The sequence below is a fragment of the Arvicanthis niloticus genome, chromosome 21, assembly GCF_011762505.2.
Source record: "Arvicanthis niloticus isolate mArvNil1 chromosome 21, mArvNil1.pat.X, whole genome shotgun sequence".
NCBI classification, from domain to species: Eukaryota; Metazoa; Chordata; class Mammalia; order Rodentia; family Muridae; genus Arvicanthis; species Arvicanthis niloticus.
Window position 1 is genome coordinate 40,399,031 of NC_047678.1, and position 72,089 is coordinate 40,471,119.

At 45.9% G+C, this 72,089-nt stretch overlaps 1 protein-coding gene across 2 annotated transcripts; it reads left to right on the forward strand.

Moving 5' to 3' along the window:
* The first annotated feature begins 4,705 nt into the window (after positions 1–4,705).
* Mobp (myelin associated oligodendrocyte basic protein) lies at positions 4,706–37,016 on the forward strand. 2 transcript variants are annotated; one of them, XM_076917807.1, is made up of 7 exons: positions 4,706–4,845; positions 9,212–9,290; positions 23,490–23,699; positions 23,912–24,254; positions 28,635–28,860; positions 33,805–33,881; positions 34,002–37,016. In XM_076917807.1, the coding sequence occupies exons 3-4, from the start codon at positions 23,494–23,496 to the stop codon at positions 24,216–24,218; spliced, it is 513 nt and encodes a 170-aa protein (XP_076773922.1). In that variant the 5' UTR covers positions 4,706–4,845; positions 9,212–9,290; positions 23,490–23,493; the 3' UTR covers positions 24,219–24,254; positions 28,635–28,860; positions 33,805–33,881; positions 34,002–37,016. The 2 variants fall into 2 exon arrangements, with proteins under 2 accessions (XP_076773922.1, XP_076773923.1); XM_076917808.1 differs by lacking the exon at positions 23,912–24,254.
* The last annotated feature ends 35,073 nt before the right edge of the window (positions 37,017–72,089 follow it).

Here is a 72,089-nt window from a genome sequence, read left to right on the forward strand (position 1 = left end):
CCCAAGAAGCTAGAAATCCGTGAGGCCGAGGTCAGAACTGTAGATGAGGACAGACCTAGACCCAAAGCACACTGACAGCAAACAAGGAACAACGTAGACTTGCTTTTCTCAGAGCAATCAAGTCATTATCGTTGTTTACCCTGTGATAAACAAATGGCCCGAGAGCTGTTTATTAAAACAAAACACTCATACTCATATTTATACAACAAAACATATGTACGAATGTCACCTGTCTTTCATCTGTTTCCATATGATTCCATTCCCTAGGGAGGTGGTTCTGAGCTTTATAAGAAAGCTAGCTAAACGTGGGCCTGGGAGAGATCCAGTAAGAGAGTCTATGGTTTAAAATAAATAAATTTAAAAAAGACTCCCCCAATCCCAAATGTTCCAAACAAACAAACACAAAGAAAAACAAAAAGAAGAAAAACTAAATAGTTCAAAGAAAGTTGGCATCTTGGTGTAAGGTGCTTGTGTGATGTGGTTTACTTAATATTAAAATAGAGATAATCTAGCTAGGAAGCTGGTGGTGTGTGTGGTGAGGAGGCCGGTGTCATGGGTGGGCTTATGCCACCAGCTATCGGTTTCAGTGGGAGCCTTTTGACAGCATTTTTTCATGGCACAGAGCTATTCAGATAAATAAACAGGATAGCAGTAGATCTTGACGGCCCTTGTGGTGCACAGTCTTGCCTGTACAAAAGTTCCTGTAACCAAACATCCAGGGTTCGTGATTGTGGCCAAAACAGCAGGAGGTTTTGCCTTCATGGCTCTCTCGAGTTGGAAGCTGAGGTCAGGGTATCAGCCAGGCTGGCCCCAAGGTGGTAAGGAAGGCTTTGTTACTGGCCTCTCTCCTCCTCTCACAGAGTCCGTCTTCTCCCTGGATCCTCACTGTGTCTTTCCTGTCACATGTCATATTGAAAGCTGTCCTATTGGATGGTGTCCTGCCTCAATGACCCACTTAATCCTGGTTTCCTCCGTTAGGTCCCATTAGATAAAGTCAGACACTGAGGTTCTGGGATTCGGTCCTCAACATGGGGATTTAGAAACAGGGGACACATATACATATAGGGGACACAATTCAACCTCAACTGTATCATTATTGTTGTATAATGAATCCTCTTTATGGGAATCAGGGAAGGGGACCACCTGTATAGCATGTAATAAGTATTTTACATGAATCCTTGGGCCTGATTATTCTGCTATGACTTTATTTTTTAATTACATTTTTATGTTGTATTGTGCATGTATTAGTATGTGTTTTGTGTGTGTGTATGTGTGTGTGTGTGTGTGTGTGTGTGTGTGTGTGTGTGTGGTGGGTAGGTGAGTTTGTGGGCATGCTATAGAGACCTTGTGATGATCAGAGATAACTTGTAGGACTCAGTATTTCCCCTCCACCATGTGATCCCAGGGACTGAACTCAGGTCGTCAGGCTTGGTGTCGGGCACCTTTACCACCTCTCTGGCTTCCTGACATCATTTTAACATGTCATGTGATCATATGGTCCTCGGCTCCTTTGATAAGTTTCTAAATGGAAACTTTTTCACTTTCAGGAATGAGTTATTTGCACCTCTCTGTCACAAGTCCAGCTGGACAGGCAGCGTTTCTGTGCATGAATAAGAGCCATCTTATCTCTGAGTCTACACTTGGAGAACCAAATGCCTGGGTGAAGTGGAGTCACCCAGGGTGAGGAACAGCCTGAAAGCCACAGTTTTACTCAGTGTGAAGTGACTTAGAGCAGAGAATAGCCCAATCTTCACATAAACCACAGACCCACCAACAGGCAGGGGCACCACAGTAAGCATGTGGCCTAGCACACAGCAGCGGGCTCCTACACAGTCCAAGTCACATCACAATGAGAACCACACTCACAAATTCCTGTCTTCATACCTTGAGTAGTTCTCCCTCTCTCTCTCTCTCTCTCTCTCTCTCTCTCTCTCTCTCTCTCTCTCCTCTGTACATAGGGTTTCAGCCCTGCATGTTCCCCAAGTTCTTGACAGGGTTCAGCCAAACTGTCATCTGCCTGTCCATTAACTTTATGTGCCAACCTGACACAGCCTAGAATCATCTGAGAAGGGAGCCTAAATTGAGGGATTCCCCAGATCAGATTTCTCTCTCTCTCTCTCTCTCTCTCTCTCTCTCTCTCTCTCTCTCTCTCTCTCTCTCTCTGTGTGTGTGTGTTTCCTTGACCATTATTGATATTGGAGGGCCTAGCCACTGTGGGTGGCACCATTCTCTAGGCAGGTGGTCCTGGGCTCTGTATGAGAGCTAGCTGAGCATGAACCTGGGAAGAAGCAATATTTCTCGATGGTCTCTGCTTCAGGTTTCTGCTTGAGTTTCTGTCCTGACTTCGCTCCATGGTGGCCTGTGACCTGGGTGTTTCAGCTAAAATAAACCCTTTCTTCCTCCAAGTTTCTTTTGGTCAGAGTGTTCTCTCACAGGAAACTAGAATACACCTGTAGACATTTTTAATCCCAATCCAGGGTTTCTACCCTACCTTTGACCATTTAGTTCCCGTACAAAAGACATATACAACTTTTATTACTTACAATAAACCTTAATCAGCACTAGAGCTGGGCAGATGGAGCCTGAACCCACAACCCCAAGATTAAGAGTTTTATGTTTTATCAACTGAGCTAGCTCGGCTAATTTGGATTTGCTCTGTAGTTTAGCCTGGCCCCAGACTCACAAGAAACCTACCTGTCTTTGCCTTCGTCTCCCAAGTATTGAGGTCAAAGGCCTAGATTTATTTGTTTTCTCTGTGTATGTAGCAGGAGGCTTTCCCGCTACTGCTACATTGTATTTGCAGTGGAGCTCAGTGACTGGGCAGTATGAGAGGTAGGTGGAGTGAGGAGCTGGGAGGAGAATAGAAGAAGAAGGGGAGGAGGAAAAAAGGAGGCCAGCAATGATGGAGGAGGACGCATGGTTCGAGAGCAGTCCTGGGTAGCTACTTATCAAAAGGTTAGATATTGGGTAACAATTCTAATTGTGTGGACATCTTGTTATTTGAGCATTTCCAAATATATAAATCCACTGGGTGATCTTGAAGCATTAAGAGTCTTCATTCTACCGGGTACCCCAAGGATGGCAGATATTGTCTGGGGTTCAGCCGAGCTTTGTGGATGCAGTGTGATGGATTGGCAGAGCCATCCCCCACGTTGGCTACTTGTGGGTGCCAGGACCTGTGCACCTAGCTAGCCGGAGCACCAGTCAAGAGTCGAGGAGCAGTGAGAACATGGTAGCTGCTTGAGAACAAGCCAAACCTCCCCTACATGTGTAGCCTTGGAAACATATCAATTTCCATTTCTTTCTCTCTTCTTTGGAGATTAATATCTCTGTGGATAAATATACTTATATCCCCTTTCTCTTTATATAAATTACACTTTTTTTTTTTTTTACATATAACTTTATTTAAATTCCCTTCTATTTACGGTATAAACATAGTTTCAAGTCACAATGTATTTACTGAGTTTTTATGGCTTAGGCCATGTGCTGTGTGCCAGGCCGAGCAATTGCCAATTCTCCCATGGAAGCCAACATTTATAGAGACTGGTTCTTCATACCAGCATGACACCCATTTTAAAGTTAGCTCTCATGAGTTGTCATAGTTTTCCTGTGAAAACCTCACATTCCAAGGAGACAGGCTGGCTGCTCAGAGTAACAGAAACTCTACCCTATTTTAGTTCTCACAACCATAGCTGTTTTGTTGTCATCGTCGTTGCATAAAAGTAAACCAATTTTGCCCCAACACCAACTCTGGATCCCCACATTGACTAACAAAACATACCTTTCTTAGAGAAAAATGTTTTGGGGGAACAAAAAAGCATTATCCTTCAATTTAAAATTATAACATAAAAATTATAAACATATCTTCTAAATATAGTCATATCCATGTCTATTTCCTGCTTAAGCCGTAGGCCATGGGCTTTTTAATTGGCAGGTAAAATATCCACACAACACACACTATGGTCTCTACCCCTGTCCTGATTCACTTTCTGCCTCACACGGCTTTGTCTACAGCAGGGCCTCCTTAGCTCTGTGGCCTCCTTAATCCTATGGATTCAGCTGATAACCTGCCTAGATAGAGATACATTGTATCGTGACACATAATGTTTGATCTGAGAGTTAATACTGGTCACTAAATTTGGCTTATAAAACCCCATCTTTGCCAGTGGCCTGCTATCAAAGGAAATGTCAGGATTACCCAGCAAATGGCAGCCAACGAAGCTGATGTAATACTTGAGAACATATATTTAATGCATTGTGGAAAGATGTAAGTGTATCCCTCCATGTCTCTAGCACAGCGGGCTCATGGTCATCCTGGGGGACGAGAAGGCATGTGGTATGGAGGGACTTGGCACACGGGATCTTCAGTGGGTATAGTGGTGGGGAATGGCCTTAGAGAGGGGTGAGGCTTTGCTTGGGGTGTTGATTATGTGGTGGTGGGATCCTGGAGTGAGCGTGTAGCTTACAGTGTGGATGCAGGGTGGGTGCATGCATGTGTGACGTGCCTTTAGCTTTTGTTCAGATGTTTCTTTTACCCTTTGTCTTGGCCTTTGTTCCCGTCTTTGTTGGCCTTTGTTCTCTCTTTGTTTCACTCTTTGTTTCAACTTTCTTTAGCTTTTGTTTGGTCTTTCTTTAGCCTTTTGTTAAACTTTGTGTGGCCTTTGTGCAGCCTTTGTGTAGCTTTTGTTGTAAAGTACATCTTGGCTGAGGACCCATCAAAAACACCTTCTGTAATGAAAACTCAGACGAGATGCTCTCCCTATATATTCCGAGTGTACTGAGGTCGCCCAGCTCCACCAGGACCTGCTATCCACAGGAACCTTTCACAACAGCCATTACCTGCAGGTAAGGGGATCCCGGAGACTCTGGTTCACGCTGTACCTCAGGTGGGAAGGAAGGGTGCAGACTCCTATTGGGAAGCCTGCCAGGATGTCAGTCGGGGGTGGGAGGACCTAGAATAATGGAAACTGCAGAAGAGAGAAAGAACAGTCATTTATTCTGATCTGGGCAAAGGGACCTTCGGGAACATTCCTTCTAACATCCTGGGTTTGTCTGCTCCAGGAAAGACCTTGGATTTTCATGCTTGGAAACCTTTGTTGTTGGAGAGAGATCAATGGTGGTGTTGGTGTTTCCCCTAGTCCCGATTTCTTCTTTTATTGATTGTCATGACTTAAAAATGAGTTTTTGTGGGGCTTCGTTCCTCCAGTTAATGGTTAATGGGGAAGAGAGATGTTGTCTTTAGTTATGTAACCATGTAGCACTGCTAAGTTGCCCGCACTCCTGGCAACAGAATCTCACCCATGCCCCTGTAAGTGGCCCTAATGAAATTCACTGGATTTTAACCCTACTCCCCTAAATACTCATGGAAGCAGAGGGGAGGCTAGTTGGGAAGTGGGGGGTCTTCAGGAGCAAAAATGCACACACACACACACACATACACACACACACACACACACAGACAAAGGCATGGAGTCACAGACAGTTGTGAGCTGCTATATGGGTGCTGGGATTTGAACTTGGGTCCTCTGGACCCAGAGCAGTCAGTGCTCTTCACCACTGAGCCATCGCTCCAGCCCTGAGACAGAGACATGGATATGACTGGAACACATTATGTACGTGTGCAAAAGTGTTGCAATAAAAGTCATGATTACATACAATGAGTCTATGCCAACAAAAAACATTTAAAAAGGAGTAGAGTTAAAGAAGGAATACAGGGGAGTTTTTATTCTCATCTGGGAGAAGCTTAAACCCAGCTGGACTTGTTTGTGGGGTGTGCAGCCTGAAGACCAAATCTTCACCCTGAGTGGAGCCATGTTAATGCTTTGTCTCATACAGAATCTCTCAGAAGTCTTGGGAGTCTTCAGTCTTTGGCTGAGAGAAAAAGTAAAAGAAAGATCATGTGTCGGGGGAAATGAAGCAATGCACTTGACTAGAGAATTAGGAAGAAAGGTTTTGAATGCTGTGAACAAAAAAAGGGCCGCAGCCAGGTGCACAGATCTGCAGTTTGGGGAGTATTTAGGATGCGGGGCATTGCTGGTGAGTGTATCTCAAAATTGCTTCAGATTTATAGAAAAGTTGCAAGCAGTATAAAGAATTCCAGCTGTACCGAGTTTATGCAAATGCTGCTAGAACATTACCACATTTGCCTGGTCATTCTCTCTATATGAGCGAACACATGCACCTCACTCCCTTCCCAGCCACCTGAGACTAAGCACGCTCACAAAGCTAACACTGAGTATGCAAACCTGTTATCTGATCTAGAGGCCCTGGTTCCTTAGCACTTTCAGCAGCCAGTCCAGACTCACACATTGCTTCTGGCTGTCTTGTCTCTTTAGACTCCTTTAACCTGCGAATGTGCCCAGGACAGCCATTCTCCGACAATCTTGGTGTGTGTGTGTGTGTTCAGGAGTGTGCATTATGGATGTATGCATGAGTCGACTTGTGTGTACATGTATAGAGGTCAATGTCATGTGACTTCACCTTAGTTTTTGAGACAGGATCCTTCCCTGAGTCTGAAACTCATTATTTGACCTAGACATGTTTGCTGGGATCTGCCTGTCTCCACCCAGTGGGCACAGCTTCTCGGTGCCCATGATTGGCTGTGGGTGTTGGGGATCTGAACTCCAATCTTACACTTTGCACAGCTAGTACTTTACCCACTGAGCCATCTTCCCCTGTTAATACATTGGTGGCATTGAAGCTGTTACATTGTTGAATCTCCTTCAGTGTATGTTTGGTCTGAGTGACCTTGAGAGGAAGCAGCTTTCGATGGGGTTAGATTGAATAGTGGTTGGATCAGGCTGCTGCTAAGCTCTTAATCAAGATACGTCCTCCCATGGTTCCAGCACAGACCTCACCCTTGCTGGGAAAACTGCTGTATCCAAACAGTCACCTATAGTTTGATGGTGCATTCTGTGCTTATAGGGTTATGGGGCTGGGAGCATAGATTGGTTGGCATCACAGCTGGCCACACCACCCTGTGACCATACCTGGCCACACCACCCTGGGATCACACGTGGCATGCCACCCTGGGATCACACCTGATCACAATGAATAAATCTATTCCTGCTTTTCACTAACTAGTCTCTTTAACTGGCCTGTGAAGAAAGAAAGCCACACCCAGCCTGTTTGAGCTGGCTTGAGCTCAGCTCTGGTAATAGCCTTAGGTATCCTGATTGTTGTGTTTGGGACATCAAAGTTACTGTGTGGCTTGACAAAGGCTTTTATTTTATTTTATTTTATTTTTGATTTAACGTGTATGGATGTTTTGCCTGCATTTGTATATCTGTACCACATGCATGTCTGAGGTCCAAGGAGGTGAAGACCTTGGGTTCCCCGGATTTGGAGTTAAGGATGGTTATGACTAACAAGGTTGTTGCTGGGACCAAACCCAGGTCCTCTGCTAGGGCAGCCAGTGCTCTTAATTGATGAGTTACTTCTATAACCCCTGATAAAGTGCTTTATAATTAATTATATATCCCATGATGTGCCATCTTGGTGGGGAAAACGGAGACACAATGTCTCCTTTTTCTCAGTCAAAAGAATTTCGGACCAGGACATGTGAAGTCCAGGAGGTCAGGGGAGTTTTGTGGTGGAGACTTAACCTGCTCTGAGAACCTAGAAGGTGGCCAGACTCCTGGGGTTAGTTAGACGATCAGCTGGGCTCCGGGAAGGACTGCCTTCTGCTGGCCGAGCAGCTTATTCTGCTTCCTGCTCTTCCGGTGACCCTTAAAAGCATTCGATAAAAATTTCAAGGCGTTTAATAAAAATGGTGCAGCTTCTGTGACAGTGACCCAGGCACCAGTCTGCTTAAAACCAACCTGGATTTTGTTATTATTCTGATAGGATGCTATAGGATAATTGGACAGGGTTATCACAATTCCCAGGAGCAGGGGAACCACGGGGCCACACCCCAGGGCCTCAAGGGAGGCACAAATAAAAACCAGGTGTAAAACCCTCTATTATTATTATTTATTAATTATTGACCTATATTGTAAATATTCTCCAGGGCCCAAGTTCACTGAAAAGACTACATCATTTCCTCTTAGAATTCGTGTTTCTTTAAGATGACTTAGTTCTTGCATAAGGTGACTAGAGTCTCACAAGTGAATAACCTACTAAATTATAGATTCTGACTGAGGTGGGCACTCCAGACCACAGTGCTTTCCCCAGTGCTGAGACTATGGAGAAGCGGTTCATCTTTATGCCTCCGTTTACCTGTTCCCACATGGAGCGTCTCATTAAGATTCAGGCTCCCAGTTCCCACTCCACTCCGGGAATGGTCTTGATGTTAACCAGTTATGGCTGTGTAGTTAACTTGTTGGTAATACTCAGTGTTGCCAGGAGGAAACTAAAGAATCCTGGGAGTATGGTATGCATGTGGCCACACACAAAACAAAGTAATAAAACATGAACAAGTAACTCCAGGATTTCTGAATGAACTGGAAGTCTACATTCAGGTGTTCCTGGTTTTTTTGCTTGTTTGTTTTTTCCTTTGTTTTTGTTGAGACAGTTTCCCTATGTAGCCCTGGCTGTCCTGGAACTCGTTCTGTAGGTCAGGCTGGTCTTGAACTCAAGAGATCCACCCTCCTCTGCCTCTGGAGTGCTGGGACTAAAGGAGTGTGCCACCAAAGCCAGACTTTTTTTTTTTTAAAACAGCTTGTACCACATTTCATTTCATCCACCCACTCAATTAACAAATATTTGTTGAGTCCCAATGGCCGGCACTGAGCCAGTACCTGGTGATCAACGTGTGTGGAAAACTCAGACTTTACACTTTAGTGATAACAATGTAAGAATCACACGGGGTGGGAGTGGGGGAAGGTGCTTGGTAAAAACCGAACTTCCTTTCTCTGAACAGCTTCCAAGAAGTTCTTCCCTGACAGAGGCCTCTGACCAAACTCAGGCCAACAGACTTGCATAGCAACTGCTTTACTAACTGAGGTGTTTCTCAGCCCTGACTTAAGGCTTTTTACTTAAATTAACGGGATGGGTGTCATATTTTTTTCCTGTAGTGATGCGGTGGCATACAAATTAGCATGAAATGTTACCAGTGTGTCCTTCCTCATCCCGCAAACTAGCAGACAGCGTTTTTCTAGATTCATCTTAAGGCTGTGAGAGTGAGTCTCCGTGTGGAACACACTTGGCTGAGTTGCAACCATGTAGCTAGTTCACTAACTGACCAGTCTCTGCACTACCACCTCATTTCTAGGGCAACAAAGAATCAAATGAGAGGAAGACAATCTGGGAGCGGAGTCCTGGCTGGCAGATGGGCGCGGATGAAAACACAGGTACGGGCCTGCATCTAAACTGTTGCATGAATGATTACAGGTATTCAGAATGTCTCACAGAAGAATGTAAAATCAGCAAGAGACTGAGTGAAATAACTTTCCACAAGGCGAGCTCTCTTACTCTTCCCTCCTTCCCTCCCTACTTTCTTCCCTTCCTTATCTTTTGAGAATGGGTCTCTCTATGAAACTCTTTCTAGCCTGGAATTCACTATGTAGACCAGACTGGCCTCAAGCTCACAAAGATCCTCCTGCCTCTGTCTCCTGGGCGATGGGATCAAAGGTGTGTGCCGCCGTGCCCAGCAGCTGAAACCCTTCTTAGAGCATGTCAGTTATCTCCTGGCATTCTCAGTCTGGAAATAGAACTATGAAAACAAACTCTGTGTTGGAGAGACCATGACCCAAGTCACCATTTGTCCGTTTACAACTTTTTGTACCATGCACGGTAGCTGTCCTATGAAAAGACTCTTTCTCTCTCAGACCCTCCGGCTTCACTCAGGGGATCATTTGTGTCTTTGTCTTAGCTTCATCTATCTGTCTCTCTGTGGTGCTACTTTGTGCTTCACGTCCCTCTAGAGTGAGATCAGTGCCATCTTTCCCTTCATAGTTTCTTTGCTCTCCAGTTAAACCAGCATTTGAAGCGTGTGCTGTGTCCCTGTAGGGTCTTCAGCTGGTCTCTCTCACTCACCCTTCTCCACTGGTGGATTTTAAACAGAACTCCTCTCTCTTTCCACCACAACTCCATCCATCACCTCAGCGCCAACTTCCGGCAGTTATAAAATAAAGGGACCAACACTCCAGTGTATTTGCTGCTCTGTCCCCTGTGTCCACTGCCACGCTGTGGACCTTGTGGACACTTTACCACATCCAGGCTCATGGTCAAGGGTTTCCTCTAGACCCCCAAGAGCTTCTGGTTCAATAGCCCGTGGTCCACACTGCTACCGGGTCTCCTTCACCCACTTTACCTCAGATCTTTCCCTTTCTTGTTCTCAGCTGATGCTCTGACTTCCTGTTTCATGGAAGCGAGTGGATGAGAAATTCTTCCAGCCCCATTCACCTCAAGAGCTTTTAATCGCTGAATCATTGCTCGCCATTTGTCTCCCACCTTCTGACAAGGGCAGGCATTCAGCCCTTCCCCTGTGTTTGGCATTCTAGGGCCTTGTTTTCCCTCAGGAACGTTATTGGCTTTCTTCTGATTATGTTTTGCCATCTTCTCTTCTGAAGATCTTTCCACAAACACATTTACATATTCATATCTCTTTCATCACACCAACTAAACAAACAACAGATCAACAATCACCAAACCTCAGCACCTCCCTGAAAAGGCCTCTGAACCGCACACCCTCCCCAGACCCATACTCTGTCTCTCCATTCTCCAGCGTCTGGCTTGTGTTGCTTGTGTTGTGTTGTATTGTGTTTTCTCTGTCCAAATCCTTAGTTGAAATTCTCTCAACAATCTGTCAGATGTGGCTTCTGTTTCAATCACTCCAAGGAACAACTCTTGCTGTGGTCACCAGTCACCCCTGTCCTTTTATTAAGCATCTCTGGGAGTTATCCAAGGCAGCTGACCATTTTCTAAGCTCTCCTTGCCTCTGGCTCCCCTGACCTCACAGCTCTGAGACTCCTCCCACTCCTTCACTTAACCTGAAAACCCGAGGTTCAGGCAGAGTTGTTTCTCACAATCCTGGACAAAAGCAACTTAAGGAAAGATGGCTTATTTCGGCTCAGGGTTTGAGCGTGCAGTCAGTCCATCACAGTGGAGAAGGCATGGCGGCAGGAGTGTGAGCAGCTGGTTCCATCACATTGGCAGCAGGAGGCACAGAGAGATGACTGTGGCTGCTCAACTTGCTTTCTCCTTTTTATTAATTTTGAGCCGAGGAGGTGATGCTGCTGCCCACAAACAGGCTGGAGCTCCTCTCCTTCCTTAAATTTAGCCACCATGTGGCTTGTCACCACATTCAAACACTTGATCTCCAGACACACTTTGTTGAACACATCCAGCTGGTGCCTTCAGACACCTCAGCTGGCCATGGACCCAGGACATGATTATCTGTTCACTCTTGGTCCCCATGGAAATTCCAGTGTCCAGGGGCTGGAGAGTCAGCTCAGCAGTTAAGAGCACTGGCTGCTCTTGCAGAGGACCTGGGTTTGGCTCCCAGCCCCCACATGATAGCTCACAACCACTTGTAATTCCAGTTCTAGGGGAACTGAAACTCTCTTTTGGTCTCCACAGGCACTGCATGTACATGTTGCTCTCTCTCTCTTTCTTTCTCCCTCTCTCTTTCTTTCTCAACCTCACTCTCTCTCTCTCACACACACAAGCAAAACACACACGTAAAATAAAAATAAATCTTAAGAACATTCCTTTGTCCATAGGCTATAACATATGTATAATTATAGCTGGAAAATGGTGTACTGTTTATGTAGTGTTTAGATTACCATACTTCTTGAATGTTATCTTGCTCCATTGTAGTAACTAATGTTTTCATACCCAAACATGTGCCTAGTGTATTTGTCTATGTGCTTGAGTTGCCAATCTTGCTTTATATATATTCTTCTCTGTAGAGGTGCTCCAGGCAGAGATCGCTCACCAAGAAGTACTCTTACGTAGCCTGTGAGATAGTTTTCTGTGGAGCAGTCCACACTCATTCGTCTTTGTTGGCTGACAACAAAGAGATACGATAAGGCATTTAACATGGCTTTGTGTTCCCAAATGGGCAGCTGCCTCCAGGATACTGGATACTGGAACTCTGTTACTCTGTTTCGTCTCAAATAGTCTCCAAATCCCTGTTGGATTTTTGGCATCTTGTGGCTGTCTGCACAAAGGCTCTCTAATTCAAAATAAATATCTGTACAGCATTGTTCATTATCTGACACTGGTTTGTCACCAGTGATCAACTGCTCAATTTCATTGTATTAGCGTGTAAACGCACTCATCATCAAGGAGACATATCCCTGGGGGGAAAAAATCTCTAGCAGGCATGAATTACAAGTCATCCAGCCAACGGTGGCATACTTCTCTTTTCTATCTCTGTTGCTGTGGATTGGTCAGCACAGAAGTTGTTGTGTTTACTTGTAAATCTATACTCAGAGGGACCCATTAGTTTCTGGCCCAAGAGAAGATTAGGGAGGGTTAGGAACTGCTAATGGTCTCTCAGGGAGCAGGTGGATTTATTCTGCCCTGTTGATCGCTGTTTTCACAGTGGAGACATTGGCTCCATACCAGCGCCTGCACCCACTACTTTCTTGCAGGGAGACAGGGGTTCTTTGACAGCCCAGGACTCTCTGACTTATGATAGTTCCTGCTATAAATGTAAACAGCAGTCAGTGTCCAGCACGTGCCCCTCCCCTACACTGCCCCATGCCCCTCCCCTGCGCTACCCTGTCCCCTTCCCTCCCCGCACTTTCCCGTGCCCCTCCCCTGCACTCCTCCGAGCCCGGTCCCTGCACTGCCTGTGCCCCTCCCCTGCACTACACTGTTCCCCGGCCCCCACTTCCCCATGCCCCTCCCCTGCACTGCCTGTGCCCCTCCCCTATAAGGCCCTGTGCCCCTCCCCTGCACTACCCTGTTCCCCCCCACACACACACTTCCCCGTGCTCCTCCCCTGCTCTGCCTGTGCCCCGCCCCTGTACTGCCTGTGCTCCTCCACATATGGCCTCGAGCCCCTCCCTTGCATTGCCTCGTGCCCCTCCTCTGAACTGCCCCCTTGCCCCTCCCCTGCACTACTCCGTGCCCTGCCCCTGCACTGCCTGTGCCCCTCCCCAATAAGGCCCGTGCCCTTCCCTGGCACGCCCCGTGCTCCTCCCCTGCTCTGCTTGTGCCCCGCCCTTCACCTCTCATTGGCTATCCGCTCCTCTCTTTGCTGATGTCACTTTTTCCTTATCTGTGGGCCCATCAGGATGGTTGTGACCTGCTATCTCCTTGTTTTTATTTCTTTTTCTTTGAGTATCACAGTCAAGCATATCTGGAGATAACTACCCGCTGGGCAAGGAACATGAATTAGTGGGTGAAGGGGCTTGTCGCCAAGCCTCGCAGCCTGAGTGTGGTCCGTGGGATGCCTGTAATTGGGAGGCAGGGACAACTCTGGTAAATTGTCCTCTGACCTCCACATACACAGTGATGTATACATCTCTGACCTCCACATACACACTGACGTGTACACCTCTGATCTCCACATACACAGTGATGTACACATCTCTGACCTCCACATACACACTGACGTGTACACCCCAAATAAATAGATACAATATATTTAAAAGACTATTCCTTCTCAACAATTTGCCTGCTTTTAAATTTCTTATTTGCCCCAATCCCACGGGGCATTGAACTGGGATCAGAAGACCTGGAAGAGAGAACTGGAGGACAGGGGAACGCAAAGAACTGTTGAGGCCCACACTCGGCCTCAATGCTTTGCCTCAACACTTTTGGGGCTAAGTGCTCTGGTCAAGAGAGAGTGTGGCTCTTGGGGCAAGAGACGCGAAGAATGGAGACAAGACAGGGTATGATTCAGTCTCTTCTATTTTCTCAAGTCTCTCTTATTGAAGGGAATTCTGAGGTATTTATATACACAAGCAGGAGAACACAGGTGAAAACACTTTACCACGTGCACCTTACAGCTGAGGTCACTAAACAGCAAAACAAGCTATGTGGGATAAACAATATATTTATCAGAGTGTGCTTCAGCTGTTATAGGCTTTTGACAACCAAGTCTTTCATCAGGGCATATGGTTCCAGATGGCTGCAAAGTTGATCTAGCCGCTTTCTGCTTAAGTCAGCTCCCAACAAAGAACGGCAGCTTGTCTATATATAGTCTGATCAAACCGTGATTTTAATTTTTTCACACAGGGGTTATATACACATAGAGACAGGATGTGGGGAAGGGGATGACGCAGGAATGTAGGTATTCTCAGGGGGAGTACAGATATCTTCCAGAACAGGGTTTTGGCTGGGTGAAGAAGCAGGGAACAGGTCACTATGACTCTGTCTATGATTCATTTGTTCTTATCTAAGCTGGTACTTTCCACCAAGGATACCTATGCACAAGACCTATGACTACTTGCTCTTATCCAGGCTGGTAGTTTTCCACTAAGGCTGCCTGTCTACAAGATCTATAGCTATCTGTTCTAGAGTCAGTGTTTCCCCACAGAGACCAAGACTTTGTGTTAGCAGGCATGTATGGCTGACTTAGGCCTATGGCTGCTTTAGGCCTTCAGTGTATAAGTAAGGTTGCTCCCGACACTTATTCATAGAGTATTTTTGATTTAAAATCCTGATTACTAAACTATGATACTTTCTTACATTAGAACATTTTCTTCTACATCAGAACAGGATGTCAAACTTGTAGTTGTATGTCATTACATAAATAAAGAGTGCAATGGATGGGTTCACATCTCTGAGAGTGCAATGGACGGGTTCACATCTCTGAGAGTGCAATGGACGGGTTCACATCTCTGAGAGTGCAATGAATGGATTCGCATCTCTGAGAGCACACTGCTATAACAAACACAGCCAGGGCATGGAAGAATGGAGGAAGCCACAGGCAAGGAGAGCTCTAGAGTCACGTCCAAAGCCATGCCGTCCTTAAACAAAGGAATCATGGGGGTTTTATTGGGGGGTCCGCAGAGCCATACAGGGGGTCCCATTGCCCAGCATGCTCAGTGAGGAACACGGTCATGAACATTGTGAGTTAAGGAGCTCACTCTTGAGCATGCTTGGTTAAGGAGTGCCCTCTTAAGCATGCTCATGTTAAAGTCATGGAACACGGTTTAAAAGATTAAAGGGATGGACAGGAACACCTCTGGGCATGATCTGCGTGCACCATAATGTTTCAGCTGAAAATAAGTAATGGTCGCTTTGAAGGTGCCCTTACACAGGAGTCGCTGCTTGGGTGCCTGCTTTTTTTAGGTGACAATGCCTTACAGTGATTTCTTTGTCTCATGAAGGAGCAGTGTTTATGATCTGTCTTCTTCCTTCTCCCCTTTCTCCTCCTTTTCCTGTTTTCTGCGTTGGAAAGAATATTCTTTCAGACTTAAGAATATATTCTAGTCTACCTTGGTTGGGGTCCTGACACCCCATTTTCTACTTCTCAGCCCTCAGGTGACTTCTCTTCTTTTACTGCTCTGAACAGACACTATGACCAACTCTTATAAGGATGACATTTAATTGGGACAGGCTTACAGGTTCAGAGGTTCAGTCCATTATCATCAAGGTGGGAACATGGCAGCATCCAGGCAGGCATGGTGTTAGAGGAGCTGAGAGTTCTACAACTTCATCTGAAGGCTGCTAGGAGAAGACTGACTCCCACGTGATTAGGAGGAGGGTTTTAAAGCCCATGTCCACAGTGACACACCCACTCCAACAAGGTCACTCCCTAGGCCAAGCGTATTCAACCCACCACATCTGTATCTCTCATTTGCAAACTAGAGTGCTTGAGATATTGTGAGTGCAAGAGAGTTCAGTACACAAGCACGAAGCATGTGACTCTGCCTGGCTGATACTTCACACCAGTTGCTTGCTCTCACCAACAAACTAGGATGTTTGCCTTGATTTTTACTTAAGTATTCATCTTTCCTAGTTTTGTTTCCTGTTGCAGGTGCTTGCTGTCACCAACAAACTAGGATGTTTGCCTTGATTTTTACTTAAGTATTCATCTTTCCTAGTTTTGTTTCCTGTTGCTGTGATAAAACACCATGGAAAAAGTAAATTGGGGGGGGGGGGGGAAGATGACTTACTTTAATCCCAGAATTCCAAGTTACAGTCCATCACAGTGGAGAAGTCAGTCACAATGGCAGGTGCTTGAGACATTTGGTCATGGCATGTTCACAGCCAAGAACAAAGAGCAATGAATTAATTCATGCCAGCTTGTGCCCAGCTCGCAGCTCACTTTTACCACCTCCCTCTCCCTCTCCCTCTCCCTCTCCCTCTCCCTCTCCCTCTCCCTCTCCCTCTCCCTCTCCCTCTCCCTCTCCCTCTCCCTCTCCCTCTCCCTCTCCCTCTCCCTCTCCCTCTCCCTCTCCGTCTCCGTCTCCGTCTCCGTCTCTGTCTTCTCTCTCTCCCTCTCCCTCTCTGTCTCTGTCTTCTCTCTCTCTCTCTTCTTTTTGAGATAGGGTCTCACTATATATAGTTCTAACTGTCCTGGAACTTTCCATGTAGACTAGGCTAGCTTCCAATTCACAGAGGTCCGCCTGCCTCTGCTTCCCAAGGCTGGCACCACCACTGCCAGATACTTTTTCATTTCTTATACAGTCTGTGATCTCCTGCCTAGGGAGTGTTGCTGTCTACAGTGGGCATCTTTCCACATTAATTCATATAATCCTTCAGTGGGCAAGTCTTTCCACATTGCTTAACATAACCAAGACAATCCCACCACAGACAAGCTCACATGCTGAACACAATCTAGAAAATTCCTCATTGAGATCTCTCCCTGGTGTTCTAGTTAAATTAATGACTAAAACCTAATCACCACGTGAACCATCGATTATTTCAAATTATCCCTCTGTTATAGATACATATGTGGATCTGCTTCTGAACTCTCAATCCTGTTTCATTGATCTGTCTTTTCCCAAGCTAATATACTGTTACTGTATTTCATAGTGACTGTTGATATTCTGTATGATACGGATTTCTTATTCAGTGTGTGTCTGTGCGGGGATACATGTCTTTTGTGTAGTTCATAGTGAGTGCTAAATTTGAAAGGACATGGATCTAGTGTTGAAAACTATCTTAGTTGTTCTTGGGTCTTCATTCTTCTACTAGAAATATGGGATGACCTTGTTGGTTACATGCAAATCTGATATTGATCAGAATTACGTTTACCATTTAGATGTACTCAGCGATATTAAGCATACTATGGTATTAAATATATAAGTTTTCAAAAATTTTGTAGATTCAAACTTTTTAAAAATTATTTTGTGTGTCTGTGTGAGTACTTGCACGTGTGTATGCATGTGGACCTTGTGCATGTCTGATACCTGTGGAAACTGGAGAAGAGTGTTGTACTCTTTGACAGTGGAGTTGCGTGTTGTAAGCTGCCTGAAGTGGGTGCTGAGACCCGAACCCTGGTCCTTTGTCTTTAATTGCTGAGCCATCTCTCCATCCCTGATTATGTATGTTGTTATTAAGGTTGTTATTTATTTTGTCTGATGTATTTCTACCTGTAGATGTCCAGTGGTCTTATAGTCAGTGTGAATTGCTTCCTTTATTGTATATATTATATCCTTGAGTTGTAAATGTTTGGATTGTATATACTGACCTATGTCCAGAATCATTTTAAAAATACTTTCAAACAATTTATTTATTTATTACTTATTTTTATGTGTGTGGGCATTTTGTCTGCATGTATGTCTTATGCACCATGGACATGCCTGGTGCCTTTAGAGGTCAGAAGAGACTACCAGATCCCACAGATGACTGTGAGCTGCCATGTGGGTGCTGGGAATCGAACCTGGGTCCTCTGGAAGGACAGCCATGCTCTTAACCCCTGAGCCATTTCTCCAGCACATGTCAGGAATCTTGTTGGACTTTCTCTGTCTCTTTCTTTCTCCCTATCTCTAATAGGTTTGTTTGTAGAGTTTGATAGCCTCAGAATTTTTTTTAGTATGTATATTATGTGTACATGTTCATGTGTATACATGTGTGAGTGTGTGCACATGTACGTGTGGTTGTGTGTGTGTGTGTGTAGACCTGAGGCCAACCTCGAATCTCATTTCTCAGTGTTCACATTGTTGTCTGTGACAGAGTCCTTCCCATTTGCCTAGAATTCACTGATGGGGCTAGACTGACCGGCCAGCCCGCCCCAGGAGTCCCCACTGCTGGGATTATAGACACATCACTACACTGGCTGTTATTTATTTATTTATTTATCCTTTAAAAATGTGAGTTCTAGGGCATTAGCCTTAGGCCTTTAGTTAGCAAGGCGAGCACGTTTCTGACTGAGCTAACTCCCCAGCACGGTTTTTAAATTGAAACATTTGTACAGGCTAGGATTTCAAACAACGATGGGTGACAGTGCTGGTCAGTGCTCCTTCCTCAGGTGTCTGACTTGGGGGCCATGCTCTTAAGGCATTGCATTCCATTCCCATGACAGTGAGAGGTTGGCCGTGGATACTGAGTTTCACTGAGCAATTTCTTTTTAATTTAACTAAGTTATTAATAGTTAATTTGTATGTATATGATATGTGTGTGCACGTTAATGTGTGTGAGTGTGGGCATCAGTGGGGTCTGAGGGCTACCTCAGGGGGATGTCCTCACCGTCCATCCTATTTGAGACAGAGTCTCTTTCCTCTTCTCTGCGGTGTACCCCAGGCTAGCTGACTCAGAGCCTCCAAGGACTCTCCTGTCTTCATTTCCCATATTGCTGTAGCATTGCCGGGCCTTGCCAGCTCTATGGGCTCTGGGATTGAACTCAGGTCCTCAGGTTGTACAGCGGGTGTTTTACCTGCTGAGCCATCACCCTGTCCCCAGTGGATGCTTCCTCAATACACCACTGGCCATGTCTTCCCTTTCATCTGTTGACACAGTACATTGCAATTGCAGGGTTTTCAAATTTAAACTGTTCTGAAACTTAATTTAACTTTAGCTAACTTGTATCACAAAACACTTCACCTACCAGCCTGACAAAAACTTGAGAGTTTCTGTGCTGGAGAGATGGTTCTGCAGTTAAGAGCATCCACTGTTCAACGTTTGCAGGGTTCCAGTTTGACTCCTAGCGTAGTGGGTCACAAGCCTCTGTAACTCCAGTTTCAGGGAATCGGATGCCCTCTCCTGGCCTCTCCAGGCACCAGGCATGTACACAATGCACACACATATGTGCAGGCAAAACAACCATGTAAAAATTTTAAAAAGAAATTCTTTATATTTCACATATGTTGCATTATTCTGGTATTGCCTCTCTTGACCACAGCACGGATATTGTATCTTTTGATGTGGAGTAGGTTTTGATTGTTCCAATCATGTCAAATTGTACTAATTACATACACAAGCTTTCTTCATGAAGAATCTTCTCCTGACGTTGATTTAGGGCATCTCTGATAGGCATCGAATTTACGTGTGTGTGTGGATCTGCTTTTGAATTCTAGTTTTCCACTCCGAGATCCCATTTGCCTAACTTTAGGCCATTGCTACACTACTTTATGTTATTGTTTTAATTAATTAATTTGTTGTAAAATATAGGGTCTCATGTGGACTGAGCTAGTCTGAACTCCTTATGTAGCCAAGAGTGACTTTAAATTTATGACCCATGTTTCCCCATCCTGAGTGTTGGCATCACAGCATGTCAGATTATTTAAAACTCTGGCCTTCGGAAATGCATTTCCATATATGGCATGAGAACAGTTGTTATTGCTGCTTTAGACTTTAAAACACTTTTCTTTTCATTTTTAATATCTTTATTTTTTTTTTGAGAAGTTCACACAATGTATTTTGATAATATTCTTTCACCCCTCCCAACTCTTCCCAGAAGCCACCAGAAACATGGAGTCTGATTTGTGTTGGCCGCCTGCTCTGAGCATGAGGTCTGCCTTTAAGAATGTTCACTGTACCCAGTGCCACTTTGTGCGACCCTGTCTTGCAGCCACTAATCGCAAACAGCTTCCTGTCTGGGGGTGGGACTTTGAACGCTTCTTTCAGCCCTCCATTCTGGGATTTGGGATTTTTGACTCTTCTTTCTGATTTCTGGGCATTTGCTCTTTTGTGAGTGCTGCATGTCTCTTGTACTACCAGAGTGTCTCATCTGCTCTGTTGGTTCAGACGGAAGCTCTCTGTTTAAGATCTTTGCTGATTTAGTAAGAAGTGCATGGCATTTACTTCCAAAACCTTTTGTTTCTTTATGGTGTAGATCTTTTCAATTACAGTTTTAAATTTTTATTCCTGTTATTATCTGTGCAGCTTTAAATTTTTCCCATAGAAATTTTGACATTTTAGTTTTCTCTTTATTTCTGGGTATTTCAGGATTTTGTTGCTGTTGTGAATATATATTTTTTCCAGTGACTTTTCCTCTAATATTTCATCTCTCTGCGTGTTTGCACACTTCCTCTGTCTTTAAATTTTCTTGAATTAGATCAGAAGTCAGGTCACAAGGAGGGAGGAGGGATCCTTCCTCATCAGGGGAAGAGAAGGTTCTGGAAAGACTCCACAGGAGTCTTCCTTTTGAGCAGGGTCTCATTGGGAAGTGAGCCATGCAGCTGATGGGCAGGAAGGGAGCAGGCAGAAGCTATGTGGTGAGGTCCAAGAGTTGGAAATAATCCTGTTTCTTGTGAGCTAGGGACAGGTGGATTGAGTTGGGTTCCCTTTCTCTGTGGGTCTGAGCCATCATCCATGATAACTACCACACCCAGAAATAAACTGTGATTACAGTTGGTGCACATAATGAGGACAAAAACTTTACAGTGTATAGTACTTTCCTTCTCTTGCTATGATAAAACACTCTGGCCAAAAGCAACTTAAGGGAATGAAAGGTTTATTTTCAGTTTCCAAGTCACAGTCTGACATTGAAGGAAGTCATGGAAAGAGCTCAAGCAGGAAGCAGACACCATGGAGGAATGCTGATGGATGGCTCACTCTCAAGCTCATGTTTGGCTAGTTTTCTACACAGCCCAGGAGCACATGCCTAGGGAATGGTGCTACCCATAGTGGCTTTCCTATATCTTTACCAGTCAACACAACCCCCCACAGACATGCCACAGGCAATCTGATATGGGCAGTCCATCAGCTGAGATTCCCTTCTTAGGGACTCTAGCCTGTGTCAAGTTGGCAGTTGACAGTTGAGGCTAACTAGAACACTAGACAATTGCAATCTGTTTCCAGAAACATGCAATATTTTAAATAAAAAATGGAACTTTAACAAATACTAATATGCACTAGGCCAATTTCAAAGAGTAGAACATATAGTTACTCTTTATAGCTGATGCATTAGAATGAGACACCAACTTAACAAAATAGTTTATTCATTTGGATATTGACAATAGGTTAAAAATTATTGATAAACTCAAGAACTCATGCATATTGAAAAGGAAGTGAAGCTGAAAACCTGTCACTGACCTTTGTGGTGTACCTTTGTGGAGTTGTGCTTTGTAAGAAGGTTGACATTAGATGCCTCCTAGTCAAACATAAACCAAAGCACACAGTAAGTCCATGTGGGAATTGTTGGAAAAGCAAAACACAGACATGAAAGCAAAGAGTTCACTGGTAAAGAGAAAAGGTACATGTATAACCAAACAAGGTCCCTCAGAAGAGGCTGGGAGATGCTCAGCGGTTCAGGTGCTTGATTCAGAAGACAGGGACCCAGGTTCAAGCCCCCAGAACCCATATTAATGACAGGTGTATATGGAGGCCCCCTGTAATTCCATATCTGGAAGGCAGAAGCAGAAGATCCCAGATCAAACTGTCTAGCAACACCAGCCATCACCTGCAAGTTCTGGGTTTGACTCAGTGATCCTGCCTCAGTGAATAAAGAGGGAGTGAGTGGAGGATGATTCCCGATACCAGCTGATGATCTCAAACATGCATTTTCACTCACACATGCAAAACACACATGTGCAGCCATCCCACTCATGTAAAACTGTTGGAAGCTATCTCATCATCTAGAGTAAACTGAGGAAGGCAGCGAGGTATGGTATCAGCAGTGACCAAAAGCTGGTGACTTTTGGCTGTTTAATTCTTTCTTGCTAGTCTGAGGCCAAAAGGTGATGGCTTCTGGCAGTTAACTCCTGCTGGTAGCAACAGGGGTTTAAGAAAAGAAATTTGGTTACTTGGGGTCCTTACTCTTTAACTCAGGGGGGCTTGCTGGCCAGGCAAGTCATCAGAGTTCATTAATCTGTGAGCCAGAGAGAAAGGAAAAGAAAGAAAAGAAATAAGGCACACACTGGATGAAGCAGAAGAGGGTTATATCATCACTTTATTTTTATTTATTAATTAAAGATTTATTTACTTGTTTTATGTGAATACACTGTTGCTGTATTCAGATATACCAGAAGAGAGCATTAGATTCCATTATGGATGGCTGTGAGCCATCATGTGGTGTTGGGAATTGAACTCAAGGACCTCTGGAAGAGCAGTCAGTGACCTTAACATCTGAGCCATCTCTCCAGCTCTTTCCACTTCATTTTTGTTCTTAGTTTTTACACCTTTTCAAACAAAAGATGACCTTATATAACTATCAGGTAGAACTGTTACAGCAGGATAGTTGCTTACATGGTTTTCTAAACACTTTTACATTAGTAAGTTCAGAGCAAGTTTGAAGCAATAGTTCATGTCACAGGTTGATAAGGTTTAAGGAGTTACAGCAGAATCATTTATATTCTTTCCATTAAGACTAGTACCCGACTAAACATCCATTATCTATTTTCTAGCTCCGCAAGTTCATTATAAGTTTAAAACAATAGTTTTTATGTCACAAGTTAGCAAGGTTTTGTCAAGAGACAAATCAGATGCCTTGTGTCTTATTATTTTGAAATCTTGTATACATTAGCGAGTCAATAATGTATGCTTTCTGTCCTTGTACCTGCAATAAATTACCAATTCCCAGTTTATGACCTTTAGTGGCTTCATTCCTAACCTAGAAGGAATGTTTCCTTGATGGTAAATTTGTTCCAAGCCTGTTTTCTTTTTCTAGTGCAATTAACCTGTGACACGTGAAGGTTTGCAGAGCTCTATTTGCAGTTTTTATTCTACAGGGGGCATGAATTTACTTGTCTTAATTCAGGAGTTCTATAAAATCATTATCAGGAATTATGAAGTCATCAATACATCTAAACTGCATTATTACATGAAAGTTCATCTTCATATTGATTCTGCAGAAGATCTGCCCAATAGGGTGTGCTGATGCCCAAGAATCATTAGGCTATGTAATAGTGGCAGGGAAGGCATGTCAGCAGCGAGAAGCAACCCTGGGATGAAATCTCTTCTGACCTTGCTTCTCAGAGCACACCCGTCACAGCCATGCAAAATGGTGGGCCATCTCCAGGAAATTCACTTGCTTGCTATATAGCCTTTCCTACATGGCTCTTGTCATAAAACTATGCATAACACACACACACACACACACACACACACACACACACACACACACACTACTAAGTGTCCTCATCTGAGCTCTGTACCTTTGTTCTGCAAGGCAATGTCACCTGTAGACGCTGAGCAGAAGAGCCCCTCCCTCACATGCTATTTTGTGTCTCCCCTCCCCTCCCTTCATCAATGGTTTCCAGTGAGATGAGTCAGAAAACGGCCAAGGAGGGCCCCAGGCTCTCCAAGAACCAGAAGTTCACAGAGCACTTCAGCATCCACTGTTGTCCACCCTTCACCTTCCTCAACTCCAAGCGTGAGATCGTGGACCGCAAGTACAGCATCTGCAAGAGCGGTTGCTTTTACCAGAAGAAGGAGGAAGACTGGATCTGCTGCGCCTGCCAGAAGAGCAGGTGAGCATGGGCTTTGGGCCAGGTCTGCACCACATTCCCCCTACTTCATCCATGACTGTCAGCTCCCTGTTAGGAAGGTTCTGGAGGGCGAGCAGAAGGTGGGAGGGAGGTCTGGGCTTTCCTGCAGTTTCCAGTTCCTGCCAGCATCCCTTAAGTGACGGTGGAGAGCCCCGGCTGCAGCCTCCAGCTTCTTTTGGCCCTCTCTGCACCAGCCGCCGTGCCACGTCCCCTCAGAGGCCCAAGCACCAGCCAGCTGCGTCCCCCGTGGTGGTCAGAGCGCCGCCAGCCAAGCCAAAGTCCCCTCCGAGGCCAGCCAAGCCAAGGTCCCCTCCGAGGCCAGCCAAGCCAAGGTCCCCTTCAAGGACTGAGCGCCAGCCACGTCCCCGCCCAGAGGTCCGACCACCACCAGCCAAGCAGAAGCCCCCTCAGAAGTCTAAGCAGCCAGCAAGCAGCAGCCCCCTCAGAGGGCCAGGCACCAGCCGCGGGGGGTCTCCCACCAGAGCTGCTAGGTTCTGGTAACACCATCTCTTGCCTATTGTCTCCCCCTAGCCCAAGGTCAGTAGCTGCTCTCGGCAAGTACTAACACGGGGGATCTCTCTATGTAATCCACTCCCTGAATTAAACCCCCTCTGTTTGAAAGACCTGGCGTGGCTTCTGTTTTTCCAGATGTTACTGGTCCTCACTTCAGATGGCTGTGTCTGTATGGACCACAGTGGCAGTCTGAGTGTATGAGCCTCCTTAACCACCTTGTGCCTCAGAGAGGCGTGGTGGTAACTCTGGTGAGCTCTATCTATGCATGTGTGAACCGAGAGGACCTGATGCTCTATTTGCTGACCTTCCTGACGCATTTCATCAGATATCCGTTTGCTCATTCAGCCACTCAGTGAACTGTACTGCCTTATAGCCAATAAGGTTCTATATTCTGTACTGGGGAGAGGAATATAATTCGTGATTTCTGAGTACCAAGATGAGACAGGTTGGCCCTGGTGTACAGAGTAAACCCTCCAGTACTGCTGTGCTCGGGATGTATACACCCATGGGAACCCTAAATGGGGAGTTTTCAGCTCTGCTGTGGGAACCTGAGGCTACGCAGAGAAAATTAGGTTGGGGGTGGGCAAACTGGAGAAGGATGGCTAGAGAGGTACTTACCCATCTGCTCTGCCTTAGGGTAGACCAGTTTCTTTTCTTTTTCTTTCTTTCTTTTTTTTTTTTTTGAGGCAGAGATTCACACTGTAGTTCAGGCTAGCCCAAATCTTACTCTGTGTCTAAGGTTGACTTCAAACTTATAAAAATCCTATTGCTTCAAACTCCCAAATGCTTGGGTTAAAGGTGTGAACTGCCATGCTTGGTGGTGACTTCCTCTTCCTCTTCCTCCTCCTCTCTTCTTCTATATAGACTATTTTTTTTTTTTTTTTTTGGTATAGTTTTAGGTCCACAGCAAAACTGAGGAAAAGACAGAAACTTCTCCTCTGTTCCCTGCCCTCCCCATCTCACACACACAGTGGCAGAGTTTTACTGTTTGGAGGTAGATCTGTGTAATGGGTCTACAGCAAGCACTGGTCCACATCCTTTCCACTCTGCTGCTCAGCCTCTGTGGGAATCTCATGCATGATTCTGGGGTGTCTTCATTTTCAGACACAGCAAACAACCCTGACTTCAATATCTCCAAATAAGTGACCATGTCTGTCATCTGTGGCAGCTGCCATGTTTCTGACACCCCCAGATGAAAGCGTTGGTGAGATGCAAGAACAAAGAATTTACACAGCTAAGGAATTAACTGGGCGCTGCTCCCTAGGCCTTAGTAGAGAGCTGTATCCAGGCTGACTGGTCTGGAGTCAAAAGGTCAGTTCAGCTGGCCAACTTCTGATATACAGAAGTGGCCAGAAAATGGGGGGAGCTGAGGATGTTCATTTTGTACAGGAGAGGCAGTCCTTCAGAGAAAGCTAAGGGAGGCCTCCATGGGTGGTCGGAGCTCAAACTGAATGGACATCCTCTCAGTCACTCTCTGTGTATCTGCTAAGGTGCTTCCGCTGGCTGTGCCCTACTTCCCTGGAAACATAGGACCAGCTTCCTAACAGCCCGCACCTCTCATGCACCCCCTGAGTCCCACCCAATACTCAAGCTTCCTTCTCAGACTCTCAGAGGTCCTAAGGCAATATACTAGAATGGATTTTTAACCACCGCATCGTTTATTCCACTTATTGATCTGACTATTTCCAATCAGAGGCACAGCAGGCACGTTAACGGGAGCAATTTACACCCAATCAGGGCAGCTAGGTCAGACATTTAAAAAGGGTTAAAACGGTTTTCTGAAGCTGCCCGATGTTAGATATGACCCTGTTCCTGAGGTGTTGTGTTGATAAGTCAGACGATTCAGCCAAGGGTCTTTTTTGGATCTATAATAACTCCCTAGAAAAGGTCCTCTCCCCAAACTGGAGAATATCTCAGTTTTGGAAATGAATGGGCTTGGTTTTCAGCATCCCATAGGAAGGTAGAGACATCTGTTTCTTGATGGGAGGTGGTCATGGCATGTCTCTCTGAGTTTATTCTTTTCTGTGTCTTTTAAGATTTGGGATTTAAGGTCAGGAGCTGCCACTGCAGGAGATCACCCTAAGAGATCAGATCCACAGCCTAGAGAAATTAGGCCATGTAACTAAAACATACTTTTTTTTTTTTTTTCAACTTCAATTTCCACTGTTTACTGTGACTAGTAAAAACAAAAAAAAAATAATTTACTTTTGTATGTTGATCTTACCTATGGTGGTTTTGCTTACTCTAGCTTCTTTTGGTAGAGTCTAGGGTTTTATACATCACAGTTATGGCTTTCAGTAGAAACAGTTGTGCATTTTCTGTCCCAATCTGCTTACCTACGTGTGTATGTTTTGAACTGCTATCTTGCTGAAAACACATTTTGAGATATGGCTCAGTGTCTTCAGGGTTTATTGTCAAGCTGGAGGAGGGCCCAGATGTGCTTCAGAAGACTCGCAGAAGCTCCAGTCGCTGCTAGCACCTCTATGGCAGCGACTGACGACCGTTAGATGCTGGCGTCACCCTGGTGTTCGATGAGAAATATGCCCTGCAGCCCTTGGGTTCAATTTATGTGATCAATTCAGCTCTGACGTGCATGTGGAGCCAGCCTGTTCTTGGAGGGAGCCCACACTCCCACTGTGATCTTCTGCGAATGGATTTAGGGTGCTTGCTTCTCCAGCCTCACACAGTCCTGGACTGTTTGTTTCTTCCGATTTGCTACGTGGGAAGGCTTTGTAACTTCAAACTTTCAAAACTACATAGAGTGAGATCAGGGTGTTTTACAGACGATTGGTCCTCGTGGGCTACCATCCTCCAGCCTTCCTGTTTTGCTTGGTCTGGACAAACGGTGTCAGATATTCCCGGAATCGATGTATTCTTCTCTTGCATCTAAGGAGTTGCCATTATTCTCAGTTTAGGGAGCTCTGCTATAGCCCTGTGCCCTATGACCTCACACTTCCTGCTGAGCAGATGCTGCCCTCTGCTGGGCATGGATTTAGTACCTGTGTGTCTCCCGTCCAGGACTGTGTGTAAATCAAGCTCAGGCAATCTTACACTCATCTCTCTCTAGAACCCAACTAGGGGTTTGGCTGACGTTGAATGAGTCTAAATAATTTGCCTCACAGTTTGACCCAGCAGAGGGTGTATGGCTTTACCATCACGTTTGAGTCCAAGCTTTTTGGTAAACTTGTGACCAGTGCTTGTCTGGGCCCACATATTTGTAATACATTTATTAAATGTTGCTTATCTTTTTAAATGTAGTTCCTTCCCTATCAAATTAGGGACATGTCAACCTGGTCAGGATTTTGTAACCGAGTTCATGAACATGGACGTGTACACGTTTAAGTCCACGGTATCAGTCACTGCATTTACTGATGTGACAGGATATCTGGGCAAGCAGGTTAGGAAGGTTCATTTTGACTCACAGTTTGAAGAGACACAGTTCACTAGGGTGAGCAAGGTGTATTGGCAAGGACCTGAGGCAGTGGGTCACATGACACCCAGGTGAGCAAGGTGAGATCTGAAGCAGCAGATCACATGACATCCACAGTCAGGAAGCAGAGAGGTGACCACTGGTGTTCAGCTTGCTTTCTTGTTGCCCCTCACATTCCAGCTGAGTCTTCTCTTCTCACTTAAACGTTTCTGGGACTTGTCCACAAACACAGAGGTGTGTTTCCTTGGTGACCCTAAAGCCAGGCAAGTTGACAACGAAGAGCAAGAGAAACCGAGCTGAGCACAGCGTTCACCTCTCTGTTGCCTGACTGTGGATGCCATGTGACCTGCAGCCTCAGGTTCTTGTCACAAGTAATAAAATGTTTTTGTCTCTGTTCTAGGAGCAGGATGTACTTATGCTATCTATGTGTTCTTCTGGGTCCCTTACTACCAGTCACCAGAAAACCAAATACTATTATGCATGGAAACAGGGATCTCTCTCTCTCTCTCTCTCTCTCTCTCTCTCTCTCTCTCTCTCTCTCTCTCTCTTTCTTAGGTTCAGTTCAGGAAAAAAGAAATCAACATATCAGTTTTGACCAGAGATTACCAGAGTTGAGAAAGCAAAGAGATGGATTCTAAAGCTGGATTTCTGAGGAGAAAAATGACATCACAAGTGGTTCATTCAGAGCTCAGCAGTCGAAAGCCCTTCTTGCTCTTGTAGGACCTGAGTTCTGTTCCCAGCACCCACACAGTGGCTCATAACTCTCTGTAACTCCAGTTTTAGCGCCATCTTCTGGAATCTGTGAGAACTGCACACACACACACACACACACACACACACACACACACACACACACTAAAAATAAACACATTTTTAAAAAAAGGTCCATGAAATCACTGTTGTGTTAAATACTCTGCAGGAAGTGAACACCACTTACCAATTTGTTAATCTTTCTTTTTCTTTCTATAAATCAGATTGAGAAGGAGGAGCAGGTCAACCCCAAGAAAAAAGTGACCGAGAAGGGACTTCTCGTGAATGGAGACCCTCTGCCTGTGGACTTACTGCTTTCCCGAAACCCATCTGCCCTCAGACGAATTATCTGGCCTCGAGTATGATGCAGGGGTGGCTGCCTGCTGATGTAACAACCACAGATGTCCTCAGTCCCCAAGGTGTGGGAGCCTTAGGACAGCCTGCCTGGAGGTGAGGAGGGGGCTCTTCGTGTCATGATCCAGCCAAGAAGTCCTGGAAGGACCCATTGGGCTCCAGAGGTCAGGGGATGGGTCTTTTGGTTTCATCTGAGGGCCCTTTCTCTCTGGCAGGTGCACAGTTCTTCAGGGTCTTTGGCAAAGGCGATTGCAGAGCTAATCCACACAGGGTCCTCCTTCTTCCTAGTCCCCTTCCTGCATCCAGTTCTTAATCTTTTTCTTCCTAATTCTCTGCCCGGCCTCTCTTGTTCTTATGCCATTTGCTTCCCATTCACCTCCTTAGTCAGCAGTAGTCAGAGCCAAAGTTGACATTGGTGAAGGTTCCATGTTATTATTAGAGTAGGAGACTAAGGTAAAGTGTGTGTGTGTGTGTGTGTGTGTGTGTTTAGAGAGCTAGCAATCCAAGATTCTGTCCCTGAGTAGGAGGCCAATCCATGGTATGAAGGGGTCTGTGCTCAACTGTATAGGTGGAGTAGGGTTGGGTTGAGTCTCCATCTCCTCGCTCTGGTTTGCCTCCATGACCTGTAGTCCCAGACTCCTGGGAAAGAACGACCTTGAGTATGGGCTCTTGTTCTGGACCATACGAGCCAACCCTCCCTCATGGCACGAGCTTGTACCTCATCTCTACACTTGCTGTGAGGACAGAGATTGGGCCGGATGGAAGCGCCTCACACTGCCTTGTACTTGGACTGATGTGTGGGTATTGGAGTTGGGATTAGCTTGGAGAGAATATTTGCCAGAGCTCGGTTTTCTTGCCCAAGTGCAAAGGCTAGAGAGCCCCTCCGAGCCCCAGGGTAATTCTTGTCTTCCTGAAGACCGCAACCACAGAAGCTCATCGTGAAAAGGCCACACTTTACATGCACTTCAGAGCCCTGGCCTGAACTCAGAGTCCAGATGCCTTCTCAGCAGGGGCCACACAGGTGATCTGCTTGGGTCTCTTTCCCCACTCAGCCCCCATAGGTGGGGGTGGACAGTGGAAGGAGAGGAGTTGGAGAAGATCCATCTCTATTCAGGCCCCACAACACACACACACACACACACACACACACACACACACACACACACCACACACACACTACACACGCACACGCACATATACATATACACACATATACACACATGCACATATACGCACATACACACATGCACACACACACACACACACACACACACACACACACACACACACCCTTGTCACTCCTCACCCCTCCTAACACTTTTCTCCTTAGGAGGCCAGCAGAAGGGAAGGAGGCAAATGCCTCTACTCACAAGGAAACCAGGCTCAGGGCCTGGGAGATGACTCGGTGGTTAATAAATCCTTGCCTTGCAACCATGAGGTCTAGAGTTCAGATCCCCATGACCCACATGAATGCTGGGTAGGCATGACAAAGTACTTCTAAATCCAAACTTAGAAGCTGGAGACAGGAGATCCCAGAGCAAGCAAGACTGGCCGTATCGGCGAGCTCTGGGACTGGTCGAGAAATCCTTCCTTGGTGAATATGGTAGAAGATACAGGATGACTCCCAGTGTCAAATTCAGGGATGCCATGCACACACACCCCTGCAAGCTCATGGACATACACTTGCAAATATGAATACACACACACACACACACACACACATCACACATCACACATCCATGTAGAAATGTGGGGAAAAGGAAACGAGAGAGGACCAGGCTCAATGGTTCTTCTAGGATGGGCCCATCCTGCCCAGGATTTAGAAGCCCTTTTCCCACCCAGCAAAACTGCACCATTTCTTCCTCCTGTTCTCTCTCTTCTATGTGTGAGCTAATGTGGTGCTTCCTCCGCCATGGGGTTGTGAGCATGCTCCTCAGAGCCTGTCATGCTCCAGACTACGGTTCCTACACAGGTGCCCTCAGCTCAAACATCATCTCAGAGATTCTTCCACTGTCACCAACTCCATCATGTTAGTTTGTCTTCCAGAATCATCTGCTCACTTATTTTTTAATTCTTGTCCCAGTGCTTTGCCTAATGTAAATCCCATGGCTGCCCCACCGATTTATCCTGTCTCCGGTTGTCTGGCACTAACAAGAGCTCAATAAATACGTGCTGGCTGAAAGGATGTTTATTTGTTTTTTTGTTTTTTTTTTTGTTTGTTTGTTTGGTTGTTTGGTTTTTCGAGAGAGCGTTTCTCTGTGTAGCCCTGACTGTCCTGAACTCACTCTGTAGACCAGGCTGGCCTCAAACTCAGAAATCCACCTGCCTCTGCCTCCCAAGTGCTGGGATTAAAGGCGTGCACCACCACTGCCCGGCTATCTGTTTTTAAGATAATTTTTTTTCAAAATTATGGATTCTTTTGAGGACTCAGAGGCATCGATTGCAGCTCACAGGGAATTGCTGGTGACCTTGGCAGGAAATGGAAGTGAGGAGCGGGGAATCCATGAATGTAAACTTGACACCCTCAGCTTAGCCCAGCCTCCAAGGAAGCAGAGGATGGTTCCGGTATGGGTTATTAACTCAGGAGCTTTTGAGCTTACTGTAATGCTCTTGGGATGGAGATGGCAGGGTATCTGATGAAGAACCCCAGGACAATTAGCTGATGGAGCTAAGAACCTAGGAGGTGAGCAGGGAGCTTGGGGACAAAACTGAGGGAGACATATCCGTGACTCAAGGGGGCTTCTCACTGGTCGGGGAAAGAGGAAGGGAGAACTGTGGATTACAGTGAGTTTTCATGTTCAGTGGTGAGGTGTGGGGCAGCTCTTGCCTTGAAGCTTCGATTTCCTGTTTACCTTACATAGGACACAAGGCAGCCAGTTCACACGGGGTGTTGGTGACAACAGGATGGACAAAGGCAGAGGGGAAAAGTCACTCCAATCACCTCTGTGAAGTGTACTGATCCCTGCCCCCCCCCCCCATTTCTGAATGAACTTGTATTTTCTTTTTTAAAAATGATTTATTTATTTACGGTGTGTGCACGTGCCATGTGCACTTGTGGAGGTCAGAGGAAAACTTGAGGGAGTCAGTCTCCTTCTCCCCTGTAGGGTCTGGGGACAGAAAAGAGGCTATATATCTGGCAGTGCACTTCATTGCCCCGCACCCCATTCTGACTGGCCAAACTCAGGTCTCTGTGAAAACGAAAGATACCTTTCCTGTACCTTTATCCTCCCACAATGCTTCTCGGGTGGCTAAGGCTGTTGTTGATGGCTTAAGCCCCCAGAGAAACAAGGATACTACAGGAGAGTCTCACTGAGTGACTTCCTCATGCCCGGAAGGTAGTAGCTAGCTTGTTTAGCCCAGGGGCAGCAGTTGCAAATGAGTAAAAACAAAGTCATGTTTGTGTGAATATATATTCATAAGTATATTCATAAATATGCAATTCATTTTCTCTTAAGATGTCAGTCCCTGATTTAAAGCCCTTTGGGGTGAGCCAATTTCTGCTTCCCACTCATAGTTTACAGGAGCCCAACTGTCATGAAACCTAGAGTGCTAAACATTGGCATACTATATATAAAAAAAAAAAAAAATAGAAGGATTGACTATCAAGTTCAGACCCAAGTCTATTCATTTCTGTGTCACTGGTCAATGGTGCCCATATTGGTTGATAAAATGGTAATTTAAGTATATTGATGATTGTCATCTTGACCCAAGAGAGTCTCAATGAGGGGTTGTCTAGATCAGATTGGGCTGTGGGCATGTCTGTGGGAGTGTGTCTTGATTTCCTTACTTGATGAGGGAAGACCCAGCCTGAAAGTGGCTCATCCATCACTCCTGGATTGGGGTTTCTGGAAGCTATCAGAGTGGAGAAAGCTGGCCTGGCGCTAAGCACACACCCACTCATTTCTTTCTGTTCCTGACTGGGTTTGCAGTGTGACCAGCTGTCTCCAGCTCCTGCAGTGATGGGCTATAACCTGGAATTGTGAGCTACAATAAACCTTTCCTCCCCTAAGGGTTTTATTTATTTATTTATTTATTTATTTATTTTTTAACAACTGGATATGCTATCACAACAACAGAAATGAAACGGGAATGGAAACAGCCGGACTTTGAGCAATCCTTTTAATCCATCCCTTTCTTGACTGGCAGATGCAAACTGGCGATACCTGCCTTGCCTGTCCCACAGAGATGTTGTGTAGACCAAGAAAGAGCGTAGACTCTAAAGGTTGAGTGTCTCCCGATGGTGACTAGCTTTTAGAGGGCTGTCTGGAGGCACCTGGGATGCTCTGTTAAGGGAAGTAAATGCGACATGACTTCAATGGTAGCAGATCCAGGCATTTCCCTACATCCAGCGCAAGCCAATGTTGTCATGCCAACAGATCAGCCTATGGCTTTTGAGTCATTCAGTCAACTGAAAACATGTACCTACCTGGAACTTGTTGTGCCTGTGTGTGTGTGTGTGCATGTATGTATAGGTCAGAGGATAACTTTGGAGCCAGTTCTCTCCTTCTATCACACGGGCCCCAGTATCAACCTCAGACTGACAGATGTGGTAGCAATCAGACTGACAGATGTGGTAGCCAGCACCTTTACCTTCAGAACCATTTGTCAGCTTTACCCATAACTGCTTAAGTTGCAATGTCTTTTTTTCTCTTATTTTCTGAGTCCTATTTGGCACCTCTTCTTTTGTTTATATCTTAGAATAAGCTTTTTCTTGGGAAGCTAGATATGTAAGTCAGAAACAAACAAGCTACATCCCCAAGCCAGAGGAGGGAGCAGAGTTGAGTTGGATTCAGGGATATGGCATTCCATGGGTCCTGCCCCTCTTTGACCTCCCCATACTCGGGGTTAGTTGTATGACCAAAGTTATGAAGCTTGGGTGTTTGCCTTACAGATCTGTCCACTCTTTACATGAGAGTGGGGACCCGCTTCTGAAGAATGTAGGAGGCCAATGGGAAATGCAGAGATGCAACCTCCAGGAGAACCGGGGATCGAACAACCCCGTTTACACGTCTAGTTCTGACTGTTTTTCTCTCCCCTCAGCACTTGGACGATGCCATCTCATCACCTCCCTCTATAACCACCAACAAGACATCTGTCAGCCTTCTTGACCCTCTATGGTAAGATTCTTTTTTTACCTTCCATTATTTTAACAAGATTTTTTTCCTCTTTGTCACTGACATTCTGAACTTTGGCTGTGATGTCACTAAGCATAGATTGTGTGTGCTTGTTTTGCCCAGGACTCAGGTTCTTCAGTCTGAAGATTCTTGTGTCTTCAGGGATGTGCAAAACAAGGTCAAGGTGCATGACCATCCAAACGGCAAATATAAAAAAGAAATTGTCAATGGTTGGCGGTGATGTAAGAAAAATCCTAGCAGCTATGGCTGGGGATTTATACATTGTCACTACACCACTGAGCTGTACTCTGGGGACACTATCAAGGCAAAGTATCTTAAAACTGCTAATCAAGTGACTGTAGTTTTAGGCATCCACCCTGGAGAAAATTTACACCCTTTTAGAGAAAGGAAAAACGCAGAAATTTGTTTAAAAGATTGTGGTTTGTGGTTGAGAGGTAGAGTAAAATTAACCAAAATGTCTGTCCATGGGGGAATGAGAGAATCAATTTTGGGATATTCACAAATAAAGTCCTAACAGCAGTTAAAAGCCTATCTGTTAGATAGACCCATGCCAAGCAAATAAATCTAGAAAGCAAACCGAGGACTAGGAAAATCAAGTATTGGGCAGTAAATCCATTATAACATCCTATGCATAAATATTGACAGCTCACAATTCTATATTGGATATTGCTTAATAAGGAGAAGCCACAAGATCTCATACTTTTTCTATAATGCAATAGAATTTAAAAAATGACAGCAGAACACAAAGACACTAGAAATTATCCTGTCAGAAATAAAAGTATAAGAAATAATTCCTGGCTGAGGAAATAACCTAGATTAAAAGCTACACAGGCATGGCTTAACGATACTGGCAGGGCATACCTTTGTTTGGAGAGGGTCAGTGCAAAGTTTGTGAACAACCTGGGATGTTTCCAAGGTTGTCTAAATCTTAAACACCAAAAACATTTGTTTTAAATCAATTTTGGGTCTGGGCTATAGAGTCCCGCTTGTTCCTGACACGGGTGAAAAGGGAACAAATTGAAAAACGGCTCTCGAATTTTCCTTTAAGAAACAGGTAGGTAGGAAAGGACAAAAGAATGTTGGGGAATGTGGAGGAATGTAAAACAGACAATATTATGGTCTGTGTGTGGGGGGAGGGACTCAGTATAGGGACAATAAGAACACCAGAATGGCCTTGTGCTGGGAGCCCCGGTGGCCAAGCACAGGCAGATGCTCTAAGACCCTCAAAGGCCACCGTTTCGTCCTCACAGCCAGACCTGGCAAAGTTCAGATTAAGTGCACGGATCGGGGCCATGCGGAAACTGTCCAAGGCGTGGAGCAGGGGTGAGGAAGACAGCCAGGAGGAAGCAAGAGATGGCTCAGAGTGTTGTGGACAGCAAGAAGAGAAACAGGCCAACTATCTCCCAAGGCAGCAGAGGGGCGTGGCTTCCTCTCCCGAGGACACTGTGGCCCTGTGGGAAGTGCCAAGGCAGAGGCAGGGGAATTTAACTGCACAAACACTACATGTAAAAACTCAGGTGCTAAATGAACATCTATGTGACAACCTTTCTGAGGACCAGGTTCCAGTGAGCTGCCCAGGGCCATTACCTTCCCGACGGTAACTGAGCTGAGAAGGATGGGAACAGGATAGGAGCACACAGTAGTCCACTGGTGAGACAAATTCCCAGGCTAGCCTCATCCAACCCTTTAAGGAAACTTCATGCTTTTTTCACCTTGTCTTCATTTTGGCAAAGCAAAGCCCATCCTGAGTGCTCGCTTGTCTCTGCCCTCCATGGCCCGGAGACACAGAGCATGCGCATTAACCATGCGCATTAACTAACCTATGCAAACACTGGATGTTAGCCCACTAATGTGAATAACCAGAAACTACTAAATTTTGTTTGTTGTAGAAATAAAACCTGGGGATGGATCAAACCTATTTGGAGATTGCTTGAAGCTGGTGGGTCACGAAGCATACGGTGCATCGTCACTGAATCGCGTTGTAATCATTACATACTGTTTTTCTACTTAACATTGGTTCTCAGGAACATTCCCCAGTAAATACTGGAGACATTTCATAAAACTCCAAAAGCTGTTCTTCATAAATTTCTTGAGTAGCAATTCAAAGCCACAATGTCTGACATGATTCTGGGTGTTAATTAATCTTTTGGGAGAAACTGAGGCATGTGCCTGGAGTTGTTGGGGTCTCCAGGTAAAAAGTGTCATAGCATCTACTAATTCCCATGATGTAAATGTTCCCACTGTGACGATTTTCATTGTATGAATGGGAAGAGATGGCTGCACTGGTTCGCAAGCATAGTTCCTTGCTCTCTCATGTCTCACAGTTCCCTGTTGTCATCCACGTACACCGGCTGGTGCAAGGCAGATAACTAACTACCTGTGGGCCTCTATATAAGCAGAGTTTACTCCCCAAAGTCATGGGCTGGGGAGACAGGTCAGTGGTTAGAGCACTGGCTGCTCTTCCAGAGGACCCGAGTACAGTTCTCAGCACCCCCATGGTGGCTCACAACCATCCATAAGTACTAGGTACTGGGCATTGGATGCCCCCTTCTGGCCTCCATGGGTACTGTACAGATAAGGTGCACATACATACGTGTAGACAAAACACTCATATACATAACATAAAATAAAAAATGTGTATCTAGTACATAGTGTCGCTACCAAAGAAAAGTTATATAGGGTATATAAGATAAACTCAGGTTTTGGAGCTTCAATGGAGAAATCTGACAAGATTAAAAAATTGTTTTTATTGACAGGGTCCCTCTCTGTAGCCCTGGGCTAGCCTAACACACACTCATAGACTAAGTTGGCCTCCAACTCACAGATATCTGCCTGCCTCAACATGGGATTTTTTTTTTTTAATTTGAGAAATGGCATTTGTTTCTATTTTACTCATGACTACTGTTATTCTTTTTAAAAAATTGTTTTTAAAGTTAGCACACACAGTGATGGATTTCGTAGTGATGTTTTCATTTATGTATGAAATACAACATACCTGTCCTAATATTTTGTTCTTATTCCCTCTCACCCCCATGCCAGTTCCTTGTCTGTGCCAACTCTTCCCACTCCTGCCGTCATGTGACGGTCACACACAGCTCACTAAAGTCTGCAGCTCTCTTCATTGTCTTTATTATTGGTCAAGAAGCCATCTGATCGTTGTGCTCCAGGCTCTAGCACTTAGCCTAAAGTTATTAAACACATTTGTTTGTTTACTGTTTGTATGTGAGTGTGTGTGTGATAGTGTGTTGTGAGTGTGTGTGATAGTGTGTGAGTGTGTTTGTGTGTGAATGTTAGCATGCTTATGTGTGTGTTTATGTGTGTGAGTGTGTTCATGTGTGTGTTTTGTGTGTATGAGTGTGTTAGTGTATTTGTGTGTGAATGTGTGTGTTAGTGTGTCTGTGTGTATGAGTGTGTTTGTATGTGAGTGTGTGTTTGTGTATATGTATGAATGTATGTGAATGTTAGTATGTTTGTGTATTTGTGAGTATTGTGTTAGTGTGTGTGTTAGTGTGCATGCATGCATGCACACACATGTAGCAGTCAGAGGACAACTTGCAGGCACTGATTCCTTCTCCTCTGTGAGTCCTGGGCATCGAACTCAGGTCATTTGACTTGGCAGCAAGTACTTAACCCATGAACCCATCTCCCCAGCCCTGAGCTCTTAGCTTTTGGGGATTCCCTAAGAAATGGGGGCTTCTTTCCTTTCAGAAATTGATGTTGACACTTCAACATCAGGAATCGAAGACTTGTAGAACCTGGATGTTCTGGAGCAAGGTTAGGGATGGCTGAGCGTGGAAGTGTTATGAGCTGTGGGTGGGGTGGGGCAGTGGTCTGCACTGAGACATAGACCTATGGTTTGGTAGGACGGCAGCAGCTTTTTGTGGTTCTTAACAATTGAGAAAATGAGAATAAAAATGTTGCTTAGAAGTTGAAAAATTTGATTAATAAACTTCTTTACTAAAGCTGAAGCCAAGGGACTAAAACGGAAATGAAGAGGGAATGCCCAAAATCTGTGAGCCAGGATCTTGATAAACAGTCTAGGCTGGCTTTGAACTTACGATATTCCTGCCTTGTCCTCCTGAGTGCTGGGATGACAGGCCCATACTTCTGACTCTGCCATGGATGCATTTTTAGAGGTTTTACCTGCTCTGTCGCTACAATACCTCTCATCACTGTGTATTTTTGCACAAATCTGTTTGGAACATGGACCAAAAATATTTGTGCCTCTGGATCCTAAAGTGATTCTCTAACAAGAGGGACCAGGGCCCCATGGGGGACAGTTGCCGTATTTCAGGGCTATTCTGAAATCAGAATCAGCTTGTGGTCCCAGAAAAGAAGGCAAAGCTGGTGAGAGGGCCAGAGTGGGAATGGGAAGTCCAGTGCTGTGAAACCCAGCAGGGCTTCCCAGAAAGTGTTCACACCCCTAAATTCCTTACTGAGAAGCCTGTATAGTCATGAACACTGCTAGGTGAAGTTTACTCTAAAGATTTGCTTTCCCCCGCCCCCCGCACCCCACAGGGTTTCTCTGTGTAGCCCTGGCTGTCCTGGAACTCACGAACTCACTCTGTAGACCAGGCTGGCCTCGAACTCAAAGATCCACACCTGCCTCTGCCTCCCAAGTGCTGGGATTAAAGGCATGCGCCACCACTGGCTGGCTACAAATGCAGTATCTTATTGTTCTGATAAAACACCCACTAGGGCACAAGGACTCTGAGGATGGTGAAATGGAGAACACTTGCTCATGGACTCTTAAAGGTACTTCACACAATACAGGCACCAACTGCTCTCTCCCCCATAGGACATCATTTGGTGCTTAACTAAATCCAAGAACGCTTCCATAGAATAAATTAAATATTTTCCACATTCAGCCCAGCTACAAAAACCTATCATGACAGATCATACTAATATCATTTCCCTCCTCCACTGACATAAGTCCAAGGTTTACTGTGGTCCATCCTGTTAGTATTTCACAAGATAGCATACTGTCTTATTTAGTTGTGATGCATTCCTTTAACATTTTTTAAAATATTATTTTATTTTATGCATATGAGAGCTTGCAGACAAGCATACCTGTGCTTCACCTGTGTGCAGTGCCCATGGAGGTCAGCAGGGGGCGTTAGATGGCCTGCAGCTGGAGTTACAGATGGTTGTAACTCCACCACTATGTGGGTTCTGGGAATCAAACCTATGTCCCCTAGAAGAGCATCCAGTACGCTTCAGCACTGGGCTCCAGTCCCAGTTCTTGAAATCTTCTGTGGAAGGCATCGGGAGAGAAAGAAGGCAGATGGCGGAGTCAGCAGAAGTAGCAACATAACAAAATGTAAAATGGCTGCCGTCTCTTCAACACAGGTAGAACACCAGGCTGTTTCGTCTTTAGGAAAGGACACACATTCAAGTTGGACATTTGCCAACAACGTACAGGCCATAAGTTTCCCCCTGGATATTGTGGACTGTTGTATGAATGTTCCCTTGGGAGTGAAGTGACATTCTTGTTGCCTTCAGGCTCCTTGTAGATGCCTGTATCTGGGGGATATTAACACGCATGCTTGCTGGAACTCCAGCCTGCGTGGCTTTTCCAGGAGCCAGGACAAAAGAAACCCAGGGCACTTACAAACATATCAGATAATTAAAAATTAAATGCAGTGCCTTTGATTTACTTTTAAGTGTTATTCGTCACCGATGAATGTAGTCAACACCGTCGTCAGACTTGAATAAAGAGTTTTGCCGGCAAGTTCGTGAATAAAGCTGACGGAATTGCTGGCAATCACTCCGATGGAAAAAAATACTTGGTGTCTGAAGAAGCAAATGGAAATGTTGTTGATACTGAATAATCTTCATGAGTGAGGGAAGTAAGGCCCAGGAAACTGAGGGTTATGAAATTCTAGTTCAAAGGAAGAAAACAATGCCAGACATTTTCTAATGATGGGAAGTGGTGTGGGTGGCAGATGTGTATTGTTTTAAATGCCTTTCAGAGATAAAGCCATCTCTTTTATGAGAACCTTGCAATTGAGTTTCTACCCGAGGGTTTCTGGGAAAGAACACATCTAGAATTATAAGATAAAAATGTTTTTCTGAGACAAAAAAACCCCAAAACTTCTATTACTCTGTATATCATAAGAAATAAATGCACAAGGGGAATCTATTAAACACCATTTTAGGGAAACAAAAGACAGATAGGGATCCAGGCTTCCAAACAAAATAAAACAAAACCAACCCGATAGGATGGCCTGCCGAAGCAATTAAAATAAGGCCGGAAACTGCTGGGGTGGGCCAGGATATTGAAGAGGAAAATTCCACCAGACCCCTCCCCTCCTGGAAGGGAAAGGTCATAGCCGCTTAGGCACTCCTCCCCTCCAGAAGGCAGAGGCTAATTAATATTCTCAGACCACAGGGGGTGGGGACTGACCTGCGGTTGGGGAGGCCCAGAGCACATGGACACCCACAGACAAGGGAGGTCCTTGCCGCTTCATTCCCTAAAGACCAATCAGTTTAAAAAGTCACACTGTTCTGTTCAATCGTATTGTGCCCAATGGCTGCTGCCCTAAGGACTGTATAAAAGCTCACTGAACGAGTGGTGTGGGGTTGCCTCTTCTTTTGGGATGCAGGATGGCCCCAGCATGCTGGAACATTTAAAAATTCCTCTTGCTTTTTGCAGCGATTCTCGTTTCTGCGTGGTTCACTCAGGGGGTCTCCGGTAAACTAAGGCTCTGCTCCCTAGAGTCTTACACTAAGAGCAGAAAGATGGCCTCCAGGCAGTGGAGAGCAGAGATAGTTCTCCTGAAGAGATCTGCTCAGTGATAAGCTAAAGGGTGTGATGGGAGGAGAGGCTGCCCCCTGCTGGGGCTTCCCAGCATTTTACAGTTTAGGAGGAATGAGTCTCTGCCCGGCTTTTTTTTCTTTCCCATGAAACTTCTAATTCTTTTGGTACAATATATTTTGATCTTATCTTCCTCTGCACCGACTCCTTGCAGATCCTCTCCACCACCCAACTCTCTCTCTGTCTCTCTCTCTCTGTCTCTCTCTCTCTCTCTGTCTCTCTTTCTCTCTCTCTCTCAAAAACAATTCACCAAACGAAAATCAAAACCAACAAGCCAAAGACCAACCAAAACAAAAGCTTCACGAATACTCCTGAGTTCACTCTGTGCTGGCCAACTCCTGGGCAGGGGGACTGTTCTGGAATGTGGCGGAGAAGCCAAAGACACTCATGGACAAAGCCAGTGGGCAGAAAATGAAAATATGATCCATTTACAGAATGGAATATTATTCAGCTGTTAAGAAAAAAATCAAATTATGACAGAGCCAGAAAAGAGAGCACCCGACTGAGGTAGCCTAGACCCAAAAGGACATTTTGTTGAGTCATTAGCCAAAGGGTCCCATGGAGATTCTCCAAATACCACACGCGACTGCCAAAGCTATTGACTGCCTTTCACAACCCGACGGTAAGACTGTGTAGCTGAAGATGCCACTTATTTATGTCACTGAACACAGAGAAGTTGAGCTGGTGCCCAACTGTGGGAGCTTCACCCCTACAGAGTAGCTAGCGTTTATGGTGCTGGAAGATACTCTGCAGACTACCAGAGGAGAAAGGTAGTCATCTCTGCCACCAGGCTGTGACCAGACTGTAGCATATACTGGCTCAATGGTGACACAAACGTTCTGGGAGTAAAGCCGGAACTTTTCTGATCACTTTTCTGATTGGCTTTAAAGTCCACTCCATGAGAAGGAACCCATTTCCGGACACTGCTGAAGTGCCCAAGAACCTGAGAGGAGTTTTCCCCCCAGGCCTGTGACCGATTATTATTCTGCTTAAGGAACATAGCAGTAATTCATTACATATTACCATGCTCATAGATCAGAAAGTCCAACCCACATCAGAGAAGCTTCTTCTTAAAGTAGACAGGAATTAACATGGAGACCACAACTGGACAGTGTGCAGAGTGAGCACTTCGGAGCACTCAATCCCAAATGGGCTATCTCCATCAAACCCCTCCCTACCAAGCTCGGGGAGCTACTTGAAGAAAGGGGGTGGGAAGATTGTTAGAGCCAGAGGTGACAGATGACTCCAAAGAAACAAGTGACTTCCAAACACAACAGGGCCGAGATAAACTCACTGAGGCAGTGTGCCTAAGACACGCACAGGTTCGAGACAGATGGGTCCCAACATGGAGAGAGGGAAGTGGATATGGAGTCCCACACCTAATCAAGAAGTTATCTGTGATTGATCTCCACTGGAAAAGGGAAGTCTAACATAAGGGAAAATAGATGGTATTTGTCCTTTGGGCCTGCCTCACTTGGGATACCTTCTTTTCTGGTTCTGTCATAATTTATTTCTTAACACCTAAATAACATTCCATTATATAAATTCACTATCTGTTCATCAGCTAATGCTCCACTAGGCTGTTTCCAGTTTCTGGTGATTATGAATAGAGCAGCTATAAGCATAGTTGGACAAGTGTCTCTGTAGTAGGCTCTAGGTCCTTTGGGTAGATGCCCAAGACTGGTCTAGCTGGATCTTGAGGTGTTGAGGCCCGGGCTGCCCCGAGTTTGGCGGCCATTGTATCCTGGTCCAAGCTGCCGCTCCGGTCCGTGGGTTGGGGGTTCAGCAAGAGAGAGAGAGTGAGAACGGACTCGAAGAATGGAGACCAGACAGAGTGTGTTTCAATCCCATTTATTCTTCAGTCTCTCTTCCTCTAAGTGTCTGATTCTCTCTCTATAGTCTGATTCTCTGCCTTTTATATGTCTCACTTCTAAGCCATGCCTTTTGGTCACACCTTTAATCATGCCTTTAGGTCTTGTCTCTAAATCTGATCTCTACACTTCTAAGTCACACTCTTAAGTTACACACCTTTAATCTCACACACCCAAGGTATCTAAACCAAGATTATCAGAGTGTGCTCAGCTGTTGTAGGCTATTGTAATCCAAGTCTCATGTCAGGGTATATGGCTCAAGATGGCTGCAAAGCTGATAGCCTCTTTCTGCTAAATGTCGGCCCCCAACATTGAGGTAGATATATTTTTAGTTTCCCGAGGAACTACCATTCTGATTTTCATAGTGGCTATACAAGGTACACTTTCTCCAGCAATGAAGGAGTGTTCCCTTACCCTACATCCTCTGCACACGTTGTCATTTGTTGTTTTGGTCTCAATCATTCTGACTCTTCCAAAAATGATGATGTCCTTTGCCATATGGAAGCTGTTCACCTTCATAAGTTCTCATTTACTAAGTGCTCTCAGTGCCTGTGCTACTGACATCCTGTTCAGAAAGTCTTCTCCTGTGTCAGTGCATCCAAGCCCATTCCCAACTTTCTTTTTCAATCAGTTTCAGGGTACCCGGCCTTACGCCGAGGTCCTTGATCCATTTGGAGTTGAGTTTCATGCAGGGTGGTAGGCGTGGAAGAGCTGTATTCTTCTACGTGTAGCTATATAGGCTGACCACCGGCACTGTTTGTTGAAGATGCCATATTTTTTCCAGTGTATATTTTTGGCTATTTATTATTTATTGTAAAAACCTAGGTGTCCATAGGTATGTAGAATTATGTCTGGGTCTTCAACGTGCTACCATCAATCAATGTGTCTGTTTTTAGGCCAATGCTGTGTGGTTATTACTATTGCTCTATAGTACAACTTGAAATTGAAGATGGTAGTACCTCAACTGGGTCTTTCATTATTCAGTATTGTTTTAGTTAGTGTGTGTGTGTGTGTGTGTGTTTCCTTTGAGGCTTAAAATTGTCCTTTCAGGTTCTGTAAAGAATTATGTTGTAATTTTGATGGGGATTGAATGTAATTCATAGGTTGCTTTTGGTTGATGGCCGTTTCCCCAATCTGAGTCCTCCTGACCCACGAGCATGGGAGATCTTTCCATCTTCTGATGTCTTCTTCAGTTTCTTTCTTTGAAGTCTTAAGATTTTTCTTGTGCAAGTCTTTCACGTGTTTGGTTATTCTCTGAATTCTTTTGAGGCTTTTGGAAGGTATTGTTTCCTTGATTTCTTTCTCATTTTTTCTCCACCCTACTGTGTGAGCGGGAGCCAGTGGTTCCAGATTACCACTTTTTTGTTGTTTTTCTCCAAGTTCCTTGAGGTCAAGTGGTTTGTCAAGCTTCTCAGGAAATAGAAGCAATCCGTGTATGTATAGGGATATTCATTTTCAAGAATTGGCTTGTGAGCCCAAAGGCAGAGAAGTTCTAATATCTGTACTTGCAAACTGAGGACCCAGAACGGGAGAGCTGATAGAGATTCCTGTCTGAGGAAACCCAAGAGCCTGAGGCCAGGGAGACCTATTGATGTCTGTACTGGCTGGTTTTGTGTGTTGACTTGACATAAGCTGGAGTTATCTCAGAGAAAGGAGCTTCAGTTGAGGAAATGCCTCCATGAGATCCAGCTGTAAGGCATTTTTTCAATTAGTGATCATGGGTGGGAGGGCCCATTGTGGGTGGGGCCATCCCTGGGCTGGTAGTCCTGTGTTCTGTAAGAAAGCAAGATGAGCAAGCCAGGGGAAGCAAGCCAGTAAGCGGCATTCTCATGGCCTCTGCATCAGCTCCTGTTTCCTGACCTGCTTGAGTTCCAGTCCTGACATTTTTTGGTGACGAACAGCAATGTGGAAGTGTAAGCTGAATAAATCCTTTTCTCTCCAACTTGCTTCTTGGCCCTGATGTTTTGTGCAGGAATAGAAACCCTGACTAAGACAGTGTCAGCTCCAATCCAGAGGCTGTGAACTTATGAACATAAACAGGCTCAAGTCCAATGGCAGCCAGTGTCACAGCTCATTCCAAGGCAGAGCTATGCTGGCTGTACACTGACCGAATGAGGCCCATGCTGTGTCTACACCCTTTAACTCTCTACCCCACCATATCGGTCTACACTTAGATTCTCATGTTACCCAGAAACATCCTCCGTAGAAACAGACCCAGCCAAACTGATACCCACCCATCATCACCCCAAACAAGTTTTTTTCCACTTACACTGAAACGATTATTTTCAGAAGTGGAATTTCTGAATTTCTAAACCTCATAGAATAAGGGGGGTTAAAATTGTCTAGTTACACAAACAATGATTCATTAAGCAATAATAAAAGTAGGACTTTCTCTTTTTTCCCTCGTTTCTTCTTAGTTCTTTGAGAATCTTGTACAAAGTACTTCCGTTATATCCGCCCCTCCCCCTAGCATCTCCCATTTTCTCCATCCCCTTTTTCTTCTTCCCTTCCCACCCAAATTTTGCACCCCCTTTAGTCCACCTAGTACAGTCTGTACACCCACATACTCCGGTGTGTGCCCACTGGAGCGTGTCCTTTTATTTAGCAGGGTCCACATCCTTAAAGAAAACGGACTCTTCCTCTCCCAGCAGCCATTATCTGCAATAGCTCGTCCTCGAGGTGTGGGATTCATGCTTATCCCCTTTCTATGCTGGCGTTCGATCGGCTTGGGTTTGTTCAATGCTTGAGAGTGCTGTCGCAGCCATGGTGAGCTCATATGTGCAGCTGTCCTGGTGTGTCCGGGTGGGCCTGTTTCCCTGTCGTTATCTGCTGCCTCTGGCTCTTGCAATCTTTCCGCCCTTTCCCCTGCAGCGACTCCAGAGATGTCACAAATACAGCTGAGCACTCTCCTTCCCTCTCCTCACCTGGAGGCTCTGTGGGTCTCGGTGTTAATCACCGTGATCTACTGTAAAAGAAGCTTCTCTGATGAGGGCTGACAGACGCACTGATCTGTGGGTATAACTCATTAGGAGCTGGTTTAGTCCTGTGACCATTTCCCACTGCCCGCTCCTCCCCTCTCCCTCCCGCCCCGCCAATAGCCTTTCTGAATTTCAAGCCTATTTTCCAAAGACACCTGAATAACCGACCACTAGAGGGCAGCACCAGTTGCAGTTTCTTGTGAACCCTCTGAACTTTCGGTGGGGCCAAGGCTTGACAAAGGTTGACTTCTAATTACCACCATACTCATGTTATACAGAGAGATTTTTCTCTTCTTCAGGAATAGTAGGCAATTGAGAGCTTTGTCATAGAGGCAGCTTTTGAGTCAGAATTCGTCTTGACTTTGATTTGATGAAAATGCCCGCGGAAGGGGGAATGGATGCGCTTACTGCTTTCCTTTCTTGGGCTGATGAGACAGAGCCGCTGTGCATAGCTCGCGAATGCGAGCTGCATGCCAGTGTGGGCGTGGCCAGAGCCCCAACCCAGGAGAGTTCTCCTTCTCGAGGAATACGAAGCTGTCATCTACAGGTTAGACAAGCTGAACCCAAAGGCTGAGGTTACCGCAGACAGAAACACAGCAAGGCAAAACCAAGGCTCAGGCAGATCTTGCGTTTGTGCTATCAGTGACAGGAGCTGGGATGCTGATCAGGATGTTAATTTGGACCTTGAAGTCTCATTGTTTGGTGCCTGTTAACGACAGTCACGGTAAAAGAAGAAAACCAGCGCCTCAGCATGTTGTAAAATATTGAACATAGCCAACAAGCAAATAGAACAAACGAAACCCCTGCAAATATACCTCCTCATTATGAAGCCAGTGTTGATGCTGAAGGGCTTAGTGGGTAAAGTGCTTGGCATGCAAGCGCGAGACCCTCAGTTTGGATCCCAGGAACCCATGCAAAGCCCGGTATGGTAAGCCCAGTAATTCCTCTGCTCCTATACATGGGAGGCAGATGCCAGTGAATCCCCAGAAACCCACTGGCCAGCTAGCCTGTTGTGTGTAGCGGCAAACAACACGAGACTTGGATTCAGTCAAGGTGGAAGGTGAGAGTTACCCGAGGCTCTCCTCTGATCGTCTCCTGTGCACTGGGGCACACGCGTGCCTGCACTCATTCATGAACACACACATACAGAGATAAAAGCACACAAAAATCCTTGTGTCAGCTTTAGGGAAGCGGTGTCGTTGTTACATTGGATATGTTCCCTTCTGTGGCAGGTTCCCTCCTGCCTGGGATTGGACAGCACACGATGACCAAGGGGAGGGGACCACCCAATGTTTCCAAGCCTCAGTCTCTATGTAGCCTGCCCCGAGTCCACGAGTCCACTTGGCTCGGCTTCCGAGCCTCATTCTGTGCTCTCAGCATCCTGCCAGCTTCCTTGTGAGCCTGGAACCTGCTAGGCAGAAAGACAAAAGGAAATCCTGAGGTCAGCAGAACAGGCCTACAGAGTGGTTAATCCACTTTCAGAACACGTGGATGGTTGGGCCTATGCTAACTCCGCACTCCGCACTCCTCCGCTATTTCTTGCCAAAGCCCATGACTCCGTGGACTGCAGCTGAGGGTGTTTTGCAGGCAAATATAGCTTTGAGCTCTTTCTCAAGCTTGGCTCTGACTCCAGGAGGTCTTGATGTGCATGAAGATCTGAAGAAGAGGATATGTCAGGAGGAGTTATGCAAACCTTGCAGAAAAAGTGAAACTTCCCGCCTGGAGAGTAAAAGGGAAAGGAAACACAATGGGACTATAGCTTCCTGGACTCCCCTGGGAGTGTCTGTTTTAGGAAGAAAGAGCTTCTCTGTCTCCACTACTTTTGTTTTTTTCCCATAAAAAAATTCCACACATGCATGTATACATGTATGTATGCATGCATGTCTATATGTATGTATGCAGGTATACATACATGTCTATATGCACTTGGAGGCGGCAGTTTGTGTGTGGAGGTATGGGGGGTCTGAGAATAACTTGGGGGATTCATTCTTTCTCTGTTTTGAGGCAGAAGTGGTGGTTCTCCTTGGGCTTCTGGAGTTTTGTTTGAATGATGGCAGACCCCTTTGTCAAGTAAATCAAAGAATTTTATATGTCCCTCTCTCTCCATTTAGACTGAGATTGGAGAGGAAAGCAAGAATCCCATGTGATTCCTGTCTTAATTTCCCACAAAGGCAAACACGTGGTTTTGGGCACACTCTGTTACATGGTTTTGGTCAGACAGAGTCTGATTCCTCAGTGAGTGGTTCTCAGCCAGGTGCAACTCCTCAAGATCACACTAGGGAAATTCGGTAGCCCTGTGACCTTCCGACGTGGCAGAGATCAGCAGATGTGATTATCCTGCATGGAAGCACAGCCCACTAGGGCTGTCTTTGAGGCTTGACTTGATTTCACTTGCTGGCTTCATATTTGTTTGTCTGGGCAGAGCATGGCTCCTGGAAAAGATTCAGCTCAGGGCTTTCTCCAAGGGCGCTAATCCCACACTTGCAGGGTGGTGACCCTGCTCTGTGATCCTGGCGCCCAGGAAGTGAAGGCAGGAAAATCCATAGTTCAAGGGTTCCCTTGGCCACACAGAGAGTTCAAAGCAAGCCTGGGCTACAAGAACTGCGTCTCAAAACAAACAAAAAAGGGCTGGGAAGACAGCTCAGTGGTAGAATACTTGTCCTAGCACACAAGAGGCCATAGGTTCAACCCCCAGCACCATAAAACAGCAAATAAAACAAAACAAAACAAAGTAAAACAAAAGGCCCTCCCTCTTCCATTAGAGTTCTCTACTCAAACATATACACATATATGTGTGTATATAATATCTATTTTTAATTTGCTAGGGATGATGACAACTTCTTCTGTATGAATTCATTGTTCAATATATATAATTCTAGTTTAATTTATCTTTCTACATTAAATAGAAGAAAAAAAATCACAGTAACATAAAATTTTTAAGTGCCTTTTTTTTTGGACAGCATCTTATATAGCTCAGGCTAGCCTCAAACTTATGATATAATTGAGGATAACCTTGAACTCTGCTCCTTCTGCCTTTACCTACTAAGTTCAATGCCACCACACCCAGTTTTGTGTTGTGTTGTGGGATTCATATGTGACACATAAGGTTCTACCCATGGAGTTAGGCCTTTAGTCTCTATTGTCAGCTGTGTTGCTAAGGTTGGGTTCGTTGTCCTCAGCTGAATAATTTGTACTGGAAATCTACAAGGGTGGGAAATATCCATCAATTCTTGTGTGTCTGTGTGTGCAAATGCAAGTGCAACTGAGCATGTGTGCTTGGGTGGAGGCCATGGGCCAGCCTCAGGCATTGGTCCTTAGGAGGCCAGGGGTCAATCTCAGGTGTCGCTCCTTAGTCCTCATCTACCGTGTTTCTTGAGACAGAGTTTCTCTCAGGAACTTGAAGATCATCGATTTGACTAAACTGACTGGCCAGAGCGCCTCAGGGATGCTCCTGCCTCAGGGATGCTCCGGTGTAGGGGTTATAAGCATTACAAGCCCCACTCCACTTAGCTTTTTATATGGGTACTAGGAACTGAACTCAGGCCTTCCCTCTTGCGTGGCAAGCACTTTACTGAGCAGGCCCTGACTCCATAGCCTAGACTGCCGTCTGCAGTCCTTCCGTCTGCACCTTTGTCTCAGTCTCCAGGCTACTCCTGAATGTGTGTGGTCATAGCTGTGATCTTGTTCCCTCAGGCCCCCAGGAAGCTGGGGCAACAGACATGACTTTCAAAATGTCGTCGTCGTATCTATCAGACAAACAAGCCAGTTTTAATGACTTTCTTTGGCCAAACCTAATTGTGTGTCGCTCTGTCCCATGGGTGAGGGTCTTGGCCTGAATACAAAGGAGGAAGCAAGCTGGGGGCCAGCATCATCTCTCTGTTCCCCGTCTGCAAGAATGTGGGCAGTTGGCTTCTGCTCCTGTTGCTGGGTCCTCGCTCCCTCCCTGCACCCTCAAGCCATGAACCCTTCCTCGAGTCCCTGTAGCCGGGTATTTAGTCATCAAAAAGGGAGAAATAACTAGGTTTGTGGGTTTTCCCAGGGTTACAAGGTGTTAAGGAAGGGAGGTGGGGCTCAGATCAAACCCAGTTAACGTTGGCTCCATAGCTTACTCAGTTGCTCACTAGGAAGCTCACCCCTCTGAAAGGAGCTTTGGCGAAGGGCACTGCAGGCTAGCCCAGCTGAATGTCAGCTTCCAAGCTCCATTCTGAGAGACTGAGGAGCCCGGGGCTCCTCCTGGCCTCACTGCTCTCCGTAGCCATGGCCGCCTCTTCCAGAGGGCTGTGGAAAAATGAGAAGACGTAATCCTTGCGGTGTCCCTAGTTTCTGGGAGTTTGAACTGCTAGGGATGCAGAAACACAGTTGCCAAGAAACACTTGGCCACAACAGAAAATTTAGAATTGTGAGCAATTACCGAAAGCAGAGGAAGAGTTGCTGCAGTCAGCACCGATGCTGGGAAACCAGGCTGAAAATGTGTGCGCGCAGCGGGATGAGCGAATGGGACCACGTGACCTGAGCACCAGCGCTCGTCTGGTCCTCCTTCTTCGTTAACCTTGAGTACCAGGTCTGAGGGAGGATAGGAAGGCTCCCCTCACCTGCCACCTTCTGTGTCAGTAACAAAACGTCTGAGATTGGACGTTTTATAAAGAACAAGGGGATGGTTGTGTAGCTATTTCCTTGAAACTGCAAAGCTGCTCCCCGGATCCTTTGAGAATCCTTTGAGAATCAAAAAGCTTTCCAAGCTCAAGGAAGGTGAAATAAAATTCTCTAGCGCCCCGCCCACAGAATTAGAGCAGCAAACACCTGCTGGAGAGAACAGCCATCCAGCTTGGGTTTTCCAGTTTATCTAGCTGCCTTCAAGTCAGGCAGTAAGCTCCTCTAGCTTTCCAGAGTCATCACCCATGCTGGGGCGGGTGTTCTGCGATGCAGCTCTCTGTGAGTAGTGCATGCTCCTGTAAGCGACCCTGCAATCGCTACTCCTGTTCTATTGCTGTGATAAAGCACCATGACCAAGGCAACTTATGGAAGGAAGAGTTTATTTGAGGCTTACGATTCTAGAGGGTGAGTCCATCACCATCAGGGCAGGAGCGTGGCAGCAGGCAGGCTGAGATGGCGCTGGAGCCGGAGCTGATTGCTTATATCTTGAGATACAGGCATGAGGCAGAGAGAGCTAACTGGAAAGGGTGCTATTCTTTTAAAACCTCAAAAGGCCACCCCTTATAACACACCTCCAACAAGGCCACACCCAACCCTTCAGGGTGTGTGCTGTGAGAACAGAGGAATACGTTTGCTGAATGATGCTGTCCACTCTGTATGGCAAAGCAGAAAGGTGTAGCCTCGCCGATAAGGAGAAAGCCACACTCAGGATTCTTCTGACAGCATTTATTGAACAGCTCTCATGATGGTGAAAAGGGGAAGGACGCTGAGCTCAGAAAGCCCGCTGCTTAAATAGAGCTTTGGAAGACGTGCAGATCCCTCATTGGCTCAAATCTTTCATCCAATTGTCATACTTGGTTTTCGTGCCATGCGCAGGCGCATTCTCAAGTAACGCTTCCGTGAAGAACCAGGAAGCAGAAGACTGCGCCATCTTTTAATGGCAAATGCGGCTCCTCACAGAAAGGCCTTTGCAGGAGGCCAGTAGCAGGCTTTTTAGACTCCTCTGGGACTGTGAGAGATAAACGCCTGCTTGCTTTACCAACTGGGGACTAAGTATTCAAATATATGAATGAGCCCACGGGAGCCTGCTCTCACTCAAACCTCCTCATGGCTGTCCTGGGTAAATAGCCAGGAAAACATCACTCAGCAGGGGTGGAGAGAGATCTCAGCCAGTCGTCAGTTAAGAGCACAGAACTCACGTACGAAATCTGAGTAGTATTGTATAATTGTAATCCCGGCTCCGGGCGGCAACGGCAGGCATGTCCCTGAGGCTCACAGGCCAGCTAGCCTCCTTGCTGAGTTCTAGGCCAGAGACAGCGCTCACTTAAAAAAAACAACTAACAAACAAATAAGCAAACAAGGTGGATGGTAGGCTGAGGAGCAGTACCAGAGTTTGACTTCAGGCCTGTACACACACACACACACACACACACACGCGTGCGCACACACATACACCTTACAAACATACAAACACATGCATACACATACATCACACACATTCACACACACATACACCTTACAAACATACAAACACATGCACACACATACATCAACACACATTCACACATACCTCACACACATGCACACACAATGCACACATACACACATGTGCACACATGTATGTATACTTCACGCAGTCACATAAACACACATATACATACACTGTGGAAGAGGGAAGAGAAAGCTTGTTTTTCCGAGAGAAACTTTTAAGGCAGAGCTCGCCATGAAATAAATCGTCACTTCTTACTGACATTTCTTCATTTCTTCTCATTTCTACTCATTACCGAGTAAACCTGTTCACCTGATTTTCACAATTGATTGCTTGTCTAATTCTGGTTTCTGTGCAGTTGTATTTCTGAAGTTGGGGGCTATTGACAAGTTGGGAGACTCTTGAGTGTGTCTAACTAGATTTCTTCACAAGTGGAAATACCAGGCCAACAGCACCTTCTCAGTTATAGCTGCCACGTCCAACCCAAAGACCACAGAATACATTGTGTTCTGGCTCTTCTTCACATGACTTCGGGCAAATGAAGTTCAGACACACAACCCCAGATGCTTGAGACCATTTCACACAAAGGGCTCTCGGGATGTCAGTCGTACTGGTGACTTTCGAATATCTGGTGACCGTTGAGTTAACTCTTGTAATTCCAGAAACAGTCATTTGGTATTGTGTAATTCTAAGTCAGGCTATCTCACAGGAAGTGAAGAATAAAATGTTCAAGGCAAATGCTTGCTGGCAGCCCCTTGGGAGGGCAACAGCTTTGGTGGATTTTGTCCTCCAGGCTCTCTCAGTATTTCACTTTGATAGACACTGGGAAGGAGTGGCTTAGAACTAGTAGGGTCCAGTCTGGGAGGCTGGCAAACTGATTGTCCTTCTCTTTGAACTTCATGTTGTTAACTGTGAAGATATGTGTAGTGATGTCAGGACTGGAGGCTTAACATAAGAACACTGTCAGCAAACGTTTATTCTCGGTTTTAGAATCTCCGTTTCTTTTTATAAATTCTTCCGTCTTTAACCTTGTATCTCTCTCCAGGATGCATTTGTAGTTCACTCAGGATTCCCAGCATAAGAAGTTTCCTTATGAGAGGACACTTGATCATTGGTATCCTGTATTGACATCTTTCAAATGTTTTCTGGTTTGCTAAAGAGATAGTGGCCATTTAAGCATCTTTCTTGTACAGCTCTGAAGCATTTTCCCTTCCTGTAACCCCCTCTACTGTGCATACATGGGAATCAGAGGACAACTTATGAGTGTTGGTTGTTTTCCTTTCCCTCTGTGGGTTCCAGGGGTGGAACTGAAGCCATCAATTTTGGTGGCTAGCACCTTTATTCACGGAGCCATCTTGCCAGACCTATCTTAGATTTTGAGGCAGGGTGTCTCAGTGTACCTCGAGATGACCATTTTGGCCATATTGGCTGGCCTGTGAGTTCTGCTTGGTCTGCTTGTCTCCAATCTCCAGTGCTGGGGTTCCAGGTGTGCTAGGTCCTGTCCAGATTTTTATGTAGGTGTTGGAGATCCCCCCCCCCCCCAAGGCTTGTGCAGCAAGCACCTGACATATTGATCCATCTCACTGGCTACATGGAATGTGACTCTTTAATCTCCTCCATGCACACACCTATCATTTAATTTATTTAAATGACACACCTGTCATTTAATTTAACACCACCCATGACACCATTCTGGCTGCGGTTTGATCTCTTAAATTTTATTTTAAATTAACATTTGTCTGGGTGTACACGCACATGCTGTGGCTTACAAGTGGAGGCCAGAGGCCAGCTCCCATAGTTGGCTTTCTCCTTTGTGAGTCTGAGGATTGAACTGAGTGGTGAGGTTTGAGAGCAAGTACCTTCACCCCTGAGCCACCTGACAGCTCCTTCTTGAGGAAATGAGAGGACACAGCACAGGACGCAGCACAGTGTCTTACCTGAGGCTTCATAGAACTGAACAGGGCTTTTTCCTCTTCTGAGGAGTGGATACCAGTGAAAGGCTTTGCTACTTTCAATAAATACTTACACATGGTTCTACGTGACTCTCTGCACAGCAGGGTGCTGCAACAATCTGTCCATCCATATGTGTTAGTTTTCTTTTGTTTGTTTTTTTAGATCAATCCACAATGTAACCATTTCACTACAAATGGACTAGAGATCCTGTTAGAATCATTTCTACCTGTACACACTGAATTCTGAATTCTCTAGGACTTCTTTATGTTCAGCCCGTTGAAAGACTTCAGATTTCTGTAGCATATTGTGAATCAAACAGGACTCATTAAAGATGGTGACTGTCACATGCTAGCAACTCTCAGTTGCAAATGTATATTTCAGAACTTATATATCCTTTGAATGTTACTGTGTATTCATGACAAATATAAGCATTTCATTAATCCAGCCTCAAAACCAAATGCATCTAGTCAATTTACCCTACACAAATTCATAAACTGCAAACCAACACAAAGAAGTGGCCTGGGGCTGGAGAGGTTGCTCAGTGGTTAAAAGCTCTGGATGCTCATGCAGGACCTGGTTTTAATTCCCAGCAGCCACCTGGTGGCTTGTTGCGGGAAATATTTAAAAATGAACTGCCAGGCTTCCCATGTTACTGCCGTGTTACAACTCTCAGCCCCAGTGTGGTCCTGCCACCTCTGTCTCTAGCTAGCCCCCAGAGTGGCTGGTCAAGGTATTCTCAGCTCCGGTTTGCTTGTCTCTGGAGCCACTAGTTCCTTCTCTCTAGCCCTAACCCTCCTGTGGTTAGTGGTCCCACATTCCAGTAACCCTCTAGCGGGGTGTTTTCAGCTTGGCAGTCTCTCTGGGCTGGGTCCTGGAGACGTCTCCACCCAACTCGATAATTTCCCTTGGCAGGGTGATGCCACGCCAGCCCCATGCAATGGCTGCCCACCTCGTGGTTATTATCACAATACCCAGTAACCAGGTAAAAATCAAAACTCTTGAAGCTTATAATTACCCAGTCAGATTTATATATCAACAATTCTCAATTCACAAGATGCCCACAAAATAACTTTTGAGCCAATTGATAATGATTCAAGATGCCCAACTAGATTAGACAAGTTGTCCCAACTACTCTATTCCTATATGATATTCATAACTGCCTGAGGCTATTAAAGCCACATGGGACCAGGATCTTCTTCCTGTCTGTCCTCCATGTCCTCCATGTCCTCCATCCTGAAACTTCTTCCTCTGTCCTCCCGACACCTCTCTCTCTCTCTCTCTCTCTCTCTCTCTCTCTCTCTCTCTCTGTCTCTCTCTCTCCAACTCCTAGCTCTGCCTCCCTTTTCCCTGTCCAATCACAGGCCTCCTGCTGCACTAATATTTTAAGGTAATTGGACAGGGAAAATCCTCCCACAGTGGCTCAGTCTGTAACTTCAGTCCCAGGGATCTGATGTCATTGTCTGGCCTCTGTGGGTACTACATGCTTGTGTCATATACTTACATTGGCAAAACACTCATAAACATAAAATAAAATGAATGTGTTCTAGAAAAAGGAGAACTGACTTAAAGTTTTCTTACTGATGTTGAGGGCAAATGGTCTTGGGATATCATAGCATATCCCAAAGGACTCTAATAATAAGAAACAAACCCATTATGTTCAAACAAGCAAGAAACATTTTCCCAGTAGTTGAAGAATGTAATTGAGTCCCTGTCTTTGGATTTCCCTCTAGATTTCTGTCAGGAAACAACAAAAACAGCATTTAAATGCCTGCAGCCCACAGCACGGATACATACTGCTATTCCTAGCCCTTACACAGGTTCTAGGGACCCAGTCTCTATATGGCAGGTGCTTTATGGACCTGCCCATCTTTCAAGTCTTCACAAAATGAATTTTTGTCCTATTGCTAAATCATGGGAACTAGCAATTCCCACAGAGATTTCCCTGAAGTTAGTCTCAATATCTTGTAGGTCTGATGATACATACAGCCCAGTCAAAGTGACGGCATTATGAACAGCCATGGCTGAGTTTCCTAATGAGACTTTAGTAATTTCGTTTGTCATAGCGATTGTCACGCGTTGTGACTTTCACAGCTGTTGAGCTGTGAAAGAGTGTGTTCAAATCAAATAAATCCATTCATTTTTATTCTTTCCTTTCATGGCCATATTTTACTGCAGCATAGGGTCACAACAGCCTTGTCCCCAGCCTTGCCCTGTGTGCCTGCATCTCTATGTGTGCCCCCATCCCTGTGTGTGCCTCCATCCTGTGTGTGCCTCCATCCCTGTGTGCCTCCATCCCTGTGTGTGCTCCCATCCCTGTATGTGCCTCCATCCTGTGTGTGCCCACATCCCTGTTTGTGCCCACATCCCTGTGTGTGCCTGAATCTCTGTGTGTACCCCATCCCTGTGTATGACCCAGTCCCTTTGTGTGCCCCCATTTCTCTGTGTACCTCCATCCCTGTGTGCGCCTGCACCCCTCTGTGTGTTTGTATCTCTATGTCCCAGGGTTATAGCATAAGTCCTTGGACAGTGTTTGTTCAGGCAGCCTTCTGTTCTCAGGAGCTGCACAACTGTCCTGTTCTCCGTCTTGCCACATTTGCATGTTCACAGCAAGGACCAGGAGTGTCTGTCTCAGGGTACCATGTGCATCAAGAGGCAGAATGAGTTACATGCAGACTTAAGAAAAGGGTCATGCCTGTCCAGCACTCACACAAGGAAGGAAAGTCTGGCTGGGCATCTGATGGAGCCCTCCCATCAGGACCTGAGATCTCTAACTCTTATTCCTGATCCTCCATGTTCTCTACAGGGGAGGCCTTCAATATCCACAAAGATGACAAAAACTCTGGTCCTTTTGCAAGTAACTACATATCCCAGGATGAAGGCACAGGGTCTTTTTCTGAGCCAGGTTCTCTCCATGTAGCTCACATTGATCTTGAATTTACTGCTGTACTACATTTAACTCGGAGCCCTGGGGGTCATATGTGAGCACCACCATGACTGGCTTCTGGGACCTTGGCTTTATAAATCACATTCTGAGTGGAGAAACCTTCTAGGCTCGCTAATACGGATTGTCTTTCCACCCGGCCCAATTCCACCCTGGGCTCTAATGTCCATCTTCAATCAACTTGGTCAACAACAAGCTATCCAGAGAACTAGAAATGGAGTAATGCTCCCCACCTACAATGAGAAGAACAACTGGTCTACCCAGGCCAAGAATAGTGTGGCTTGAATCCTCATTAGAACAGCTGAAGATGCTGTAGGGTCTTGGTTCAGTAGTCTGCTGAGTAATCTCAAGGGGGAAATTTGACTTCCTTTGGAATCTAGCTAAGCATGGGGCAAGCACAGTGTCTTGCCCAGTCATGAAGACAAGGACAGAAGGAAGGATATGGGTTTAATTCCATTTCTATTTTCAACACTGTCATTTTCCTTGGTGTAGTCCTACATAAGACTGACATTCCTAGGACAAATTCCCTGTGAATCACAAAGGTGCTGAAGGCAGCTCTTGGCGACCCCAGCCTGCTAGCCCATCCTTGAGAACTCTTTGAAGGGATAAACAGTATCAAATTTAGAGTGTGAGAGACAAACAGAACAGTAACAATAGAAATTTATTTAGATTTCTCTTTTAAAATTTTATTTTGTTTTAAAGTTCTCTCTGTCTCTGTGTCTCTGTTTCTGTCTCTGTCTGTCTGTCTGTCTGTCTGTCTGTCTCTCTCTCTCTCTCTCTCTCTCACTCTGTGTGTGTGTGCATGTGTGTGTAGTATATGTGAATATGTGAGTCCAGGGGCATCATATCTCCCTGGAGTTGGAGACAGAGGTGGCTGTGAGTCCCCTGATAAGGGCTCTGGTGACCAAACTCATCCCAACTCAAGATCTTTGGAAAAGTAATGCTGTTAATTCTTGAGACATCTATCTGTCTCTGAGGGTCTCTTTAAGTCAGGGCATTTTCATGGTGAACTGTTGTAATAATTATTCAAAAGGCGGCCGCTGGTTAATTCGACTGTCTAGGCTGCGGCGGTTCTGCCTAGATCCGCTGCCATGTTGTGTGGCCAGAAACCACGTGCGTGCTGCAGCTAGAAACGGCCAGCCAGAGACACCAGCCCTGCCACTCACCAGACACCAGTGTGAGAGATGGTCTTCCATGCTGTCTCTGCAAGGCTGGGCATTGCCCGGACCATCCTGCCAGCCACACAGGCTTGGTACAGATGAGACTCTAATGCTTAGATTATACAAAGGCTTTATATATTTGGTAATGATCAATAACAAGATGCCCATACAATCAGAAGTGTAACCCAATACCCAACCTAGATATACCAACTACCTTTGACTGGAGGAGACACGTGAACATTTGCCTCCATGTTTGCCTCTCTTGTTCCTCTCCCAGCTCCTCCTCTTCCTCCTCCTCTTCCTCTCTTTACTCCTCCCACCTTAGCTCCTCCTACAGTGAACCACATCACAAGCTAAGTAAATCATGTCTTTGCAAACAATGTGTCATCTGTAATGACCAAAGGCAGCTGTTGTAAATAGGACACTAGCCTTATGGTCTATTGTAGACCAATGGTATAACCTTGGTTAGAGCCCCAAATGTGTCTGACCATCAGACTTCCTCCCCTGTGTAAATCGTGGTGTGATGGGTGGCCTGTTGCCAAGCTGGCAGAATCCCTGCTTACAGAGAGCAGCACAGGAGAGACAAAGATGCTGCACGGTTATCAACACCTCCAGTGTACCCTGGCCGAGAGCCTGGGCCCTCATAACATTTCTACACCAGCTATGCAAGTCATTTTCTGCCCAAAGCCCATTTTGTACTGACAGCACATTTTGCTGTTGGCAGAGGCAGACAGGACCTGGCCAGCTGTCTTTGGCCACGCAGACAAAACAACCATGTGTTTTCTGCCTGGGTGTAAGTATGCCAGTGTGCTTAGAGAGGCACCCGAGGGACAGTCAGCCTTCGGACGTTCTCCTGCTGGGACTGCACGGTGAGAAACGGACAGTCAAGGGCTGGTGAGATTGGTCAATCGTTAGAGACACCTGCTGCTAAGCTTGGTGGTCTCAGTTTGATTACTGGGACACACAATAGAAGGAACAAGCTGTCCCATGATCACTACGTGTGCCGGAGCCTGCCAGCTCCCGCCTCTGAAATAAGTGTTAAAAAGAGAAAATAAGTCCAAAATTATGAATCAGACTTTGGAGCTCCAAGGAGAATCTTGAATGTTCTTTGGTGAGCAAATCCCTCCTGGCCAGGGGTTGGAGACAAGCAGCTGAGTTCCTCGAAGGGTACAAAGAGCCGGGTTCACTTACTGGCTCTTCCTGTGGCAGAACGTTCTAGAACCAGGTCCTTTCCCACTCTCCAAGCTGCCTCTTTGTGAAGATAGGGAAGGGTGATCTTAGGAGATGTTGAGAGTCTAGGAATCACCCACATTCTGAAACTACTTTATTCTGTAGAAAGATTTGGTCGCAGTTGGAGACACATACACAGACTACACGGAAGAATGAAAAGAAAGGTCCTTTAAAAAGAAGAAATAAAAGCAAAAGAGACAGAAGAAAGCAGGGTGATGATAGGAGAGACGTGAAAGCCTATGAGGCCATAGGACCCACGAGACTTCTGTTCCCTGGGGCTTTGCAGGTGCTGTCCGTGGTCTCAGGGGTTTGAGCTTCTCTCGCGGACCCCGGGGATTGGCAGAGCACAGTTCTCTGTTGCATGTGCGCCTGTTTCTCTGCCTTCCCGTTTTCAAGCTTCCTGATGCCAGTGGGTAGCTGCCTACCATCTGAAGGATGATGCCTGAGCTGGGTTCAGATTCCAGCATCCGCACTGAGGGGCGCAAACTGCCTGTGATTCCAGCTCCCGGGGAAGCTGGCGCCCTCTTCTGGTCTCCATGGGCACTGCACCACTTCCACAATTAAAAATAATCTTTAAAAAAATAGACAGTTCTAAATGTCATTAAACTATTGTAATTGGCTAGTGATGTCAGGGGTGTGGTAGAACTAGTTGTTTTAGGATGAAGTATGTTCAGAATGGATGTTGCCGTCTCTCATATCAATGAAAACAAACAAATATCTGCAACACACAAGGATAAAAGTCGAAAAAAAATTTCGGCAACCCAGCAGGAAGCGAGAAAGACTGAAAAAAATTCAATGCATATAATTCACATAAAATACATAAAAATATAAACTGGGTTTCTGTTTAATGCAAAGGAAGAAATAATATTTTAAAAATTATTTTAAAGATTTATTTATTTATTTATTATATATGAGTACACTGTAGCTATCTTCAGACACACCAGAAGAGGGCATTGGATCCTGTTACAGATAGTTATGAGTCACCACGTGGTTGCTGGGAATTGAACTCAGGACCTCTGGAAGAGCAGACAGTGCTCTTAACCACTGAGCCATCTCTCCAGCCCAGAATTAAAGAAAAATAGACCCTCAGACTGGCTACCTCCTAGCCATGTGTCCCTCAGTCAAGCATAAGTTTCTTTGAATATAAAGCAGTACTCAGAGGTGGCTCAATGGTTAAATTCATGCGCTGCCAAGCAAGCCTAAGGATGGGGCTTTGTATCCGCAGAACTGATGCTGCTGAGTTGCAGAGTAATGCTAGAGTCGGATGGCAGAGACAGGGATCCAGACCTGACTGTGACCTAGCCACATTGATGAGCTCTGGGCTTGATTGAGAGGTCCTGGATGAATAAGGTAGAAAGCAAAAGAGGATGATTCCTGACATGAACCTTGCTCTCCCCATGCTCCCGTGCTCACACATGAGTGCATCTGCATACATGCAAGACCATGCATAAGCACGAATGCAACAGACACACACAAATGGGGTTCAGTGACTTGGGGAGAATAGTTGCAGCTAATTTTTGTGAACAGTGTTTATCCTGTTTTATAAGGGGGGGGGGCGGTCAGTCAAGAATAAAGCTGGCGCAAGATCCCTAGGCAAGACCTGTGCGCTACTGCTGGTATTGGGTTGGGTGAGGGACTTGGTGGCGCTTGTGGCTGAGACCTAGAGGAAAGACTACTTGGAAACACCCGAGTGTTTTAGATATTTCCTCCCTTGAGTGCTCCTCCAGGAGCCAGGCATAGCATCCTTTCAGACCTCGATGGTCCTCCTTGGAGTGCCCTTTCTGATAGCACTCGGCAGCCAGCATTACATTTTTAAATAGTCTATTGATTTTTCCATCGCTTGACCAGCGGAGTCCTCCTGGCTCTGTTGACACAGCAGAGAGCTCACAGTGCCCTTTCTCCGAGCTCTATACATGCAGTGCACAGGGCCAGCTTGGCACACCTTGGGTGGGAGAAGCATATCACAGCCTGGAGGACACCCACAGAGGTCCTGTCCTTTCCTAGCCAGCGTGTGCGAGTCATGAGTGAACCGACTCACAGATGGGACTGGAGATGTTCAGGGCTCTTTAGGGTGTTAAAGAGAGATGGAGAGGTGGCACCCATCCAGGAGCTCTGGCTCATTTGTCTTTGTCCTCAAGACTTGCCTTGTTGGCAATACTTATTCTCTGAGCAGGTGGCTGCTGTCATCTCCTGCTGAGACAATGACCAGGAATCTATGTGGAGCCTCACCTCAGTGCTTGTCACTCAGCCAGAGTCCATCCAGGTAGGCAGCATGGTCCCTCACTGTATCTGTGTATACTGGAATCCTGCACAAGCCTCACCCCCAACAGATACCCCTGTCCCCCACACTGTTCCATCTCCTTTCCCCCACAATACCAACCCATTGGGGAGAAATCCACTCCCCAGGCATCTCTGTCTTTTAAGAATACAAACATAGTCGTCTTGAGTCAGAGGATAAAAGAATGTTTGTTGTGAGCATGGTTGGATGAGTTCTAACTGGCCCAGTTGGTGTGCACATATGTTTTTTTTCCTTCTTTTAATGCTTGTGTATATTTATGGGCATGTGCACATGTGTGTGTGTGTGTGTGTGTGTGTGTGTCCAAGGACATTCCTGCGTATTGGCTTCAGGAATGTCACCTATGTCCCTTGAGGTAGGGCTCTCCTTGGCCTTGTGGGAATTACCTTTTTTGTTGTTCTGATAAAACACCATTCTGGCTCAAGAAAACTTAAGGAAGAAAGAGTTTGTTTTGGCTTATGACTCTAGAGAGATAAGAGTCCTTGTTGGTAGAAGAACAGAGGTGTGGCCACAAGCTGCAGGCATGGTGGCTGAAGCAGACCCTGGGAGCTCACATCTTTAACCGAAAGCATGAAACAGAGAGAGCAACCTGCAAATAGCATGAAGTTTTTAAACCCTCAAAGCCCGCATTTGGTGACATTCTTCCTCTAGGAAAGCTGCACCTTGCAAACCCAAAACAGCACTGCCAACTGAGGACCAAGTAGTCAGACATCTGAGCCTATGGGGGACATTTGCAGTTAAACTGCCACCAGCCTAGTGATCAGAAATGGGGCTATGCTGCCTGGCCAGGGAGGCTGAGGGGTTCTCTCGTGTCTAACTCTCAGAACTGGGGTTACAGAAGATTGAACTTAGGTCTTAATGGTTGCAAGGCAATTGATTCATTGCTGAGGCATCCGTCCAGCCTCAAGGCATACATTACAAACTGTGGTGTTCTTACCGCCTCTCCTCAGCATGTGAGCATCAATCAGACCAGTGTATCTTTGGATTGCATTGTGCCCAAATGTTTGTTTTCAAGAATTGTTTCAGACGCTGACTTGAGTTTCATTAAAGAACCAGTGGGCTTTGGCTTGGGATCGGCACAGTGTCTTCAACCATTTTGTTTCTGTCTCCCCAGTGTGAGCAGGGATGGGGGGGGTGGAAGCATAAGGTGTGGGGGTGCTACAAGCATGCACTGCCACACCCACTGCCCACCTCACTTCAGCCAGCATTTGCTGGCATTGCCTGGGCCAAGTGCGAGTGTTGTGTATCCCAACTGAGGCTGCAGTGGTGTCATGTGACATGGCACAGGTGGATGCTGCTAAGGACACCTCAGGTTCATCCTGGGTTTGCCTTTGAATTCATGTTTGATTGTTGAATATTCAGAAATGTCACCATTGCCTATTCATTCATTCATTCATTCATTCATTCATAACACTGGGTTTCTCTGTATAGCCCTGGTTAGCCTGAAACTCACTCTGCATAGACCAGGCTGATCTTGATTCAGAGATTCACTTACCTCTGTCTCCTGAGTGCTGGGATTAAAAGTGTGTGCCACCACTGCCCGGCTGCATTGCCAGAATCTTACGACCCCCATATATTCAGTTGTGTGAGCCCCTCACCGTGGGATTGTGTGCTGGATATTGTTTGTTTGTGTCAACTTGACTCAAGCAAGAATCATCCGAGATGAAGGAACCTCAATTGGGAAATTGCCTCTCTCAGACTGACCTTCGGGCAAGTCCGTTAATGACTGATGTCAGAGGGCTCAGGTCACTGTGGATGGGGCCACTCCTGGGCAGATGGTCCTGGGTTGTATAAGAAAGGAAGCTGAGTGAGCCAAAGGAGACAGGCCAGGAAGCAGTGTTCTTCCATGGCTTCTGTTTCAGTTACTGCCCCGAGATCTGAGCTCCTGCCCTGACTCCCTCCAGTGATGAAACGTGACCTGAGAATTGTATGCTGAGATAAACTCTTTTGTCTCCAAGTTCCTTTTGGTCGTGGTGTTTTATCACAGCAACAGAAACCAAACTGAGACAGGTTGGGAGCCACAGTTTATCATTATGTTTTATTGTCTTTCTGTGTGTGTGTTCATGCTACAGTTCCCCATAGAAGAAAGAGGACAACTCGTGGGCATAGGCTTTCTCATTCCACCACAAGGACCCCAAGGATCAACCTCAGATCATCAGGTTCTGGGGCAGGTGACTCTGCTCACTGAGCCATCGCACCAGCCTCATGACCCATAATTTAACAAACTCTTTGGTAATGTCTGTCTTTTTTAGGGTTTATGGAGGGTGGTGTGCTGGTGACAGCAGGTCTTCCAGGGCCACTCTGGAAGGGTATCACCTTGACTCAGTAATGGCTGACTTTTACAGAGAACCAGGAAGCAGGAGAAGTCCTGTGAATAGGAGCTTGGGAGAGGAACAAAAAGGGGTTGTGATCTTTTCCTGAAAGGGCTGTGGAGAGAACCAGGGTGTGTGTTGGAGGGGGAGCCAGAACCAACAGCTCTCTACCCCCTCCCAATCTCCTCCCCTGCCCCATGAATCCAGAGACTGCCGCTGACAAAGCAGACCGATGATGCTTCCAGCTTTTCTCAGATGAGCACACCGGGATCCAATTCATATCGATTTTCCCTTCATGCCCCGTTTATTTTGGGCACACACATCCATCTGCATGTGGGACCACCCAGCTGCTACTCAGGGCGCACACATCTGTCTGCATGTGGAGCCTCCCAGTCATTCCTCAGAACGTTGCCTCAGCTCGGACCTTCCAGGTCTAGAGCAGTTTCTCCTATTGGATGATCTCAAGGTTTTGCCAAAATGTTACAAGTTAGAGGGGGTGGGTCAGAACCGTGTTGGGCAACAGTGTCAAGCGTATGTAGTGGGTAGACATTAATCTACATCAGTTAGGCTGGTGGACATCTCTGGATCCCTTGAAGCATTCTGCATCAAGCTCTCATTATTAAACATCTGCAGATAAAAATCACACATTCAGTGAAGCTCTGATTTCCTTCCAGGTCCTACTGTAGGTATTGGGGACAGAGTAAGGACTGACATGGTCAGACCCTGTACCCCCAAAGACCTTACATTTTGGTGAACAAGTCAGGAAATAGAAAACAGCCCCCCCCGTTTGACTGCCATTCCCTTTTCTATAACTATGTATGTATACTGATAAATATTTCATACACACATAGTAGATAGGGAAAATTTACATCAAGAGGAGAAAATTTAATTGTGGGCTGTTCACTATGATAATCTCTAGCCATAGAGTGGTGGCATTAATATATATATATATATATGTATATATGTACATATATGTATATATTTATATATTCAAGAGGCTGGAGCGATGGCTCAGTGGACGGGTACCTGAATTCAGTTCCGTTGGTACACATGGTGGGTCACAACCACCTGTAACTCCAATTTCAGGCCACCTGATGCCTCTTCTGACCTCTACTGGTTCCTACACTCACATGGTACACACACCTGCACTTGGGCACACACACACACACACACACACACACACACACACACACACACACACACACGCATATAAAATCAAATAAAAATTTAACATATGTTTAAATTGAGCTTATTAAGAACCTTAGGTTATCAACTTCACCAGCCATTTCAAGGATCACTGTTATTACCATCTAAGGTATAACCCAGTCAATGCAAATGGAATACGCTCTACAATCCCAGGGAGTCTGCTGGACAACGCAGCTCTCTGCAATGGTCGCTTCCACTCCCCTTCAGTATTGAAACTCTATAACAACCTCGTTAGAGTGTATTGTATTTCATGTCTACATATTTATCAAATGGCTTGCGCAACTATGGACTCTGGTGAGCGCCACTATCTGAGGGCGAACCAGCAAGCTCTCGATCAGGAGAGATGATGATGTGGCTGGGAGTTTGGAGGATGGGGACTCGGAGATGCCGTGGAGCAGTTCCTGGAGGAGGCTGGAGGCTTGGGAAGCACAGGTGTCTCCACAGAAGGGCAGGAAGAGGCCAGAGTTCTAGTCCCAAGGTCAACGTGCAGTTCTCAGTTCAGGGCTTCTTTTTGTGTCAGATTTTAACAGCTGGATGAGTCCCGGTGTTAGCTTTATGTCACTGTGACAAAGCACCCGAGACTATCAACCTATAAGGAGGAAAAAAAAAACCCATTTTGACTCATGATTTAAGAACGGTTATTTTAAAATTACTTTTTATTCATGCATACATGTATGTCTGTGTGCACATATGTGCACACTGAGTGTGCCTGTGGGTGCTACAACTGGATGCCAGGTCTCTTGGAGTTAGAGTTACAGGCAATTGTGAGCTGCCGGACATGAGTTTGAAGACCTGAATTCAGGTCTTCTGTGGGAACAGTGTGTGTCCTTAACCTGTGAGCATCTTTACAGTATCAGTTTCAGAGTTTTGGGCTCATGAGTCCAGACTGCACTGTTTGGGGCCTGTGTTGAGGCAGAGCATCATGGGAGCAGTCCAGGGAGGAGCACAGACCCTCACCTGAAGGCAGTCTGGAGACATAGTAACAGAGAGACAGAGACAGTGACAGATAGTGACAAGGGGGATGGGGTGGATGGAGTGCCTGCCACGGAGCCTGGCTAATGTCTCACTGCCTTATGGTGGTGCCATGAGCAGTGGGCCACGCAAATGGCTTTTGTGAATCATTTACAACACATTTTACTCCTTGCTTTCGGGAATGTTAACCTTGGGCCATCGAGTTGGCTCAGAGCTTAAGGTGCTTGCCACACAAACTGGAGGACCAGGGTTTGGATCCCCAGAAACCAGGCAATGTTGGGTAGGTATGGGCTTGTCTTCGATTCCAGCATTGGACTGAGCTATCAAGATTAGCCATATGGGTCCTCTCTGGTTTGAATGCGAGACCTCAGTGAATAACCTACATACTCACATGGGCTCACATACATGCAAACCAGAATACACGCATGCGCACCGCACACTTACAGCACACATACATGCTGCACATATACACCACACACACACACACACACACACACACACACACACTGCATATACACACACTGCACACACACACTCACAAACATGGAAAATATTAGACTATATGCCATCTCTGTGGGTCATCCCCCGACACCTCCATGAGCATCAGCAACCCAGAGTCTCATTAAACCTTGCTGTGCAAGAGTCTACAAGCTGGGTGTGGGTGCGGATATATAACACTGGCTCTTGAGGTACGGCGGGAGGGGTGGGCTGGAGATCATAGTAAGAAGGTCAATCTTGAATACGATCCTTATTTCAGAAAGGGTTCATCTGGGTCCAGGCAGGAGCTGAAGCAGCTGGTCAGTCACACAGCTGTAGTCAGGAGCAGAGAGAAATGAACACACCCATTTGGTCTGCTTTCTGCTTGCTTACTGCTCATGTTTTGCTGGCCTTCCTCGCTCTTTTAAAAGAGTATTTATTTTGTGTGTATGAGTGTTCCGCCTCTCGGTCCGTATGCTCACCATGTGCATGCAGTACCCACAGAGGCTAGAAGAGGGCGCTGTTGTGCCATCACCTGGAACTGGCGTTCTGGCCAGCAATCTAGTGTACAAACCCACCCGGATGCACAGACACACATAATTACAAATAAAACACAAAATACAAACGAGGGTTCTTTATGAATACTCAAAGGTGTGAGTATCCCTCCAGAAGTCCAGCAGGTCTTAGGGACTCTACTAGAAACCAGGAACAAAGCCGAAATATGTGACATATGCTGCAGTGTGTTAACATGTTCCCGGGTAGATCCTGGATTCTGAAATTCAAGAGGAGAGAGCTGGTCCACAGACACTCATGACCAGGAATCAGCACTTCCTAAAGCACGAGACTATTGAACATTCTTTTTTGAGTCATTACGCTTACTGTGGCAGAGATTCAAATCGTATTTAATATCTTTCTATTATTTCCACATCATTCATCCACATTCCCAGACCAATAACTCAGCCATGACGGCAGTTGTCAGGCCTCACTGGGGAGGAGAATAATTTGATTCCGCTCAGAAAGGACACGCTGGTCTGTGTCACCCCTATAAGATCAGCAATTAAAGCGACTGTGATTTTCTCCCCTTTTTCCTGGCTTGATAAGACTGTTCCCCATAATGAATAAAAGTGTATTCATGCACTGACCCTGAGTCTTTTCTCTCTGGAAATAATTGTGTGCCTCTCTGAAGAGACTCCTTATTACCCTCACAGATGAAAGATGGCTGAGTCACCAGTGGCCCATGGTTCAGTGACACAGGCCTGTGAGTCAGCTGGATCCTGGACAGTGATCATAACTGTGACAAGGGGGGACAGACCTCTGCTTTGGAAGTCGCTGATTATAGAACAGGGAAGGAGTCAGGGTAGTGAACATTTCAGAAGGAGTCTCTGCTGAGTTATAATTATGGCTAGGTCAACTCACAGTCACTTATGAAAGTAAAAGATTTTTCACTGGAACAGCCAAAGGCTGAGGAAAGTAAAAGATTTTTCATTGGAGCAGCCAAACTCAACACCAAGACACATCACTGTGAAAATGGTCCTAGCTTGCTCCCTACTGCTGAATAAACACCATGCCCAGGAACTTGGAGAGGGAAGGGTTTACTATACCTTACAGCTTGTAGTTCATCATGAGGGGAAGTCAGGGCGGGAACTCAAGGCAGATGGGAACTGAAGACCTGAGAGAACTCTGCTCACTGGCCTGCTCCCCATGGCTGGTCTATCCTGCTTCTTATACAACCCAGGATCACCTGCCCAGGGAGGTCACACCCACAGTGGTCTGGACCCTTCCTCCCACACTCATCACCGATCAAGAAAATGTCTGTGGACTTGCCTGCAATCTGATGAAGGGGTTTTCTCAGTTGAGGATCCCTCTTCTCAAATGACCCTGACTTGTATCAAGTTGGTCACACACACACACACACACACACACACACACACACACACTAGCCAGCACACCAAGGAAGCAATTGAGACAGAGCAGATGTGGAAGAGAGGCCACATTCTGGCCTAACCCCACACCTCTCTAAGAAGCCCCCATCAGGGCTGAGCTTGCTTGATAGAGAACTTGCCTAGCATGCACATGGCCCCGGGTGTGATACACAGCACCACACAAACAAGGTGCGGTGGCTCACACCTGTAATCCCAGCACTCGGGAGGTGGAGGCAGGAGGATCATTGTCTTGCTAGAGGTCATTGTCTTGCTAGAGGTCATTGCTTCTAGGTTGCTTGGAACTAAGTCCAGAAAGCTTGTGTGTCAATGGGCACAGTGGCTCTGTGGTCAACCACAGGGAGATTTCAGTGAAGATTTCAATACATGTTCTGAAATGTGAAAGGGTTTATTTGCTGGTTATGTTTACATTGTTAACAATTCCCTTGTTTCACCCTGCCCCTATCCTCCAGTTCTTGTAATTAAAACTAGGATGGCTTGGGGACCTCTCCTTTCTTTCTTCTTTTCCTTCCTTCCTTCTCCCATTCCTTCCTTCCTTCCTCCCATCCTCCCTCCCTTCCTGAGATAGGATCTCCTGTATCTTGGGGTAGCTTCCAATTCTATGTAACTAAGAGTGGCTTTGACACATGATCCTTCCGCCTGTACATCCCAAATGCTAGGATTACAGGCATAAGCCACCACACTTGATTTAATAATTAAATTTATTTATTTATTGATTGATTGATCAAATACAGGATTTCATGCAGCCCAGGCTGGTCTCAAACTCAGCATGTAGCTGAGGATGACTCTGACTGCCGCCTCCATCCGAGTGCTGGCACTACAGGCATGTGCATCCATGTGCTTTTGTGCATGCTAGGCAGGCATTCTACCAACGGAGCTACACATCCAGCCCTGGAATTGCCTGTTAACCAGAGAAGCGAGAGCGGTCTTTATAGACACTTTTTTGGGGGAGACATATTGTTTTGTTGCCGATGTTGTTTGAGGAGCTAGGGATTGAAGCCTTGAACCCAGGACCTTGTTCATGTTAGGTGAGCACTCTTCCTTCCACTGATCTACATCTTCAGCCATGAGGGATGTTTTCTGGAAGCAGCAGAAGTGTCGTCAGTCAGTCATGGGCCTGCTGTGGGCTCGGGAAATCAAAGCCACTGGCATAAGAAAGCAGTAACAATGTAACATTTGAAAAGACAGGGATATTGTTTCCTAGGAGAATAATGCAAGGAATCTAATTGAGTTGGAGGAAGCGAGCAGCCTTCAGTAAGGCCTCCCTGTGTGGGCACTGCATACCTCATTCTATTTACACTTGAGCACTCCTGGGAATGGCCGGCAGCCTGAGCGGAGGAACTGATACTGCCTGCTTTAGTGCTCAGCAGAGTCCCATTGAACTGTACAAATGGGGGACCCGTTTCCAAGCAGGAAGGGATTCCTCTTATCCTCTCACAGACACAGCTTGGGGAGTGCAAATGGGCTCAGCCTTTCAAGAGCATAATTCAGCAGTCTTACGCAAATTTGTTCAGGATGTCAGCAGAGTGTAAATGTGAGAGGGATACAGCGACAGCATTTTCTGCCATCATCATCATCGTCGTCATTATCTTCACCATCACCATGATCATCACCACAACCATCATCATCACCATCACTACTATCATTGTCTGTGCGAGCATATGTTTATGGCGTGCACACGGACATGCTCACATGTGTAGGGGGTGTGAAGCATGCAAGCATAGGGTGTTGTTTTGTAACCTAGGAGTTCACTTGGTTTGGATTATGCACACAGTCCTCTTTGGATAACGGAATTGGCAGCCTAGCTCCGTTGCCTGTGTGATACACACACCATCTCCCAACAGCGCACCTACCAATCTCTGGCAGCCTCTGGCCCCTACCCTCTCTGAACAATGTGAGAGGTTTCTCTTTCCCCTGATGGCCACCAGAACTTGGACAGTTTCTGTTTAATTTTTTTTTTTAGATGGTTGTTTATTTATTTTATGTATCTGAGTGTTTTCCCTGCATTTATGAATGTGCACCATGCCCATTTACAGATGAGACATTTCTCCAGCTCTGACTGTCTCTATTTAAATGTGTTCCTAATGACTGTATCCTGGCCTGATGGTAGGAGGGCCAATATAGCCTGAATTGGTTTGGGGTGTATGTGTGTGCTGGTTAATTTTTATTGTTTACTAGATGCATTGGGAGAAAGGGTGCCTCCATTCAAGGGTGGCCTGGACCAGACTATCCAAGTTGTTTTTGGTCATGATGCTTATTACAGTGACAGATGCAAAGCAGGGTCTGGAGCAAAGGCTCGCAGGTTTAAGAGAACCAGCTGCTCTTCCAAAAGACCAGGGTTTGATCCCCAGCACCCACACTGTAGTTCACAACTCCGGTTCCAGGGGGTCTGTGTTCTCTTATCACCTCTGTAGGGAACAGACACCCGTGTGGTGCCTGTGTACACATGCAGGCAAAACACTCGCATAAAAGACATACTTTAAAAAAATTTTAAAAAGAAAGCAAACAGTGATGATATGCAACAAAGCAAAACTGTCCTTAAGTGAATTTTTAGGGTGAATCCCCTATTGATCAGTTTATGCCTATGCGTATCAGATAATTTGTCATGCATATGATTAAAATCAGATGCATTGTGGGAAGAGACATGTCCAGGAGAGAAATGGTTACATGAGCTAATTTATCATTCAGGCTAGAGAATCAAGGCTGGAGACATGGCTCAATGGATCAGAGCCCTGGCTGTTCCTGCAGGGGATTTGCACATGTCCCTGGTGGTCTGGGTCTGGGTCAGGTGTTTCCAGGTTCTTGGTCTCGTATCCAGGAACTGAAATAAAAGCCCACACAGATTTGCAAAACCATCTCAGTAACCCCCATACTTACAACTCCAGGCTTGCCACGCGTGGGAAATCCTGCAGTAAGTAGTTTTGCTTCATTTTATTTGCCCAAGTCTTTACAGTGAATTATTGTTTCCTTAAAGCACCACTGATTGATTAGCAGATAATTGAGAGAGGTAATTAAAAGGTAGTCATTTACGACAAACTGAGTTTTCGGGCTGGGATGACGGCCAGCTATTTACTGCTGTTGCTGGGGATGTTGTTCTGCCAGACGGTGGCTGATTGACATGCATGCCCCGAATCATGTGAGCGCTCAGTATGTTTGAAATGTAAAACAAACCCTTTCCTTGACCTTGGGATTCCGTGTCCAGAGAGCAGGAAGGCACATATGGCAGCTACCCAACTCTATTTTCATAAAAAAGCCAGTAGTGAATTTTATTTTTAGTTTGGACTAGGCTGGCAAAATAGACCTCTTGTAATAGACAGAATGAGGCTGACTTTATCTGCTGCCTTCCTCCACCCTCCTGTCTGAATACTCCAGACCACCAGGCCTCTCTTCCCCACCTCATCGTTGCTTCACTTTGCGTTTATTTAAAAAAAAAACAAAAACACTGCTTTTCATTATTAGGAGACACAGGAGGTGGCCGTCAGCTCAGGATAGGAGGCTGAGCTGTGCGCACATGTTACAGGGTTCAGGCCACAGTGGGAGCAACAACAGAGAAACCCAGCTCACTTCCCAGGCAGGAAGTGAAGGGGAAGAGGAAGTGAAGGGGGAAAGCAGAACTAAGCAAGGAACCTTGTGAACAAAGCGACCCAGGGAAACCAAGTGTTTATTTGGGTTAAAGCTTATTTCACTGAGAGACATCAGGGCAGGACCCTGGAGGCAGAAGCTGATGCAGAGGCCATGGAGGGATGCTGCTTGCTGGCTTGCTCTCCATGGCTTGCTCAGCCAGCTCTCTTCTCGAATCCGGACACCAGCCCAGGGCTGGCCACATCCACAATGGGCTGGCCCTACATTCATCAATCATGAATCAAGAAAATGCCCACGCCAGGCGGTGGTGGCG

What these genes read in the sequence shown, in the direction of transcription:
- Mobp (XM_076917807.1), top strand. Translation starts at nt 23,494, where the DNA reads ATGAGTCAGAAAACGGCCAAGGAGGGCCCCAGGCTCTCCAAGAACCAG. An exon ending in TGCGCCTGCCAGAAGAGCAG is followed by an intron (nt 23,700 to 23,911) that starts GTGAGCATGGGC and finishes TCTCTGCACCAG; the next exon opens with CCGCCGTGCCACGTCCCCTC.